Source organism: Liolophura sinensis, chromosome 8, assembly GCF_032854445.1.
Source record: "Liolophura sinensis isolate JHLJ2023 chromosome 8, CUHK_Ljap_v2, whole genome shotgun sequence".
Classification (NCBI taxonomy): Eukaryota; Metazoa; Mollusca; class Polyplacophora; order Chitonida; family Chitonidae; genus Liolophura; species Liolophura sinensis.
In genome coordinates this window covers 23,556,970-23,629,058 of record NC_088302.1, presented here as the reverse complement: position 1 = coordinate 23,629,058, position 72,089 = coordinate 23,556,970, and the positions used below count along the sequence as shown (strand labels likewise).

The following is a 72,089-nucleotide window of genomic DNA, read 5'->3' as shown; positions in this document are numbered from 1 at the left end:
CAGTTGCAATTAAAGCGCAACTGAGATATATGTTTTATTACCGACAACTTATATTCTAGCATCATGATGGTACACGATTTGAATACTGATCTCTCTCTGTCGCCTAGAAAATACCTTGCGTCTTTCCAACACCATTGAAAAGTGTTGACCGCTTCTCTTTGTATGATTCCGTCGTATAATCGTAGTTTATATACTGTCTTAGTTCTTTGGTAGTTAGTGTTATATGTAGTTTTGGGAATGGCCTTGCGATTACTGACCCGAAACGTCCTTATAGGTTGACGGCTACTATACGAATGTCTTTTTCGTCGCACGGATTCGTAAAGTCTCCTATAATTTTCACAGAGAAAACAGCCTGGTACCACAACGATTATCACATTTTAAACACTAGCAAAGTAAACATTAATGTGAAGTACATGTCAGATAAAAGATCATTAAATGTGATGTTTTCAACGTAGTGAAATACATACATTTGAAACTTTGAATTCTACGGTTGCATTTTTTTTACCACAGTGGGACCAGTTACTTAATATGTATTCACCAAATGGACATTGAAACGAACCATTTCAAGCACAAAATATGAATGTATCTTCACTCATACCCTATCGCTCCAACAGACCGTCGTAAAATCTGATGTCTTGAAAATGTTTTATTCGGTTGGGAAAAATTGGTAAAGCGGGATCTTCATTGTCATAAATGAGGAAATCTTTTTATACTTTTCAAATTCACACTATCGTTTCTCAACCACGTCCTAAAATGAGATTTACTGAGCAGAAAAAATAGAACAGTAATTATAAAGAATACCAGGCCCAACAAACATATCGCCGGTCTCCCGTACTGTTCGTGTGGCATTGTTGTCAATAAAAGATTGACGACGCTCGTTTTTGTAGTCTTTCGCTCGTAGAAAACCACCTTTTTTCCACCAATGTTTTTTGCATATTTGTAAATCACGCGTCTGGAAAATCCATCAGTAACTTGTCAAAGGTCGATGGTTAACCCCGGTTACTCCGGTTTCTTCCACCGATAAGACTGGCCACCATTGTATAAGTGAAAAATTATTGAGTAAGACGTTATGCAACAATCAATTAACAATTCAGTCAGTCAGTCAATGAATCAGTTACTTTATTTTCAGACGCATGCGCCTTCCCAAAGCCCAAACAGATCGACGCTGTAAGGGGGATAACTCAGTGCTTTACCGCCAACTCTCACACAAATCTTCAGTCATTGTAAGTATAGTATATCCATGCACGGGCTTGAAGTTTAAGAACAGCTCAGCAGCTTTGCACGTTATCGTGTTTTAGTATATGAGGATATATAACTGCTATCTGAGAGGGTATAAGCATGACTATCCCAATGTCTAACAGGAGTTGTGTCCCTTTATGTATTGAATTCTTGAAATGAAAGACAGACTCAACATGTGTCCGAGAGCCTGCGAAAGAAGGGTCTTTCCACTTGCATGGAGCACACTTTTGTAATAAATGTACAAAATCATTATATATTTACTTAAATTTGCCAAATTCTATTCTGAATATATCATCTGCACCGATATGTATGTTGATATTTGACACTGATATGAACAAAATTATTTATTACAGACGAACACAGTGCAGTTGGCAAATCTCGTCAAATCACAGCGATTACGTGATTCGCGTGACGGTGGAGGAGATTAGTCTGCCGACCGATGTGAAAAGACATCCATCATCTTGCCTGTTTCGTCATGTCATCATTTTAGACGGTGAGACCGAGATTATAGATATGAAACAAATCCATCCTCGAACACGCAAAATGATATAAATTTGAGCAAGTACAAATATTTTAGTTGCGTTTCAGAATATGTTCCAGATTTACAACTGTTTAGTACTTTGTATGTTACAATGTCAGTATGGTCGTAAGTGATTGTTGAGCAGTTTGAATAAAAATACATCATTTCACAAATGCGATCGTGAATGGCTTTTTAGGGAACCATATCGAGGCTGGCTCACTCGGCCATTGGTGCGGGACTGCTAAGCAAACCTACACTACTTCCGGTCAGCATGCTTATGTCTACTTCCAGTCTGACACGAAGGTGGGGGCTACAAGATTTAAAGTATGCTATAAAGCTATCAAAATGGGTAGGTCATTGTCCCCTTCATTTCGAGTTATTTTATCGTGAGCAAGATTTGATGCAAATGTACAGAATTTTATCGTAGATTTATCCTGGATGTCACTAATCAACTCCTTATTCACATCACGAAACTGTTTTTACATATAATAGCTTATATTAAATATCCGGTTTCCTTTAGAGCCTCACCTTACAGAGAAAAATCGCTATCTGGTATTTGCAACTCACATTCGTCTTTGGCTAAAAATGCTTTGTCTCAGGGGTCCTTGTATGTTTGTGTTGAATTTTTGTTTGATTTTTATCGCGATCTATGTATAATTGTTTAGAAATATATATTTTCCAGTTGAAGAAAGCGGTGAAGACGAAAACGGACTTTCTAGGTATGGAATGTTTGGCTACGTTGTTCTTGGATGGGTTGTTTTGTTGGTGGCTTTAAAACTGACCTGGGATAGGGTTAAGAAAATTAAAACTGCTTTTCATCGTGAAGCTGGAATGACGGAATCAAATTATCGAGAAATGACGGAACCAAGAATCGACCTGTCAATCATATCTATCGCACCTCCCCCGTATGACAACAGCCCAGCATATCCCAACGAAGCTCCGCCCCCGTATTTACCAAGGCGACACAGCCATTCAGATGCCGTTGGAGAGTCGTGCCATCGTATCGTATTGGACAATTTTATTCTAACACTTGCTCCTCCACCTGACCACAGTCCTTCAGAACTCCCGGAAGTGGACAGGAACACGGTGCCGGTACCAACAAACTTTTTAGACTGTGATTTGAGGAGTCAAAGCGAAACAATTGCAACTGCTCGAGTGACAAGCGATCATGGGTGAAGTCATCATGATGGTTGCCATCTTGTTTATACTAATCGCGATTTTTAAACAAATATTGCACGATGGTGCTTTTTGGGAAGACTCTTTGAAAAGGTGTCTGTAAGGGTACTATGATGTCAAACAGGTATGGTGTCAGACTGTTAGGCCTATGAGATCAAAATTTGAAAGAATGTTTACAACCGGGGTAGTACTGACTTATGAGAGCGCAACAAACGGCGCATACATTGTACAGTAACCCGCAGAGCTGTTTACATGTATCAACCAAATATAACGTGATGTTTATTAATAGTATTAAAACCTCTGATAATGAGGCCAAACGGTATTAAAATGTAGTTGATATCTGCAGTTGTTTTTATTTTATCTCGCTGTAGGCCACCTTGTGCTGATGATAATATCCTATTTTTTTGTCAGAAAGTATGAATTTAACATTTTTTACGTTTATACACATGCTTTAAGCTTAAAGCGTGGAGAGCATCCCAAAGCTAGCATATGCTTATCTCTAGTTGCTGAACGTCTTTAATTTTTTTATTTAGTATATCTGAACTGTGGCATGAAAGTGGATATTCGATGTTTTAAATGAGCTTTTAGTCACTCTGATATTAATTATATCACACACAAAACTGTTGGAACTGTGAATGCTGTTAATGAAATAATTATATGTCTCGGTGTGTCTGAGGTCTTTTCTATTCTGCAAGTATTTTTGTTGTGGACATTTTCTGTTAGGGGATGTACCTGTTGTGGACGTTTTCGTTTGTGAACTTCCTGCAATAAATGACATTTTCTATCTAGGCTATTCATGCTGTTAGCCTTTCTGTTGACCTATCAAGGCTATTCTTGCTGTTAGCTTTTCTGTTACATGATTTTTTGATGTGGCCTATTCTTTTGCATACTTCTCATACTTCAGCGCTTTTTTACCGTGAGCTTTCTTTCTTGTAGGCTTTTTCTGTGGAGGAGCTTTCCGTTGTAGACCTATTATTTGTCTGAGCGGCTTCAGTTGTGGCCCTTAGTTGAGTAAACTCTTTCTTCTCTGTTTTAAAGGCAAATAATACACAACTATAGAAAGAGAATGCTTCGAAAACAGTGGAGGAACAAGATTTTCGAAAATTGTAGTTGTAGTTCCAGTTGCGAATTTTTTTTGGATGAAAACAGTTGTGCTGATGTAATTTGCAAACACTGACAACAAATCGATGAAAAGGAAAGATGCCCTGCTAGAGATATACATGAAAAGTAGCAGCATGGAGATGTACTGCCACTGAACTCTTTCTTTGGATATAACCTATGAACTGTGCAGAAGTGCATTATAAAAAAGACAAAAAGTAATTTTATTGTCTATTTTAGAGCAACGTGAAATTTTCTTACTGAGATCAAGCTAATGACGAGCATTAGGATTGCATCATTCAGGCGGACAACCAAAAACACCACACAGTCGTGATCATGTGTACGGTCCGTGACTCCAAACTGCTTTGGGTTTCTGGGGTGGCTTGTAAAATCGCTTCGCTCCTGTCATACACAACGGTGACTCCTTGTAGCCGGTCGGTCTCTATACTGAAATATTTGTAGTGATGTCTCAACTGATATAAATCCTTAAAAACAGCACACATGACTCACCAGCCTAGTCACGGTCAACTTGCACGAAGCGCTCACGACGTTATGAACACATAACTGTCATGGCAACCTACAGCGGTGGTTGCTGTGCAAGCAACGCTAAGAGAGCTGTGCAGGCTGCAAGACGTCTGCTGAGAGCCAAGTGGGGAAGTACACTAACTTTGCCAATTTCAAAGTCTTGCGCATGCCCCAAAAATGACTCAAGTCAGGTTTTCTGCTTACGCGCTGCAGTCTAGAGTTCATTTTGAAAGTGGCAAATCTGTATGTTGCTGCGTTTTGCACAAAACATGCAGGACAAGGTCACTTTCTTCTCACAAGATCATCGTGGGGTAAGGTATCTCACACGATTATTCACAATACAATGTGACGATATGGCCATTCAGGACCTTCTGACAATGCGAATGATACAGATTTAGATGAGATGAAGCCATAAATTGCATACCGTATACATTTACAGTGTCATTAAAGTGAACTGCAGCCATTCACAGTTCAGGTAAAAAGGTGTTTAAACTGTGAACCTCTGAGATGACTATGTCCCATTCTGCTCGACAACTTATGATTACCTTCTCGGAAGTGGAAAAATATTAGTTACATAGATACTCGGTGATAGGATACGGAAATATATGGTGTCGGAATTCCTCACATTGGGCGAGGCGTCATTACATGAGTAACAAGGTAATGAATTTATCCTGCAAAAGACACATCAGTACAATGCGGAAGAGTCGAATCTCTGGTAGAGGTGAATCGCTTCAGCGATGTGACTATTATATTCACAACCCAACGAAGGGAGATAATCTTCTTAGCACACACATTTGACGTCGTCTGCAGAACTCCAGAATATATCTGTGCCCCACGTGACCGTCACTGTCTAGTGAAAAACGGAGTATTTTGTCTAATGCGTGATGAAACTGGACATGGTCTGCTCGAAGAATGCATTAGTTTTTCACTGAATCCATTAACAAACCTCATTGTGTTGTCCGTGTTCTCTTTCGCTGCATTCTCTGTGCTGTAATTACGGATTAATAAGTCGAATGTATAGCGAATATTTTTACATCTGTAAAGCACACATATATCTTTGCTCTGTCTTTAATAGGCTACTATAAGGAAATAAGAAAAAATGTGGACAAGCTTGCTCAATTTAGACTTAAAGCTAAGAGAAGACAGAGCATCAAGGGAAGTGAAAAGATAATGGACACAAAATCGTTCCATTTTTACCCTAAACTACATACCAGTGAGAGAAATCGCCTCACGAGCACCCACCGCCGATCCGGACTTCAGGCTTTGGACAGGTCTCCATGCTATGCAACGACCCCTACAAAATAGGTTGCATGAGTGTATTTGCTTCCTTGACGTCCTTGTGAGTCCTACACAATGAACTGCTTTTGCTTTAAGCATAAAAGCAAAGCTTTAGGGCTACTCTAAAATCCGCTCACTCGAATCAGTAATTGATGTCTTAAGCAAGAATATTTCATATATACTACGGCAGTCAAGTTTATAGCTGGTGTAATTTAGTGAACTTGTTTATCCAAGTGCTTGACCATTCCCTTACGTAAAGCCGTGAATTTTTGGACCTGCAAGAGCTGGACTCGATCGCGGGTCCTCAGTCGCCAAGGGCTTCACGTATGATGTGGAGCCGGTAATTGCGGGGGGAGGGGGGAGGGGGCAATTATCAAAATACACAATTATCGTTGTGTATTTCTTAACCTGTTAGGTTCTTACAGATGTACTAAAAACTTTTGCTCTATAATGATGGTTTGTGGTTCCAGGTCATCTGACAATTACAGAAACAAACAAAAGTATACAAAAGTAATGGAAAAAGTCACCTCTTTCTTATGTCATCTGGTGAGATGTGAGCATTTGTTTGGGAAGTATTTGTACTGAGAGGAGGACAAATCGTTTTGCAGTATTTGTTCGTTAAATCAGCTAGTTTATAGGCTTGTCAGTCTAAAATAAGTCTGACTTACATCAGACTGTCATTCCAGTTGTCCATGGAAGGGCCACCAATACATATTATTACGTACGCATATTTATTTGATTGGTGTTTTACGCCGTACTCAAGAATATTTCACTTATACGACGGCGGCTAGCATTATGGTGGATGGAAACCGGACACAGCTTGGGGGAAACCCACGACTATCCGCAGGTTTCTGGCAGACCTTCCCACTTACGGCCGGAGAGGAAGCCAGCATGAGCTGGACTTGAACTCACAGCGACCGCATTGGTGAAAGACTCCTGGGTCATTACGCTGCGCTAGCACGCTAAACAACTGAGCCACGGAGGCCCCTTGTAGGCATATTAAAACATTCCTTAGATCCTTGGCATGAACTGAAGTAAACAGAAGTTATCATTGAATTATTCTGTTGAAATATATAGGTTTATACATTTCTTTTTCAAAGACTATATAGGCCTGTGTTTCTCAGGCAGACTGTCACAGGTGGGTGCTTAAGCTGGGACTTACCTTGCATTACCAACATATTACAGCTTTGAAATGCTCATTTACAGCGTTGGTATAAGGTGATGCTATCAACCTGTTTCTGTAGCTATATGATTTGTTACCAGTTGGTATCTGCTTGTTTACAGCATTTTTTAAAACTGGTTGTTAAAGTATAGTTGTGACCAAACATATCCATCCATATTTCTATGTGTTACAGCCTGGGAAACAGATTCGTACTCTGAATAGGCCCTTCCCTAGCTGTTCAGACAGAGCCAACTCATGCAGGTAACCAGTCTGTTACCAGTTGGTATATGGACTGATCAGAGTTTGTCTGGGTACATATGCACGATGATTAAATGATGATGATTAAAACTGCTACAATCTACAAAAATTGCCAAGCGAATATTAATAAAGATATTTGGTAGATAAGAAGAGTTCATTTCTTAAAAGTGTCAAGTATTTAAATCAGTTGAGGTCCCCACTGCCGCATTTGTTTAAAATGATGATCTCGTTGAAGCCGATTTGTCCCTGACTAATGAGGTCGCAGGTTCGAATCCAGCTCTAGATGATTTGGCTGCAGATCTAAATCATGAAAGTATCTGTCGACAAGCGGTTGTTTACTGCCATGAACAAGTCCATTTACCGCCACACATAAACCCGGTCGGCGTCTTGCAGCAACCTGCAGATGGCCATGGGTTTCCTCCGGGCTCTATCTGGTTTCCTCACACCGTAATGCTGGCCGCCGTCGAATAAATGAAATATTCTTGAGTATGGCGTAAAACACCAAATAAATAAATAAATAAATATTAACTGCATACGGCGTTAAAACATCAATTAAATGGAAAAACAAACATTTAAAATTAGCGGGAAAAAATAGTGAGAAAAGAAAAAAGTGTAGCTAATTTGTGAAATGAATTAGGTACTAGAATCAAACTTCGGTAATAGTCACATAAAGTCCCTCATGGCCTATGATTGAAAAGATTAGCTAAGCCAGACGGTGTCGGGCCAGCTGATTTGTCCTGTGGTGGTCTCACTATAAACTTAAGCGGTAGATACGAATCTCAATTGCTCGACCAATACACTTTCTGGATATAAATATAGAGCCACGAGAGGGCTTCACGATAGTAAGTAATTTTAACCCGCTAATCCTGACTAGCGGTTCCCGTAATAGCTCTGAGGGCACCGCAATGAGGGGATGTTTATCTGTATTACTCTGATGTCATAGCCTTTGTCAGTAGGGCACTGTGGGAGACGGCACAGGTAGCCCAGTCCAGCTTCTTCCCTGCGCACACTTCCTCTCCGTACGCCCCGAGCACCGGGGGAGACCGTGAGATCGAGACTGGCCGGCAGATTACCCCAAAACACGGAAGGTGTGCGCGTGCGACGAGAGAGGGCCGTCAGGTGGATTGCGGACAAGGACCGAGGCGAGCTCTGTACACGTACACATACACAGGTAACATACACACAGGTGTGACGTCACGCAGGTAGCCGTTCTTAACTCGTAGCTGGCGAGACGGCGTGAGACACGATCTCGGTCAGATAGGGAGTGGGATCACTTTTAACCACGCTCATTTACCGGACCTGATAAGTTCACCTTACCACTGACAGTCCTCGTCTTTTCGTGGCATGTCGACATGACAACTTTGACCGGCGCACCTGGATATTGCGAATATACACCTAAATTGTTGCGCAGGTAAACGTGCACCATGTATCCCAACACGTCTGAGCACTATATCAAGTGCACTGCACGTATGCAGATGGAGAAGCTGTGAAACCGTTGCCTAAGGTGATGTGACTGACTGATTGAACAATGGACGCCGGGTTAAATCGCTCAACACCAGACCTCCGTGTACCCAGTCATCTGGACTCCGGCACTTACATCCACAGTAAGATACAAAGTTTCTGACTGTAAAGGAAATTTATTAGCTATTATGGTATTTTGATGTGATTGGTGTTATACGCCGTACACAAGAATATCTCACTTATACGACGGCGGCCAGCATTATGGTGAGATGAAACCGGGCAAGAAACTCACGTCCATCCGTAGGTTGCTGACAGACCTTTCCACGTACTGCCGGAGAGGAAACCAGCATGAGCTGGACTTGAACTCACAAAAATCGCATTGGTGAAAGGCTCCTGCGACCCACTCGGCCAGGGAGGCCCCCTCAGCTATTATGCCGTAGTTTAATGAATAGCAGCTAAGGTAAATTGGTAAATTGTTGATGTCCTTATAGGCAAGGTGTTGATACATGGCTCCATATTGGATTATCAAGCGTTACGTGCATCCAATAATAATCCATTATTGGGATGGAAACTTATCAGTTATTATACTATGTTACTGGCAGCTATATGGTGAATTGACACTTGCTAATACGTTTAAGCAATTTTTTAATTCCGTTGTCAAGTACAGCTGGGACACAATCAGATCATAAATTTAACGTCACATGGGAAATATTGTGCGTTATTCAAACCAATTTGTATTTAGAACTATTCCTGTTATTCAACAGGGCAGACTATTGAAAATATTAATATTAATCCAAATCATATCATACGATATTGAGTACAACTGGATAAAAACAACCTTACGTATTCGGACCAGTATTTTCTCACCAAAGCACTATGAAAGGGAGCAAACCGTTTATGCGTGTAGCTATATATAGGGAAACTCTGTTGGTATGTTAATTTTCATGTAATTGTGGACGGCAACATTATATTGAGTTCACATCGACTGCGGCCTCTGGCCCAATTCACCAAACAATTTTCAAATTCACTTCAGTATAACTATATAAATGTATAGCTAACTGCCACTGCAATCTTCGGCTCATTACATAAATACAGTAAATCATCGGAGTGGGAGTGGGATTATGACTGGCGAATGCCCCCTTAATAAAGTACTTATATCTGATCTAAAATATGCATATAAAGTATATGACCCATAGGTATTGCAAGTTCGTCTGAAATATACCTAATGCGAGATGTAGAGGCGGGGAAAGCCAGTTATTGCGAGACATATTGAGGGAGAAGGGAAATTATAAAGGTAGCCTATATCCTACAGCGTTTTACTACGCTTATCAAGGCCGGGTAAAGACAGGATTGAAGGAGTACAGATCTGTATGTTTTATTGTGATCTGTTGATTGGTCTCTTTAATAGCACAATAACCTGCTTAGAAAGTCAGCTTGCCTGGTCAAACCTATGGCCTATATACGACTTCGGGTACATGTATATGTGTTATGCAAATTAAGGCAATGCACTTAACATGACGGACAGTATAACCTGTTCAACCTTGGCCATTTTATTTAACATTAAGGTATGTACCATATATCTGCAAGTGATCTATACATTCCTCGTGCAATGAAATGGTAGGCACAGTTAATAAAGACCTCTAGGTACAATGCGATGTCTACAAGATATAATTCATGAGAGTCATTTTCGGAGTGTTTTTTTGTTGGAGGAATGTTATTGTGTCACTACTGTATCTATTTTAATGTATTCCCCAATGCATAAATATAACTAGAGGAAGAGGGATGTATTATATATATATATATATATGTATAGTATCTGTTCACACTGTCCACATTTCCGCGCGTAACGGCAAAAATAAACACATATGTAACAACGATTTATGGAGTACAGTGTTGGATATAACGACCGTTTGAACACAGTGACAGTGATTGTTGTCATATATTTATACATTCTATATCAGTGATGATTACGTCTGACGTACCGATACGGTGCGTAACCCAAACCATTCCTGAATGGAGGTTGGGGCTTGATACAACTGGTCACCGCAAACATGGACAATGAGTACTCACCACATGCACAGATAGAATATACTCAGTTTTTCCAGTTTCGTCATGACAACAACATAACATCTCAGTGCAAAATAACCGTATATCCCTACTGTGACGCTTTACGGCACGGTAGGGATATACTTACCTATCTTTTAACATGGCATTATTGGTGCTTAGATAAAACCACCGGCACAATATCATTATTTTTTTGCAATATTACCTACCCATGCTTGCAATTCAGAGTGTTAATCTAATGTTAATTAGTTTTCTTTGTACCTTTCATTGTTAAAATCGGCAGATTCATTTTACAGTACGCTGGGACGCTATTTTCTCTGTGTATATGGTGAGAAATTACATTCCATCCTGACGTTGAGGAGCTACATTCGATCCTTGCGACAAGAAGTTACTTTACACCCAAGCACTGGAAAGTTACCTTACAACCTTACGGTGACTAGATACTTAATTTCCATCCTCACGCTAAAATGGTACTTTCCATCCTCACTGTGGGAATTTTGGTTCCATCCTGACGGTGAGAAGTTACGTTCATCCTCACGTTGAGATGTTCCTTTCCTTGCTCACGGTGAGAACTTACGTCCATTCTCACGTTGAGATGTTCCTTTCCTTGATCACGGTGTGAAGTTACGTCCATCCTCACGTTGAGAAGTCACCTTCCATCCTCACGGTGAAAAGCTACATTCATCTTCACGGTGAGAAATTACGTTTCATCCTCACCGTGAGAAGTTCCTTTCCATCCTCACGGTGAGAAGTTAAGCCAATCTTCACGGTGAGAAGTTACGTTCCATCCTTACGGTGAGAAATTACGTTCATCCTCAAGATGAGAAGTTACGTTCCATCCATATTTAAAGCGTTTTCCTGAGGGAATTACCTTCATAATAAAAACATGATTACGTGAACCAAAATCATTTCCACATATTTGGTGTCTAGTAGTTAGAAGTACGGAGTAGTAAGATATAACGAAGAATCTTGTTGGTTCACGCAAGCGTATTTTCATAAATCGAAAAAAAAGAAATAGTTTGGAAGTTCAAGAACTCTACATTCACTATAACATTTCTTGGCTTCTTGGGTTTTCCACATTCGCTGTACCATGCGTTCGCTCAAATCCTTGCGTCGGAAAGGATAACGAGTTCGATTCCTATAAACTTTTTTTTTTGCTTTTTTATACCGGGGAAGCCCTTGGTTCATTTCTTAGACGATCTGTCACTGTGAGCAGGTTGGCAATCTGCCTGAGCGACAGTGAGACGATTTCCCATCGAGTTGCAAGGGGCCCTTTGCGACATGTGTTTGTGTAAGATGTTATTAGTTTTCTGCCAATATTCCCAATATTTCCATGTTAATGAGTAGATCGATATCTTCAATATTCACGTCAGTACAAAAGTCCTTCATTTCTTCATTAACGCAACATTATATCATGTGCCATGAAAATGAATCCCAGACATTGTTAACGACAACTATTTCAGGTATTTTCTTGCTATCCTGTATATATACAACCCAGGCTCTCACCGAGTTCACTTACATATATCTCATCTATGTCATGTGGATCTAAATATAAAGGACTTCAAACATAGAGAGTAAAACCAGAACAGCGAGGACAGTGTGATAGCTGGCAAACAGTCACTCGTAACCGGTGAAATACGGCCTCTTGTTAATTTACCCCACTGTTAGGATTTCATTCTAAGTGTACATGTAAATAGTAGCAAATAACACGCCTCCTGACACCATGGCTTATGCAGAGCTGGGTAAAAAATATGGCAGTTATGTTAACTGCAATATATTAGACGTCACTGATCTAAAATCACTCAAAATGCTGTTTTGTTGTTAGATTTAATACACACCTAACACATTCAAACTATGCCAAGGAACTAGGCCTCGAGGATGGGTAAGGGGGGGGGGGGGGGTACGTGTCCTGATCTAGATATACTCTGTTAAGGTGGCTCAAAGATTTGCTTGATCTTCGAAAGAGATACATATATTTTACACTCTCACTTCAAGGGGTAAGTCATTTGTTTTACCTTTTACAGAGATAATGCAATTTTCCACACCGCAGTCTTATGTCAATATTTCGTGTGCACTGATATCTCTCACCGACACTGAGTGGGACTTCACAAGATTGCGCATGCGCTCTGTATCTAAGTTGTAATACGTGACCATATAACCTGTGGACTTTGCTGACCGTTGATGACCGCGGGTCGTCCGTTCTAGACCGGTGAGAGCTTTGACTCTGGATTATGTCTACAACTGACCTCTTTACCCCTAACATTATATTCACCAGTCATGACACTCCCCTTAAAACACTGACCTGTAACGCACTGCGCCACCCTGTACACTAAATAAGAATGACGGCATATTATAGTTTTAATTTGGAAATTCACTCATGCATACTGTACTTCTTTAATATAAATCCTTTAAATGAGCGATATCATTAACATATAAATAAAATCGAATAATCGAATAACCGATCAATAATATTAGTGTCATTAAGACAGACCCCATTAACCATCTGGTACATGCAGTTCAATGGTTCTTTTGATAAACAGTGAAATTTGGAAAATAAACGATTTCGTGTTTAACCGATTGTGGATGGACGGTAAAACACAGAATGCAGGACGAATGTGTTATAGTGTTATTATATATGTGGTAATTTAGTGAATCAACCAGTGATAATATCAGTAAGCACTGTTCAGTTCAGAAATATGACGTTTGGAGGAGGTCCATTGTTTTCATGGTGAAAATAATTGATTTTCTATAAGTATAACATATAGATGTCTTTATACTTACGACCAAAGGTCATTAGGCAGATTTGTTGTAAAATCACCATTAATTCTAACTGGTTCGTAACTCCCCGTGTAAGATAACTGAATTCAGGTGAAATGGGAAGCTCACCTGTGTATTTCAACAGTCGCAGTGACGAATATATATATATATATATATATATATATATATATATATATATATATATATATATATATATATATATATATATATATATATATATATATATATATAGGAAATTGATTACATTTCCGGTTGCAAGCCAGTAGGCCAACACAATACACTGCCAACATGCCCTTCACTTGGGGCAAATCAAATCCCATATTTAGGCGTATTCGTTGTGTTCACACAATGCTAAACATTTCTGCGCATACACATGTCCGAAAACCGACTAAAACTGATATGGTGTATACCTAGGCAATTCGGAATACCTAAATCAGAAGGCAGGTACGGAGTACTTTAATGTTTAGTGAATACTTTCTAGAATAAAACCCTAACTGTGGTAATTTGACAAGGCGCCGTATTTCACCGGTTACGTGTGACCATTTGCCAGCTATCACACAGTGATCGCTGCATGCTTTTGTTTTATAGTCTCTTTGCTGCATCTGTTTTATTTTCTATAATTTATATGCATTCATCTCAGAAGTGTTTACAGTTGGGATTCCTGTGAAGAAACGAAAGCACGTTTATCACACGTATGCACCATCAGATGTCCTGCACGACACACGTCTTCATGCGGCTACTACATACACAAGGCAGCCTTAATTAATAAAATAAAGCAAAACCGAGCGACGTTCACGTCTCCCTGCAACTGCATGATCCGGAAGATTAGGGTTGACTGTTAACCATTTATTAAAAAACTTCCTGTGGCTACTTCCGTTTAGCTGCATTTCAGATTTCATGTAATCTCCTGCGAGTTTTACACGCAGCCCTCCATAAGAAGCTTGTGGCTTTCTGCAGGTGAAACTATGCGCAGGTTTCTGGCGATACCTCCGCGTCCACAAGTAGTCCCTCCCGCTGTTTTGGTAGGCGGGTGTCGTCAGCTCACTCAACTTTCTTACATTGTCACAGTTTAAAGTGGTGTAATCTATTATCATTTGTAGTTAACTACTGCTATAGATATTCAGTTGTTAACCCTTCCCATTTGCGGTGAGCAAGAAAACTGTTTTTTGAGAGGTGACCGAGAGTACGTGACCTTGACAGTGCACGAATTTCAGACAAGAGCCACAATAATTCACAAAACACATCAAAGCTAGCCAAACTACACCTTCCTTGCCTAACTCACTGCAGCGTTGGTTAGAAAATAGAACGTATTCATGCCTGTCAAAAATGTCAGGTTAGTTCCGGAACGTGTCCTGCATTAATACGTGTAAAATATAACGTTTGTGTGATTCTTGGTAAAATGGCTGCATCATAGCCTGCTCATGTACTTAAAATAGTTTTTTTTAACCAAGCGAAAGTTTTCCTTTGATATGTAGCTGGAAAGTGTGGGTGTTCACATAACGGTCACAGCCCCCTCCCCAACCCAACAAACAACAAAGAACTTTAAAACAATCTCATAACAAACGAAAAATCAGACCTCTAACCAGAAGTAAGGGCGGGGAATTTTGCGCTCTCTATTTCCGTAGGAGTAGAATGACGTTGTACTATGTTAAAAGACATATGCATTCATTAATATTTAATTTAAGGATTGGGACATCGAAAGAAAAAGAACGCACAACATAATTCTCTTTCAGCCTCGAGTCTATTTGGCTAAAACACCAAACAGAGTACAAAACACATCGTAGTAGTGCCATTTAAATCTGTCACGACTTCCGCAGCATAGGTAAATCTATATATGTAAGTTATCGTACCCTGAATGAGGTAATGCATCTCTCCGGCATCTCATAACAACAAGGTGTGAATTAAATAAATAAATGAAATACAGACCTTTTTGATTTTGACGACTTTGGACAATTAAGAAATTCAGAAAAAAACATTAGGCCTATGTATTCAGTGAAGATGGTTGCAAATATCTTACAGGCCTTAAAGCCGTATTAAAGTTAATCCTATTGCTTCGGGTAATTATCAGACTGTAACAACCGTACGTTGACATCGATTTGATATTTAAGTCGACAAAGATTTTATTTACAATAAACGACTGTTCGTTTTTGAAGACAGCAAATACATATTGTTCTGTATAGGCCTATAGGACTAAGCATACGCGCGATATTGTCCCAGAGTGACAAAACGTACAAACCAACCAGCCAAGTGTTAGTTGATTGGTCGTGTACGTAGTGCAGAAGAACGTAAAAGTATATTTTAACATCTCATTTTCCACAGAGCAACAAGATGAAGAACAGGCGGAGGAAGGGATGGGAAAGATGACGACGGCAAACTTCGTCCTCATGTTTGGGATTTTAGCACTGGCATTGCTCACAATCCGTGCTATCCTTATGAAGACAGGATCCTTCAAATGTCGCAGGAAGAGGTCAAATGAGAGCTTAGCCGACATTCACCAAAGAATCCTCACCACTGTCGGGGGGCAATCCAGTCGAAGGGCATCGACGACAGGTGACAGAGGTCATGTGATCAGACCTGCGCACCGCCTACCGGAAAGCCGTATATTCATGCTATCGCCACCATCTTACGACAGTAATCACCAGTACCCTTCCTCTGCTCCTCCACCCTATTCCCCCGGGGATCCCGCCCCTGTCTTCGTAGAGAGCCCTCATCCATCTTCAAAAATTATTATGGCTGATTCCTTGGTCGGGTTGTCACCGCCATCATACGATACCATACACAATCCATACAAATCGTCTTACAACCATTCGGCTCGTCCAGAGGCGCTTGAAAGGCACAAAAGCAATGAAAACCAAAGGACAGAATCAACACAATTGTGACAAGAATCTGAGTGACCTAGCTGAAGCTAGAGTTTGAACCCAAATCAGAAGAAATCTGAAATGAGACATATTTCTCAGGCGCGTGATATAATTTTGACCAGAAAAAGGAAATGAAAAAAAAAACCCAAAACATTCCCATAAACTTAATTTTGAAACTTTTCGTGACGAGTTTCAGGTTCGTTTTGTACCACCCTTGTGCTCCATTAAGATGGGAACTGCCCCAATATGATGTCAGGCTACACTAATATACTATCAAATGACCTGGCCGGCAAAGAGCAAAGACATTGGTTTCAGTGAATTTGGTCTAACCAAATTTCAGAACTTGTGCTTGAAGCAGTTAACCCCAGCTGGACTGGGAATTTGCCTCAAAGAACATGAATAAGTTCTGTAAATCATAATTTGTTGAAGTGTTTATGCCAAATGACTTAACTGTGTAATCAGTAGGCAAGTGACAAAGTAAATCCGCGATGTGGAATAACAAAGACTTATCAGTGTGTATTGTCAAAATACGGATATGTGAGGGTGCTGTGCATTATTGAAACGAACATGTCATCGAATGCACAATGACACTATATATCGACACAAAAACATGGAGTGCAGGTGCGAGAAATAAGATGAAGAGGAGTAATGGTCTGAAATGACGGAATGGAAAACGACAACAAATATGTGATGAATGTTAAGAACACGTGCGTCAACTGCTAAAATGTACCGGTGGGGCAATGACCGCGAACGTACAAAGCCTTCAGCTCTGAGAGGTATGGGACAAATGTAGACGCAGGCAAGGTACTCTGATGCGCAGTGACTGCAATATCACAAGATGGTAAAGATGGTGTTATTCTATGCAATGTACAACACGACCGTCAAATGCAATATGACATCAATCAGTGTGCCATTTAACAATGCAACGCTTAGCGGCGTGTGGATATTGCGCAGTGAGCAAATAAAACAACAGAAATAGCTTATATATTAGGTAAATTCCGTGACTGTTGAACGCAGTGCCCTGTCTGCCAGAGAGTTGTACTGTGGTACTTTGTCTGACCATAGGTGACATTCAATATTTCTGCACAACACTTAAGAATATTGCAGCTCGTTTGGATAAATAACTAGTGTATTGGTTTGCTGTCCTGATCTTCTGAATTAATACACTTTGTATCACACTTGTTGTGTACAACTATGTCAGGCATTCGTCATAGACAGTGTTATGTGACTGATGTGATATCTAATCAGTTCCATGGATGGAGAAACATTTGTGCTCCTGAAGAATGGATTCAAGACAATAAACATTATTATCCAGTGTACAGTCAGAAAATTACGTCAGAGTTGTGTTTCATAATTTCTTCCCAGCGCAGTTTTCATTAATACTTATCTATACTCTTCCATTCATTAACCTGGTACTCGGTCTTTTCTGGTGTATTAATGCTGTCCGTGTGGATTTGTGGGTTCGATTTGTGCTAGTTCCAGTCTGGTAATTACTGTTTAGGAGCAGTGAGGTGATAAGAATTTAGATTTACTTCAAGGTTACCGGAAACCTATTTTTGTGGCGTTGGCAGCTTGAAGACGGTGCAAGTGGTAGAGTCCCAGCTACAAGTCAGTGTAACGATTCAAAGAGATTTACGTGGGAGCTAAGCTGAGAAAATGGTCAAGCCCTGGTAGAGTTATGTTAGAGCAATCCTCGAGGACATTTTGAATATTTACGGTCCAGTAAATTCATTTTTTCTGGCTCAATTTTCATAAAAAAAAAACTACAGATCACTACCGTTTGAAGTTATTGCATTGTGTAGGCCAGGTCCCCGAACCACAAAGCAATCTTAGACTTAGGTCAAAATTTCAAATCGCCTTAAAATTGTTATTTCGTAAGTAACGAGATTAAAATAATGCTTGACAATGTAAATTCTGGTTCAGTTATTGTAAAACAAATTTCAGCTAAAACAACAGGAAACAAACGAAGTTTAATGACTGAAGTTTTGACTTAAGTCTAAATTCGCTTCGTGACCCTGGGGCCTATCATTGTCACGTTCGTAGAAATATGATTGAACAACAATATGGACAACATGTATACTTTCCGTGTATATTTTATATGCTGGAATCGCATGCATTCCATCATTATTATGTCCCTTATATTTATATAGATGCATGGTTGATGGGGGTAGGGGATTAGAATGCGATTTAACCGTCAACTAGTTTCTGAATTGGTAATGTTTTGTCCATTATTGTGCCTGAATTGTATTTTCGACCAGCTGATGTTAGTACCGAAATTCAATTAACAAAGTCATCACCCTCACCGAACTGTATATAAACCCTGTTATGATATTATTTACTAATTTTGTTTTCTGTTTCTTTTATGCTGAAAAGTTAAATTATGCCATGTTTTGTATTTTTTCTGCCATCTGATGTTAGTACCGTAACACAATTAACAAAGCCAACGTCAGTTTTCATCACTCTCACCGAATACATACCAAACACAACTGTGTATAAACCCTGTTATGATTTTATTTACTAAATTTGTTTTCTGATTCCTTCATTCTGAAAAGTTCAGTTATGCCAGCTATTGGCAGGCAAGGCATCTGCACACCATACCACTGTGTGCACTTAAATCCTTGGGATATTTCAGTGGCAAAACCATGCAAGTAATTAGCAGAGCGACTTTCATTCGTTGCGCCAGCAGAACTGACACGCCCAATCAAATCACGTGATGCTTATGCAGCGGAAGGCATTTTGAGGTTGTTATTCGAAGTAACATTTCGTTTATTTTATACACATGTCAGCTTCCTGTTCACCGCAGCGGTTTTGGGAGGACTCGTTGCTTCCAGAGAATAAGCGATTGATATATTCGAAAACATTTGGTGTCATATAAGTCTTGTCCTGTAAGAAATACCACACGATGGCATGTCGAAGCATGTGTGTAAAGTTTATTCAGAAAAACTGAAATCTGAAAGCTGATTGGCTGACGGTTGAGATGTTAAGGGACAATATTCTATGAGTTCTCGAATTTCTCGGTATTGTTCGGTTCTATCTCGGAAGTAAATCGACGTTTGTGTAGATTACATTGCCCCAAAATTAGAGCGATCCTGAATCACCGGACTTTTACTTCACATCTAAACCTTGAATCTAGTATCGAATAAGTCAAATACCTGTGACTTTCCGAAAATAAGTTTCATTTTTTCCTTTTTTGGGAGAAAATCGGCACTGAGGCTTAATTCATGTTTCACCACACATTTGATCAGTCTGACCATGGTTTCGTTCGCCTACTATTTAATTGCCAATACACCATGAAAGGTTCCTCTTTTGTCTCCCTACACCCAAAATTACAGAAAAAATTGTACACAATCTACCAATGAGTGCTCATACGGATGACAGAATTGTTAAGAATACAATCTGCAGTCTTGCCTAGAGAAAAGAGTGATGGAGCACTGTGTGAACATTAGGGAATCTCCATGCAAAACAGCAGGAAGCTCAACCAGGACATTCTTGCCAAAAAGAATTCATACATTGTGTGAATTCCTTTATATCACACAAGCTTTATTCACTTAAACATCGTAAAAAGAAATGATTGACCTGTATGTTTCCCTTGAATTTTTTCCCTGTACGCCAACGTGCCAGGCACTGCGGAGTATTTCTCAGCTAAACGAGTCAGTTGTAAGAAACATCTTTCTCTAACGTTACCTTGCAGTTCTTGTGCTCTAACACTGTGCTTTACGAGCATTACTATACAAAAACAGTGGCGTAACTACAGAAAGAACAGAAGTGTACACCACTAGTAACGACCATGCCCTACACACGCGGTTTAATATCTGTCGTTCTTGCTTATATATGAGAGAAAAAAAAAAAAGAAAGTTAATCGTAAATCGGCCCAGTCCAGGCGTATGCGTGATGATAACCAGAGTAGTCTCCCCTACAACGCAGACCTGAGCCCGGTTTTTACGAAACCAAAAGTGTTTTGCTTAAGCAACATAATACTGTACTTAGTAAGCGTTTGACTTAAGTTTTGTCGAGAAACATTCCATCCTGGACTTACGCAAAGAAATCCGGCTTAAGCAATTTACTGGACGTAGGAAGTTTCGTGGACCCGTACAGGGTAGTTTACAAGTCTAATGCTCTGTTTACATTAGTGATGTCCGCTTTCAGTACAATGGAGCTTTTCGCCGCAAAGATTTTTGAACGATGGGACCACGGCAAGAAACAAAATAATAAATATACAAACCTATAGATATATTCAGTCATTACAAAACGGTCAGAATTTGGTTGGTATTAGAAACAGCACATCCCATGCAGCTTTACGCAAATATCTTTCACATCAAAATTCACAAAGATGGATGTCTAGGACGTTCAATTTGTTCACAACTGCATTCAGTGAGTACAACCCTCACCCTTCCCTCTGTGCTCAACTTTTTCTGTGTGATTTTTATTCATTCACTCCCCTTTTCAAAGAATGCGGGGGCTGGTGTCGTTCGTACCAGTTCCCCTCAAAACCAACTTACAGTCGTTAAATTGTTTCTCTGGTTAAAATCAACAGTTGTGCGCTTGGAAACCGTGTCATCAAACAGGGAGCACGGAGCATCTCTGACGTACTGTGCGTAAGACGTGAAACCTGACGATGATAAAGTATGGCGTGTGAAAGTTAGAAGTGGGCAACATTAGTACAGCCAGCAAATTCATCATGTATGACATATCTTGAGCATTAAAACACATACACATTTGTCTGGATTTAAAGGTTTTCATGTATATTTGTGGTTAGCAGTTTTACTTGAAGAATTGTTGACTTGTTTGTTTTTGACTTATTTTCGTAGACAAAGCCAGTCAGAAACCAGTGGAAACTAGCGCAACACACCAAGTATCTCCATGACAAATTTCCAGACTTAAAGCCGCAGCTGAGTCAAAGAGCGCAGCGCTTCAACTTTACGGGTACAGGAAAACTCATGCAAAATATAGAATATGCAGCCATGTATGTATCTGTGCGTCGAAACAGACATTCGTATATCAGCAGTCAACCAACAAGGATGTTCCAGGTCAATAATCGCAAGGCCAATTCCCAAAACGGCGTTTAACACCAACCCCCAAAGAACTAATGAAGTATATAAAGTACGAAAATAGGACTGAAATCATGCAAAGAGAAGCAGTCAACAGTTTTCATGATGTTGGAAAGACGCAAGGTATGCTCAAGGCGACAGAGTGAGACCAGTATTCAAATCGTGTACCATGCTAGAATCAGTTGTCGATAACAAAATATGTATCTCAGTTGCGCTTTGATTGCAACTGTTCATATATCCAACATAGCGATCTAATTGAACACGATGAATATACTGCCCCAACCCACGGCCTAAGAGCCCAAGAGATTCTGAACGCTCTGTTCATATTTACTTAGGATTATACTCACTGTAAAACTTAAGAAACATGGAGTGAAGGCGTTTCATGGAATAGGCTTGACACATTAGTTTTTTACAGTAATAACTTGTGACGTCGATTGAAATCGTCACACAACACGCAGGATCAAATGCTACAAGGCGACATATGTACACGCCATATGCAGGACCCTTCGGTATATTGCTGTCAAAAGTAAGGATAATTTACAATTTCAGAATTGAAACTATCCCTCTTGGCGTAAAATCTGCGAGAGAGGAAACCGTTTTGATCTGTGTACAAATATATGTCCATATATATAAGATGTACCGTCTGGAGAATCTGTGGTGTCCTTTAAATCCAGCTAAGCTTGTGCCTAGCAGTGTTTCAATCAGGTGAGGATGAGTAGTCCTTTGGTGAGTGTACATGCACCTGTGTCTTCTTGTAGCAGGGCCGCCAAAGTGCCGCCACCACAGCAGAATCATACATGCCGAAGACAACATAACGAACACCAAACGCAGTCACATTTTACTGACACCGGGTTAACCAGTCCTGTTTCTTTGCTTTAACCTCTCGGTGCTGAGCGCCAAACCAGGCAGCAACAAGTAACATGTTTAAAGTTTTTGGTATGACCCGATCCGGCTTCGATCCCAGGTCTCCTTTAGAATATGAATACGAGATCAATCCCTTAATCCTTAACTACACCCTTATAGGGACTTTCAAATGTTTCCTTTTATTGGCATCCATAATATCATTTGCACTATAACGGCTGGCCAGAGACTAGAGAGGATAGGAAAAAAGGGACAGTAATGACAGCTGATGTGAAAGACAGGCTGCGGCGCTGGGAGTATCACTCGCAGCCTGAGAGTATCACTCAGATTACGTCCCTTGGCGGAATGTGGTATTTGTCAAGTTGATATCGCTAGGCACGCCTTGTCCATCTTAAATAAGCCTTCTTTATAGATTTCAATCAGACATTGATGGCTTTGTGTTTATTATAGCGAATCATTGTAATATGTATTGAAGAGGTATGAAGATGAATTAATGAATTGATGGATGGTGGATAGACAAGTGAATAGATGGATGACTTAACGGCTGAATGGCTTAATGGTAGAACGATTTCAATAGGTGGATAGATTGAGCCAAGAAAAAACTACCAGCCAGCCACAATGAACAAAATGATCAACCAGATCTTAGGTAAGAATTCGGTAAAGCAAATCTTTGGAATTATATGTTATTCGTGCCTCTTCTGTGATTTGTCGAGTTCTGGACAATGTTTGGTAGTTTTCTTCCAGTCATACATTATTCGTTAAGATTAAGCTGACATTAAAACTGGTTCTCTTACATGGCGATATGTGTATACATGCATACCTCCAAATGGTCCATTTGAGTTGACGACTGGTGTAATACAAATGTCTGTTTGGCGCCTAGATTCGATAACATTTCCGACTATTCATGTATATGTTTAAGAAATGGCAATTTATATAACAGAATCAGATAAAAGTAAATGCACCAGTGTGGATTGCAATTTATTCAGTAGACGTCACTCGTCTAGAATGTATTACTTGGAGTGCTGCGAAGATAAATAAATAAATAAACTTTTCGTTAGTTAAGTGTGGAGATTCCATCTGTTTTACAGCTCAGTAAAGGTTTCCTTTTATGAAACAAGTCAGTTTGTATTCAGTCGAACGTTTAGAGGCAAATAAATCGGCTCAGTCGTGAGAGTCTCGAAGGAAATTAACAGATAATTCACGCCGAACTTAATTCTTCCTGGCTGCAAATTCATGTCGTCATCAAATCTGTGACTGTCTTCCTCTGTCTGGGTGTCCCTCCTTAACGACGGCGTGTCAGGGACGAGTGGAGTTGGGCATACGTGGGGTATGTTAGCCCCAGATCTTCTAAACCCCCGACGCGTAGACGGAACATTAATAATTCAATAGGCTATAAGGCCAATTGTTGACAAAAGCCAGGCATGGCTTGACGAGAAAATTTGATTTTACTCGCTGTAGCTCATTATTATTGTAGTGAAAGTGACTAGGGAAACTTGCGAGGGGTTGCAGAACACCGTGGTCCTCTTGTCTGCCCCCAAGCGAAGAAAGGCAACAATACTTGGGTGCCTGGGGGTAAAGCTACTCAACAGCCTTGGACGAAGAACAGTAACCTTTCTACAATATGACAAGCAGATCCCTAATCTTCTTTGATGAGACCGATTTGATTTACGTAACGGCTGTCATAAGGGATGAATTCGTTAGCTAAACCGAATGACCAGCTGAAACTACCTTCCTTGAAATGTTAGGCGTCCTAAGGACCTAGATACAAGCCACTTTTGGCGAGGTGGTTTTGGACGGGAAGTCAAATGAAACGTCTTTCTTAACGGCACAAAACTTATGACAGGTCTCATTTCTAGTTGATATGGTGGGAATCAGAGAAGCTTTCACCCGAGCAACATCCCTGCATCGTGAACCGTTACAGTGGACAAACCTGCATTTTCACTACTCACAAAACCATGGTTAAAAACAAGACATAAAGGATAAAGGAAACGCTTGGCTTTTATTTCTTAATATCGACGTTTGCATGTGGCCCAACATCCGAAAGTACAAGAAGCTTCTCAGCATTCCTTGGGTGTAAAAATGGCTTGAAAGCCCCAGCGGTCTGTCCGAAAATTAAGTAGCCGGCTGTGGTGACGTCAACGGTGATAGCTGTCAAAACTTTGTAGAGACGAGGGCCCTAAGCTAGTCTTGTATTCCTATTATGTTCATCGATGACGTCATTTCCGAATATTTCCGACCACTGACGGAATTTATGCGTGCAATAGAGTGGTTGTTCAGAAATTTGGCCTAATATGATTTCTTTTTCTCATTTTTGGCATGTCTTTCCTCATTTTCCTTAAAAACATACTATTCGTTTTATAGTTCCTTTTCATGCATCCTTTTAACGCAGTAATACCAGTTAACAATTTATTTTCTCCTTCGTACTTTTTTTTGTCATTTTTCAGACAAAGCTTCACTGTAGCATGAAGACCGCCTCTAGGCACCGAAACCAAGCTTGAATGAAAGGACACTCAAAGTCGTAAGCGAAATATCTTGATTGAAGACTACGATTCAGAATTAGTTTAATTAGACACAGGCCTACATTGCTGATGAAACAGATGTTGCTTTGAAATTCGATGTTTCCAATAACAGCAACGTAGAAGACGTGTCTGCATCAATGTTCATTTACAGACGATGTATATAAGAGGAATTTCGAACTCTTTATCCGCAAGGGCCTTATGAATTTGTAATATACCATGCATTTATCTTGGAGACAGTTTGGAAGAAACGGTGACTATTCAGATGAGTGACTATTCTGTGCGTTAAATCCTCTGTGTCCCAATTCTTAATTGTTTTAAATGAACTGGTAGATTAAAACCCTGACGTAAATTAACTAGGGGCCACATTTCACATGTCGCATGTGACCATGTGCCAATTACCACAATGTCGTCAGCCGCTGCTCTGGTGTTAAACTCCATGTTTTCGTCTTTTATACTTTTATACTTTAGTCTTTTAAAACATAAACTTCTCAAGGTCTGGTCAAATATTTGAGCGAGAGTTTGAATGCCATGCAAGCGGAAGTTTCGGATCAAGCCGCATTTAGATTTGTCTAAGACTTCCTTTATATTGTATTACTGTATAAACCAAGATTCTGCTGTTGGATTAATCATCCTAGGGCTCGGGTTAAAGGTGATAAGTCAAGCACTATTCGTGCTGGTGTCAGTGTATACCGTGACTGTATGGTACAGTTGTAGTGTAAGATGTTTTCGGCATAACGTTCCAGTGAGGCAGCACTGTCAATGATCGTGGGTTTCCTCCGGGCTCTGCCCGTTTTCCTCACACCATAATGCTGGTCGCCGTCGTATAAGTGAAATATTCTTGGGTATGGTGTAAACACCAATCATATAAATAAATAAATAACGCCGGCTTATTTCAAGGAAACACAGTTGTGATATCACCGAAATATTGCTGGAAGTAAAGTTTACCTTTGCCAACCGTCATTTTATTTCTGTTCATAAATTATGACGTGGAAGTTCCTCTGATGCTCGCCTTCTCTCGCAAACCTGTACATAACTACAAGCGTTTTTATGTAATATAGGGCCACACATGGAAACATTGACACACTATGGTCGAGTCCATAATAGTGTTGCCTCTCGATGCAGTTAGTCTGTGATGAAAGGGGTTATGTTATTTGCTGGGATGGTGATTTTCGGCAGCGCGAAATGCAGCCTCACAAAAATTAAAATGATGATTTCTATATTGTGTAGGATATTTTTTTATTGGCATTGTGACTTTTTATCTCTACCGACAAATTTTTTGCATCTTTTTTCCCCCATTCATGTTTTATGTGTGGCGTTAGTGGAAAGTGATGTACTGTAAATTATTTACCGCAGCATAGCATTGCTTATTCGTATTATTCTAGTTAATCCAGACTCTTAATTTTCACTGCCCAGGGAGAATACCTGTCTATCAAAGAGCTTCTCTAATCAGGGCATTTACTATATTGCCTCTTGACATATTCAACCAGGAAGATTAGTATTATGTTCGTCATAAAATTTCATTTCGCGTAGGAAGTAAAATGCATGTTAGTTGGTGGTTTGGGTCGGACATCGGACGGTAAGATGCGAAGAGAAGAATGATTATAGACCGCTGCACGAAGTCCATCAGATTCAACTTCCGGTCCAGGATAAGCTGGAATTGAGGCGTGGAATTGCAGTGATGTCGTGTAACCTTATCACGTGATCATACTAAAGGTTGTTTCTTGGTCACGAATGTCAAGCACAATAAACCCATTTCTGTGAAATTATATCGAGTAAGAAACGACGTCGCATATTAATCTGATTGAACGCTTCTCTGGGGAATAAATAAAGCCATGAATTTTATAAGTAATTTGGTGTCACAGCACCTGAGCTTAACTCTACGCTCTTTTTGCGTGACACCTTATATTCCACTGACGTGCTATCATCTTCATGATTCCCCTTGCAACAACAGAGCTCTCTAGGAAGAATTACGAACTAAATTGTGAGAAGGTTGAGATGTGCGTGGGGACCCCCCCCCCCCCCCAACTTAAAAAATACAGCGAGCGATGGCAGCAACATCGTGGGCAGTTTTGGTTAATTAACCGTAACAGGTTCGGCCATATGTACTTTATGAGGGAGCTTAATCTGGAAATAATACACTGTACAAATTGTGTTCCAAGCACTTGAACGGTTTTCGTCAAAAACGCATAAAAAGCATGGATTCTTTTTTCTGCATGAAAACATATTTGCGTTTCCTGTTCAATGCGGCCGTTTTCTTTCAAACACTGTTGTTTAGCGAATTACATGATTCACCTTTAATGTCCGTACGTTTTAGCATAAAATAAATCCAAGCAGTTCTGCTTCAGTAATGCCAGTAAAGATTGTTTAGGGTATAAAATTAAGAATTTTCTGATACAGCCTTTTTTGACAATAGAACGGTTACTGCCTGACTGGATGATTCGTATCTTCTGTCAGATGACCGCTTGACCAATATAAAAACACCACAGATTAGTGAGCAAAGCTAAAGCAGTGACTCCATTGTAACAGCTGGCAAATGGTCGTATGAAATGCGGCCACTTATCAGTTTACCTCTGTGAAGGTCTTATTGTTTACTGAACTGTTTATGTATATGTACGTAATGCAGTAATGCTAGCTGTAATTTATTAGACATCACTGGCCTAGAATTACTGAAAGTATTGTGTTGTCATCACGTTTAGAATGCAATTACATTAAAACAGTGCAAAGGGGCCAGGCCTCAAGGATGCTTAGTTTACCCGCAGAATCCTGATTTATGCAGGAGTGTACGTCTTTAATGGCACTGATACAAAAGACCACAATGGTGAAAGTAATTTCATCCAGAAAGGTAACGGTAGTGTGGTTGTTGGCAAATGATCACATGTAAACGGTGAAATACGACCTCTTGTCATTTTACCTCAATTAGGGTTTTATTTTCACTGACAAGAGTTTCTCTTGTGTCAATTTTTTTCACCCACCAATAAGAAACACCGGTCCATGTTACGTAACAGAATGCTCTATACACTCAAACTCCTGTATTTCCAACCATACGTCATCTTACCATACGTCATCTTATCATACGTCATCTTACCATACGTCATCAAAATACATGTAAACATTATCATACCTACTTGTCTTCATAATCATACGACTGAAACCATCAGATTCCCAAAATTCCCTCTGTTCTGAAATGTTCATTTAACATTTTTAATTTTAATATAAAACTAAAAAAGATTTAACGTTAATGGCGAGCATTGTTTTCACTGATCAATCCAAATGTAATCTGTGCACCACATCTTCTCTTTTCTTTTTTTTTCTTTTCTATCAGAATAAAAACTTTGCTCGTATTTTTACAACCGGTGTAAATCAGCCATGTTGCTCCACAATGAACCGATTACCAGAGCACCCCCTCAGAAATAAAGGCAATAACGTGGTGAAAGAAACCGATTGTGGATTTTTTCCCCTGAAACCTAACATGCTTCGCCTAAAGCACACCCAAGCTGGCGTTTACCCTAGTGTTACACCACCCCCGGGGCGTCTCCTTAAAGCGTCGTGTACTACAGCAGAGGGGAAGATAATAACTGAATCCCAAAGATCTGCACAGATTGCGTGTTGTTCACACATCAGATCTTCTTGCGAGTAAATAAGTGCCCTGAATCGTTTTGACATCGTATCTACATGGCAAAAGTCGGGTGGCCTTCTCCGGGCCCCACGGTTTCTTCAAACCATAAACTTGGAAGTCTTTAAATAAATAAATAAATAAATACTTCACACTTATATCTCCCACGTTCTGCCAGCCAAGTGTACTATCTATATATTCAACCACCCATATACATAGGCCTATAGGCCAGTTTTTTAAAAAAAATACTTAATGTCTAAAGATTTGGTTTTTCAAACGGAGTAATTCCCTATTTTCAGCTTTCGTGTGCTAGGAACGCTATTTGCAGGATTCCTTATTTAAAATATCGGAATCTGTCTCATCACTGCCCTTTCTGCTTTCCTTTATGGGAATTGTGATTCGTGACATAGCTATTGGTTTCCCCTTTGTTCCTTCAGAGATAAGCATCAGAGAACTAATCTCTTCTTCAGCATCGGGTGTGACCAGGCCGTTATGTCAACTAAGAATAGGTGTTACATGGCAGAGGCTTGACACTGAGCATTGCAGGGGCCAGGGAAACATTTCCCGGTCTGTCGTGTCAGAGATGTGTGTCTGTGTATTCGAGTCGTGGTGAGACATGGCACTTGGGCATCCGCATCACTTACGCTCAGCCGAAGCTCTCTATCACGACAATATTAATCTCACTAAAACCACAGCCTATTTGTCATTCCGTCGCTGTCTTTGGTTGTTTATGGATTTTTATGGAGGCATCTTGAAGGGCGAGTGCGCTCTGCTGGAGCCGGCATTGGGCGGCATTAAATTTGCGGGTGATGATACGGACTAAGAAGTTATTGACAGTATCTTGCTGGGTAACGCACGCTTACCCCTCTCTCTCTCCTCTACTTCAGTCTACTACACTTGACATCCAATTCCATTACGCCTATTTAAAACTGACACCGGTGTCGTGAAACGGTCTGACGGAGAATGAAAAGTGTGATAACCTACCACTCGGCGAAGACTGTCTTGAGAAGAAACATTGTCTTAATGTTGACGCATTAGAATGTCTATTAATGATAGAGCATGCTTACTGGCCGTACACACACATACATATATATACACCTACATTTAAGTAGATCGATGACAGAATTTTGGTTTCCAAATCATGAAGTACAAACTGTGATACCCCAACAACATGTTGAAAAGGGTTAACTTAAGTTAAGTGGCAATTCTCGATTAACTGCTATTTTTTCTTCTTTTTGCTGCATGAAGTACAGAATAGTTCGGCAAGTTGTCTTACAAACCACAGTTATTTATAATGGGGAACTCTCCAATCTAACAGTAATTCTGTCCCAAGCCGTGTAGTCTTTAGTTCATCCTTGCCTACGCGATGACGTTTTCTGGACCAACAGGTAACGCACTAAATGTATTATTTGACAACAATGGTTTGACAAGTAAAATGCTTTTAGCATCGTTATTTATAGCCTTTTGCACATCTGATTCCACGTTCGGATTTAAATGCCACGTGTGCTTCTGTTGCAGGCATAAGTCACTCAAAATGTGTATTTCTGAAAACTGTTGAAGAGCCTTATGATATGGTATATACATGTAGTTACTACTTCGTCTTATTTTGCATGACTGTTGTTACGAGCCCCGTCTTTAAACATTGTATTATATTTTTTCATTTCTTCTAGTTTCTTTCTTTTTATTTCTTTTATTCATTGTCTGACCCACATTTTCCCATTTGTTTACATTATAAGATGCAGTGTAATCCAGTTCAATGTTCTCGAGGCTTCGGAGTTTAGGAGTTTAGGGTCAATGTACATAGGCTATACATTCTGGAAATATGTATCGGTGTTATAAACATGTTACGATCAAACCATCCAGAATTTTCTTTTGCGTTAGTCTATAAATATGCGACGGAGTTGTGAAGCTCACAGTCCTTCATTCAAGTCCACTTGTGAGCAGTCATTCATTCAGGCCCATTTGTGAGCAATTATTTACTCAAGTCCATTTGAAAGCAGTCATATTTACTGTCATTCACTGTGAATAATTTTTCTGGGTTTGGAGATACTGGCTTTCACGACATTCGTCATTTATACTCCATTTTCTGTATAGAGGACATTCTGAGATTATACTTGGCCACTTGCTTTTTTTTTTGGAGAACGTTAATTTGAAACTTGTATCGCTCATTCTCTCTTATTACCATTAGGTACATTTCACCCGAAGTTTACCCTGAAAGTGACTTTACGTATATTTCCGAGGAAACATACATCGACAACTCAGCATCACAGACGCTACTGTCAACCCGTCCGCATTGAAAAGTTACACATTCACAGGCAGTTGGGGAATAAACCACTCATCGGACTGTCATTCCTAGATTGAGGAATTCATAACTGTGGATTCTATATTTACGTGGGCTGACTCCCCTTTGGAAGTCGGAATATTCCATCCGGATTTGGACGCTGCAAGATACTACATAGCACATGTAGCACGCTAATTGTCAGCTTGTTCAGAGGTGTTTTGGTTCCTGTTTTGGATCAGAGATTCACATTTTGTGCAACTATTTATAGAGTTTTTTTTGTACACTATATTTTGCCATTATGGCTGAGGAGTTTAATATAGATTCATTTCTTGATAGTAAGAATCTGTCAGTTGTTAAGCTGTCTGAGTTAAGAAAGACAAATTTATGAAAAAGATCTGACATGTTCGAATTAGACTCAAGCCAGAGTCTTAGAAAAAGTGAAATGGTGGATACTATTAGCAAACACTTGTTCTTAGCTAATACTTTTTCTATTACGGGCCAAAGTGGTGATATTGAGTTGGTTAAGCTTCATTTAGAGATGGAAATGTTTAAATTACAAATGGAAAAAGAGTAAGAGAAGAAAGAGAAGAAAAGGGAAAGAGGAAACGAAAGAGAGTTAGAGAAGTTGAAGTTAGAAAAGGAGTGCAAACTAGAGAGGAACGGGAGCGTAAAAGTAATCATAGTGAAGCCATGTCGTAGTCACCTAGGATTTGATTTGGGTTGAAACATTCGGTTAGTGCCCAAAGGGATGTAGATAGGTTTTTCTGTCCTTCGAGAAAGTGGCTGTTAGCTTGGATTGCCCTGAAAGGTATTAGACAATGTTACTGCAGAGTACATTTGAAGGTAAAGGTGCGGAGGTGTAAGCTGCTTTGTCGGTAGATCAGTCTTCAGATTACAAAACAGTTAAGGCAGTGGTGTTTGCTTATGAGCTTGTGCCGGAGGCATATAGACAGAAGTTCAGACAGTTAAAGAAACAGTCTGGTGAAACTTATGTGCAGTTTGCCTGGGGTAAAGAAACATTGTTTGATACCTGGTACAGCACTCTGAAGTTAGATCATTCTTTTGAGGATTTAAGGGAGGTTGTTCTCTTAGAGGAATTTAAGAACAATGTTCCTAATGAGATCAAAATTTATTTAGGTAAACAGAAGGTCAAGGACGTTAAGACCACAGTCAGTTTGGCTTGTAAATATGATTTAATTCATAAGACTAATGGACAAAGATTTCAGGATAATTTTCAGAAAGAAGTGGAATTCTGAGAAGAAGACTTTTAGTACTGATAAGCAGACCGGTAAGAAGCATAAGTAAGATGTGGGTTTTTGTTCTCACAAGAAGACCTTTCAGTCCAAACCTCAAGGTGTAAGTCCACCTTCTTGCCGTTATTGTAAAGCCACAGGGCATCTATTATCCATGTGCTTAGTCCTAAAAAGGGAGGAGGAGCGAAAGTCAATAGCTTTTGTTAACTCTAGTTGTAAACCAGTGAGGCCACAGGTAGAGACAGGTAGTGTTGGTTCTATCGTTAAACCACAAGTTGAGGAGATAGGGGAGACCTTAGAGACATACTGGAGATTCATATCGACTGGTGTGGTTACTGGTAATGGAGTTGCCTCCCCTGTTCGTATACTTAGGGATACTGTGGTTAGTCAATCTTTCATGCCTGCAGGTTTGATTCCTGCACGTTCTGATAAGGCCAACAGTCATGTTTTAATCCAAGTATTAATGGAAGTTGTATGTGTGTTACATTACTGAAGGTTACCCTTGGTTCTGATTTGGTTACTGGTTGAGTAACTGTAGGGTTTGTTAAATACTTGGCCTGTGGAAAGTATTTCCTTTTTGCTGTATAATGACTTAGCAGGAGATAAAATTAAAGCATGTCCTCATGTCTGTAGTGTTCCGGTTTTGGACGGAAATACAGAAGACCTATAGGAGGAGTTTCCAGCTGTATTTCCTCCTTGTGTGGTTACCAGGTCACAGGAAAGTGCTGGGGAGAAGGAAGACCATTGGGGATTCAGCGGGTAATATTAATTTGGCTGAAACGATCTTTCATGATACTGATGGTATAGAGGATGGTTAGGAGTTAGACAGGCCTGTGCTCTTTCGATCTGATGTCGTCATACAACAACAGTCAGATCCCAAATTAAGGGAATTAAGTAAGTCTGCTTTATCTGTGGAGGAAATAGCTGATTATCTTTTGGTTATTGTATGGGGGAGGAGCTGTTGAGAAGAAAGTATAGACCCTGTCATATATCAGCTAACGACAATAGGGCAATTTTAATCAAGTTGTCTTACCTCCAAGTTATGGACAAGAAGTACTTAGGATGGCTCATGAGATTCCAATAGATGGACATATTGGTATTAGAAAGACGGAAAGTAAAATCACTCGCCACTTTCACTGTCATAGGAAAACTGAAAGAGTATGTCACATCAGTATGCTCAAGAAGTACAATGCCGGAGAAGCAAGTCAGGTAGCACACCTGATCATAGGAAAACTGAAAGAGTATGTCACATCAGTATGCTCAAGAAGTACAATGCCCGAGAAGCAAGTCAGGTAACACACCTGATCATAGGAAAACTGAAAGAGTATGTCACATCAATATGCTCAAGAAGTACAATGCCGGAGAAGCAAGTCAGGTAGCACACCTGATCATAGGAAAACTGAAAGAGTATGTCACATCAATATGCTCAAGCAGTACAATGCCCGAGAAGCAAGTCAGTCAGTACCTGTGGCTAGCACAGTAAATCAGGTAGAGGAGAGTGGTGAGTGGTCTACTATATGTACTGAGCCCAATGAGCCAGGTAGCATTCAAGCTGATTTGTTAGAGCGTAAGTTGAATAACTCAGGTATATTGAGCAATTTAGACGAAGTGTTAAGTCATCTTTCTAAAAGTCAGAGGCAGGATATTTGTGATTTGCTCGAGGCTTACGAACCACGTCTTTAAATATTGTATTATATTTTTTCTTCATTTCTTCCTGAGTAATAACCTACATTTTCCCACTTGTTTACGTTATAGCCTGCACTGTAATTCGTCACCCTCTCCCCATAATGCGGGCCGCCGTCGTATAAGTGAAATATTCTTGAGTACGGCGTAAAACACCAATCAAATAAATAAATGATACGATCAAACCATTCAGAATTTTCTTTTTACGTTAGTCTATAAATGTGAGCAACGAAGTTGTGAAGCTCGCAGTTATTCATTCAAGTCCACTTGTGAGCAGTCATTTACTCAAGTCCATTTGAGAGCAGTCATATTTACCGTCATTCACTGTGAGGATTTGGAGATATCGTCTTTCACGCCATTCGACATTCGTCATTTATATTCCATTTTCTGTACAGAGCACTTTGTGACCTTATGCTTCGCCAACTTGTATCGCTCATTGTCTCTTTGTACCATTAGGTACATTTCATCCCAGGTTACCCTGAAACCCGTGCGCCCTGAGAATTTACAAGCAGTTAGAGAATAAACCACTTATTGGACCGTCATCATATATATATATATATATATATATATATATATATATATATATATATATATATATATATATATATATATATATATATATATATATATATTATTTATTTAACTATTTGTATTGTTTTGTATATTATTGTCAGTCGAATCATTTGCCTATTTTGTTCAAATATATGTATTGAACCTATTCAAGCGCCGTGTTTCTTTGATGTTGTGTAAGGCCTATCGCTGATTTAAGAGTTAAACAAGGCAGTTAAACAACTCATCTTGGCTCTTCGACAATGGTACTCCACAACTCATCTTGACTCTCTGATAGTGGTACTCCAAAACTCATCTTGACTCTCCGATAGTGGTACTCTTACACCATACCAGTCACTCACCAGTCTTCCCAGTATGTGTCAGTAACTCACTGAAAAAGGGGACATTAGCCTCAACACTTAGTAGTTTTCAGTTTTTTTCCAGCTTTATGATAAAAGAATGTAGAAGACAAGATTCGAAATCAGTAGCCAACTATAAATTAAAACATCAGTAATAGTGGTGAGTATAGATCATAACCCTGGAAAAGCAGACACAAGCCTCGGGGTGGGGCTCTCGAGAACTAACGCGGCTAAAAGGCGTGATTTTACGGCGGCTGTTAACGGCGCCGTTGGGCCGACAGGCCCGTGTATGCGAGATGTGCACTCAGTCTAGCAAGTACCCTAAAATCTTTCCTTTTAGCTGCGTTAGTTTGCGAAAACCCCCACCCTATCTCGTCCATTTCTGCGTGAACTCGGGTGTCTCCAGAGATTTCGACTGGGCTTATTAAAAAGACCTGAATTGTTAAATCTGTGGCGGACGGCCAGTCTGTGATTAGTCCTATCACTGATAAAGCTATACACAAGAACTCGCGACAGTCACTCTTGTTGTTAATATGAATATTAACATAAAGCAAAGAATAACTGAACATATTTTCGACATATAAGGTCATGTGTCAAAACAATGCATGTGGTATGTAAGTTGGTTGTACTCGATCACCCCACCCCACATTTACTCAAAAGTCATTCTTTGTTTTCAACCCCTCAATTAAGCAAACTGACTAACGTATTCAAACTGCTCCCCCTCGGAAAGGTGTACTATGTCTCCACCAAAATTGGAGTACTATTTATTGATACATCTGCAGCAGACAGAATAATTCGATGGGATTTTTTTCCTCCAACTTTACTCTTAGTGTAACCCATGCATGTTGTTTACATCGGATAAAAAGGGCTGATAGACAAACAAATAAAATAGAATACATATACAATGTCCTCTACTTTTGCCATTTGTGACAACATCGGCTGACTGATTACTTTGCTATTTTTAACAGTTGTGCTTTAAAATGGCTTGACTGATCGATTTGGACTTGAACACTCCGTCACTCATAATTGACCCCAGCTCTGATCGATGTGGTTGAGTTCGAAAGATAAATTCTGATATGACATACTGGGGTTTCTCCTGGTTTGGAATTTCCTCCGTAATGAAGTTAAACACATTCAAGAAAGCCAGACAAACCAATAGAACAGAGCGACTTGGTCTAACACAAATCGCCTCCTTTCAGCAGGCACGGGCTCTGAAAACTTGAATCGTTTGGTGATGTCTTTACGAAAGACCACCACACTCAAAATAGCCCCGTTTTTCTTTCTAACAGAGGTTTTCTGTGAAGTTCGCGCTGGGAATGCCAGAGTCCGTCTGACTAACCCGTGTCGGTAAAGAGGGGTATTTGAGTTACATGCCAACGAGGCCTCCCAAGATGTCCAGACCAACCCTTTTGTCTCTGTTTATGAATGGCGTCTAATAAAATGTTTAAAGAGGACATTGTTCAAAAAGAACAGAACGGTCCGTACCGGAAATTGAATTTTGAAGACTCTGACTTACTGGCTGGACTGGGCAGAGATGCCAAGGTTCGAATGGAGGCGAAACCTAGCACGCCCCCTGGAGATAGGTCGATATGGAGAGTGAGGCTGATCCTGCGATGTGTTAATAAACTGAGTGGGAATAACCAGCTTCCAGGCACGAGTCCATGTTTCACCCTTCCATGTCCACAGGCTTTCTCAGAGCCCACACATACCGTATTTCCCACTATTTTTTTTATATGCACACTGCAGTTGTATTTAGGCCGACTTGGTGTATAAGGAGTTAAAATCAACCGATGGCAAAGAAAGGTTTGGCCGACTTAACACAACTTTGTACGGGAATTTTTCGCGCCAGTAGAAGACTTAAAAAGACCGACTGTAGAGGCCTATAGAGAGAGAGAGGATATCATCGCTGTGCAGAAAGCGATTTAATATCGCTCCTGCCCAAGTATAGTTATTAAGTAGAAATCGATGAGGTAAGAGTGTTCCGAACCTTCTCGTCAAGGACGGGCTACCATAAGGCTTCATTGGAGATTGCAAGACTTCCTCGATTGGTGAATTTCATTTTTAGTCATTTCTCGAGCAGACGATCATCCGGGCCTGAACCCGTCGCGCGCGTCTTGTCCTACAACCTCGGCATCAGTTACAAATATCAATAACCATGTATTCATGGTATGATTCGCTTAAGTCGACCTTGGGGCCATTTCTTAGACTTCAGCTGTATAGATATTATAAGAATGACATACACAGAGAAATAAATCTGTACAGCTATTTCTTTGTTTACATTTTTTATTGTAGAGAACCTGTTTTTTTTCATAAATGAACCTATTTTCAAGGGCAGCTTCATTCGCTTCTCTACTTTCATCGTCCCACAAATAAAAGGCCAGAATGATACTCACACGTCACATGAAAAATCATAGATAAGTGAAATATTCTTCAAAAAAACACTATATTCTTCAAAAATAGCAAATAAATAAACAAATCAAGTTTCATATACAAATAATGCTACAAATTCATTCGTCGCATGATACATGGAACGAACTATTTCAAGCACAAAATACAAATATGATGTCGTCAATGATGCAGATGCACTGGATGCCAACAGACCACCATACAATCCGATGTTTTAAAAGCATTATGTTCAGTTTTATCTGATATATACTTCATTTAGTGTTTTCTTTGTCCTCAATAAGGTCTGCATAGAACAATGCGAAATATTCACGTCGCGATTAAACCCACCAACCTGACAACCATGTCCAAAGCCAACTTACCAGATTTTTTTCATCGAGCTTACATTTATAGAATGACATCGTCTACTCCAGTTATAAGCGTCTTACATTGTGATAATTGGCATATAGTTAATATGGTAACAGTAATCTGAAGTAATGGGCTCAAGATTTCTTTCCGATTAAAACCAGTTTGAACTTGAATAAATGTTCCACAGAATCAATGATATTGCAGTGCAATGGCATGAGGCTTCGGCAGCAGGAACACGTTACTTTTTTTTTTACATGAGGGCTCTAGCTGAGGGCTCTCTGGTAAAAAGGTTTGCGAGTTCGAATCCAGATACCGTTGGTGCGGTCACGCTTTAACGTCAACAGGTTTGAAAAGTACCTGGCGAGATTTAAGAGTTTCGTGAGTATTATGTCGACCTTCCAAACAAATATAAATAAACAATCTAACAAAACGAATGGGTGTCTCGTTCATATATTTTGCTTCATACTTGAGTGGAAAATGTGGGACAATTCCATTGCTAATGATTTTACGTTTAGAAAAATTTGTGTGGTGAATGAATTTTGAATTGTCATCGAGTCTTTACATCTACACTTTCCCTCACAAAATCAACATTCGTAAAATAAAATTAAATTTTTCGCTCAGTTCATAAAACTTAACAAGTAATAGAGAGCGAACAGCCAAACCTTAAATGTCTGAAACTCCATATGTTAATATTCTCCATATTACCGACATCGATAAAAAAATTACTGATGGCAATTAACCGTTTATCACGCTGTATCGAAAGATACCGCCTAAAGCAACAGTTATATATCAGTATCACATCACATTTTATAGGCGCAAGATTTAAACCGGTTCACATTTAATCCGGTTTACACTGCTTTTGGTGTGAATGGGGTATTTGTTTGGCATACAATATAGTAAGCTATTTGATAGCCATTAGAGTAGGACTAAATTAACGGTATACCGCAATGTTTTCATTCATCGCCATATTCCCTGTGTTAAATGTTGCTCAACCCATGCTAGTCTTTATCATATATAGTGACTCTTTCAAACCACCAGGCAATATGTCCGAAAAAAGTGTACATTGCATAAGGTTTATCAAAGATGGCATCTCGCTTTTGACATCTGATGAGTTAACACGAGGTGAAGGGCGAAGGCTGTGTTCCTGCTCTCGGCGGAATGCTGAGCTAATAATACTTTATGATGTGTAATAAATTAATTGGATTATATTATTGATGTAAATGCTGGCCTAAAGACACTAGCAGATTACCCCTACAATATAATGATTTATTCATTACAGTTTTTTTAATGTTAAATGAATCAGTTTGAGCGGATTTTGCTGTAGTGCAGGAAAATGTTTGACAGACTGGCAAATTGCATATGATGAACACCCTTCCGTTTCGTCTTGACACTGCGTTTGAGTACAGTTCAAATAAAACGGTGAATAGTCTGAAAACTGAAAAAGGGCTATGATTACATTTATATATATATAATAAAAAAAACAGCCCTAGGATGACTTTAATCAATCCGATTCTCCGGTAATGCCAAGCTGAAGGCTACACCACATTACGGCATAGTATGATATGAACATAGTTCACGAGAGAACATAAGGTGACCTAAAAAAGTCGATGATATCGAACAACGCGCCCCCGTACCTTTCATTCCCGCACGCCTCAGCCTTCGTAGACACCCACGCAGGATATCAAGTAGAAGATCGTTAAAAAAAGGAAAAGGAACCAATTTTCTGCATATATATATATTTTTCTTTAGTACATTTTTTTGCCCTTTGTCGACAATTGTCTCTTCCTAAACTTCAAATAAAGCACACAATTTTTTTTATGTATAAAATAATTCTCCAATGTAAAATGACTGAGCAAAGTTTTAAGGTATTTTGATTAATGTTTCTTCGTGTATATGGTTAATGTTATACAATTTTTTTGTACAAATATAAAACCTTCCGATAAACAGTTCAGGTTGGATATTTTGAGTTCGTAGGCCGGGTCGTCTTGGATTGGCGATGTCTGTTAGCATGATTCCTCTTGAAATTTATGTGTGTATGTATGATTTGGGTTTTAAATCGTACTTAACACTTAACAAAGTCACATGACAACGAGGAGTCATTAGGTGTGTGTGTACATGTATTGTGTCTTCTTGTGGCTGGGCAAGCTCATACCACTAAAGTTATGCTGCCCCAGACGTATGATGCTGAAGACACCAGACACTACACACCACAAAGTCATATTATACTCTCACTGGGCCAACCAGACCTGGTTCCTTGATCTAACCTCTCAGCCGTCCCTGTTAAAATTTGTTCATATGATCTTACATATCACATCGCATGGATTCATTGTACGAATGCATGAAATTAAAGTACTTGCTTTAACGGTTATATAACAAATGTCTTTAAAAAATTATATGCAAAAAGACAACTACACGTCTTATAAGACGTACCGGCCATATTCCCAAATTCTCAAGATTTAAAAAGAATTATACATCTTCTTCACTCATCACAGTTTACATCGGCACAACCAAGAACAAAATTTCAACTGTTTTCAAGTTTATATTATGGATGCAAACTGTCGGGAAAAAAAGTTCCGAGCTTCAACTGTAAGAAACGGCAATGTTGTGCGTTTACATGCAAAAACAGAAAACACTTCTACATTTGTTTTGTAATTTTTAGCTGTACTTATAAAAACTGAACATTTCAAAGCCGCATCTTCAGTAAACTTTGAAAGACAAGGGTTTTTTTCAGCTGTAAAGTTAAACATTCTACAGCCACGCCTTAAGAAAGCTTTACAACATGACAAGTTTTTTCAGCTGTTTCTGTAAGTTGAACAGATTGCATTCGCACCTTCAGAAGACTTTGTAACTTCTGTAATAAGAAAGGGTATTTTTCTTTCTAAAATGAATAGAAAAGATGAATAAATTTTTGTGCAAATGTGAATAGAAGATTCTTCCCTTGTAGGCTGTTACTAGAATATGTAAAAAAAGTTCCATGCTTTTGTAAACGAAAATGTAGAATATACATTTCATATCCATTTTAGCTTTAGGTTTTAGCCATGATGCATATATATTCGCACTTCACATCGTCATCTGCTATTAATTCAGAGAACACTAGGAATTGAAATCTTTTGGATTAACCGTCCAAAGATGTGTTAACGCCTAAATGAAAATGACTAGCGTTTGCGATGAAAATATGATAGCTATACTACCGTTGATCACATTAACCGGTCACATTGCATATTTACTCCAGTTATAATTCAGCCTGTTGATGACAGTACTTAGGCTGCACAAAGAAAAGGATTCAGTCTGTTGATGACAGTATTTATTTGAATTTGACCAGAATGTGGCTGTAGATGAACGCTAAAATGAGTGATTTTGCAAAACAAATTCATAAAACAGCGCTTGCGAGATTCTGCGTGGATCTCGCTTGACTGCAGAAAAAGGGTCCTGTCACAGTAACTCCCAAGTTGAAGGTTTAAACCATGTAATCTGTGACATCAGACCCCAATGGGATACAATACCAGCCTCGAAAAGACAGGCACATCTCAGAGCCTTTGCCTGTGATAAAATCTTGTGTTTTCTTTTGCTACACTATACAGGGAAAAACTAACGTCTTTCTATCTGTTTTTAACTTTTAAGTGTAGAAGAAAAATAACTTTTCATTTCTATTTAGTTTTTGACTGCTTTTTTAATGGCATGCTCAATAATCATCCTTGCATACATGATGTCTGTAACAATTATGGAAGAGAAAGAGTGTCCAAACCAATATTAGGTCTCCTCAACTGCCAACAGAATTAAGAAGTGATTTGGATATATAGGAAAGAAATTGTTATTGAGTGTTTTAGGGGTATTTATGGTTTACGACTGGTATACGACTGCCGGACTTGACACTTGGATTACACAGGAGTGGTCTTTATAGTTTACTGAATGAGGAAACCGCGAGCTGGGCCGACCACGTGTGCACTCTCTAGCAGCAGAGTTATTTATCCCACCACGGTTGGTTTCACACTCTCTCCCTCTGGCAGAAGCTACTGCTGACATGCCTACATATGTATTAAAGCCGGTGATGATCGGCCAAGTGTGATGGGGTGGGGGCAGGGAAATACCACGACTCGACATCCACGTCTGTTCACGGATTAATATGGTTACCATTATATTGTTGCCTCACTCAGATATTATATCCCAGGGCAAATCGTGTCTCGAGTCGGGTTTTATACCGAGTCGCGGCCATTTACCTTAATTAGTCGTATCTAAAGGAACCAATGCCGCTTCGCGGGTGGTCATAATTATCATTGGGAAGACTGTTACGAGTTAGACTACCCTGTAATAATAAACTGCATATTTTTACAGTAAAATACTGCAGTTTAAGCTACAATGTGTTTGTGTGTAGATAAACAGTTCTCCTCTGAATCTAAATTTAGAGCCGGTTTTGCAGTTACATAAGCAAGGCAAAAATACAACGCCGTCTCGTGTTTTTTCGTTGCGTGCGTAAGCACCGTAAATTAGGTACAAACATCAACCACTTATCCACCAATATGATGTAAAGTTACATCTAAAATGAGTACATATTTCCAAGGCAAGTCCATATTGTAAACCTACGACAGGTATTTGTATTTGTACTTCAATTGTTGTAAGTATTTGTATTTGCACAACAATTATTGTAGATGTTTGTATTTGTAAGCTATTCTTGTAGATATTTGTATTTTTACAGCACTCAATGTAGGTCTATTCCATTTGTCGTCAGATTCAGTAAACTATGTTACATTTCGTATACAGTGTTTAGTGCAGTGCAGAGTCTAGGCATTCATAACCGACGTGTGGACACAACTCGTTTGCCATGCATACTTAGCAGCTGCGACTTGATTATCAGTGATAATATTACAGACACTTCCAAGCCACTATGCCAGTGTGTTTATTTAGCAGGTTGTTGTTGAATGTCAGCAGCTGCAGCTTGGTTATCAATAATAATATTACAGACATTTCCAAGCCACTATGCCAGTGTGTTTATTTAGCAGGTTGTTGTTGAATGTCAGCAGCTGCAGCTTGGTTATCAATAATAATATTACAGACACTTCCAAGCCACTATGCCAGTGTGTTTATTTAGCAGGTTGTTGTTGAATGTCAGCAGCTGCAGCTTGGTTATCAATAATAATATTACAGACATTTCCAAGCCACTATGCCAGTGTGTTTATTTAGCAGGTTGTTGTTGAATGTCAGCAGCTGCAACTAGGTTATCAATAATAATATTACAGACATTTCCAAGCCACTATGCCAGTGTGTTTATTTAGCAGGTTGTTGTTGAATGTCAGCAGCTGCAGCTTGGTTATCAATAATAATATTACAGACATTTCCAAGCCACTATGCCAGTGTGTTTATTTAGCAGGTTGTTGTTGAACGCCATACTCAAGAACTTTTCACTTATAGAACGTAAGTGGTCATTTTATGGGCGGAGGAAACCCTGAGTGTATAGTATAAAACCACCCACCTTTGGTAAGTTACTTCTCCTGCATGATGTACAGGAATATACACCATATCAAATTGGAGGAAGACTAGTGGTTTTCAACAAACGATAGAAGAACATCTTCGACGCTCATTGCATGTCACCATTTACGTCCGACGGGGTGATGTAAATACACATACATGTATATGTAGCTTTGCCATATACAGTTAAACCCAATTATGATATAAACTTCAGATGTAGATGTCTATTTACATTTACCTGTCATTTCCGGCATGGGAGGGGTCGGGGGGTCGCGTGGGGGGGGGGCTACGTGGCTCAGTTGGTTAGCGCGTTAGCGCAGCGAAATGATCCAGGAGCTTCTTACCAATGCGATCGCTGTGAGCTCAAGTCCAGCTCATGAAGTGATTCGCAGACCTCTCTCCGAAGGTTCCCTGCAAGCATTAAATGTGCACGCCTTAACGTTGTAGCAGGAACGCCTTTATGCAGACTGTTTTTAAAGCCAACACCATGTTTAAATTCATGACTGAGTGTGAAACGCCATTGTTAACTCTTCCTGTTTCTGGATAAGAAGGATGGCGAGAAAACATTCGCGTGCAGATGCATGGGCAGATAATAACGCCAAGTGAAATTAAACAGGAATAGAAGAATAACCATGCTTGTTTCTGAGAACACGTTCTCCAGACGATTCTGTCACGACTTCAGAGGTTGCCTAGTACGTACAAGAAGCCACCGAGCTTCACTGAAAGAACTGCAATTCTTGATGTCAAAGATTAAAACCAAATGCGAAAGTCATGCCGTCTCTGGGTGCCTCACGAAAAGGATTAATTGAGCTGCAAGATAAAGTTTGGCTTGAAGATATTTTCGTGTTCCAACATGGAAGATTTTGGAGATAAGGTAAAGGCACAACATGTTCGCCTCATCCCTCCATAAAAAATTAGTTATTTTTAAAAACTGTGAAGCTGAGGTAAAATACTGTTTGAGTTAAATTCATTGGGTTGTTTTGTCTTCTTGTGTATCAAAGGATACATAGATCAATAATACTGATAGTTGACTGTTTCGTTTGGTTAATTTGTGTTGTTTGATATCTGTTTTTTTACTTATGCATTATGATTTTACGCCTTACACAGCAAAAACTGATAAGCATATACATGCTGAAATAAAAACGGCCATTTGGCCACTCCAGTAAACATGTCACATGTTGTCTATAAAACACCAATGTTTTGGAAACGTTGGAAATGGTTTACTTAAAACGTCTATGTTATAAAATGATGCCAGCCTATGCTTTAACAAAAATGTATGAGTTTATAGTTCCATCATATACATATAACGTGTTTATGGATAAAACGTCTTCGTTCAATTAAACAGCAAGGCGCTTGCACATTAATGCGCGTGTTTTAATAAATACATGTCATGCGTATTTATTGTGTAGGGCATAATGTTTTACACATACGAAGGTATTTAGGTTTGTGGGTAGGGTAATGGGCAGATTCGGTCTGGTGTAGCTAAAACTGCTGATAGCCATCAAGTGGCCTATCTTATCCTCTGACGTAAAGCAATAGCCAAAAGGAATTACTTTCCAAACAGCGACCTATCATCAAAGCCGACCAACCGTCTACAGCCAAAGGGGCGACTTATACATTCATGCCTGTCAACATGATGTCTTCATTGGTCAGGTATATATTCTGGGGCACACTTTCTTGGCCTACAAATGGGGAACATTTATCACAGAAACAAACTGGTACCAAGCTGTGTAAAAGTACATCATGCTCTGCTGTTATACGCAACAGAGTTTGTCAAATACCTATGTGCTTCATGAACAGAGTTACTCAAATTCTACAGTTACACGGCTTGAACTGACTTGAGAAATGTTCTTGACTGTTCATGTTGACTTCTTTGTTCCGTTTTTATTTTTTGTTTAACGTCATGCTTAGCTTATATCAATTGGATTAAGCACACGACCATATAAATGAACTTTTCACTTGCGTACAACGAGACCAGAATTCGTACGTTAAGACGAACGTACAGGATAAAGGTGAAAGGTCGCAAAAAAGGATACTGTTTTAGGTGGTTGTTACACATCAAGAGTTTCTGAAGTAATTCTCTGAAGAACAAAACGCTCCATTTATCACTTAAGGCGCTAAAAGCCAAGCTTAAATTATTAAACAGAGTAAATCTGCCACATGGTAACACTTACAACTCAACCTGTGCGGAAGAAATTAAAAGAAGGCTCAAATCGAGAATTGTACGTATGGCAGAGGAGTAGTGCTGTATGGAATCCACGGATCAGGGCAAAAACGGAGAGAGAGTAGAGTGTGATAGACTAGCAGTGGCAGAATCGAAATCTCACAGGGATCAGCCGTGCAGTTTTTATCATACCTTCTGGGAATTTAACTCATTTGTCAAAAACGAAACAGAACAGAAATTCCTGCCATTTTCAGCCAGCTATGCAACACTGCGGGGAACGAGAAGGGGAAAAGGTTTTGGGTAGAGTGAGGGCGTATTACAAACATGGCATGTCGAATTTGGCATTGCATAAATTTTGGTGTAATTCTCTACCCAGCGAATAAGGTTAGCTAGCCGGTTGACTGGCTGTGGTGGCTTATATAGCGCTAGAAAGTGTTGTCGCAAACGTACATGTATGTATGAAAGACACAAATCTTCTTCGTGGGTTTGCCGTTTCTCCGTCCGTGATTCTGAGAAACGGCTTTTGTCATTGGTCAGTCCTCCTGGTTAGGGGATGCTAGAATCGCGCCCCAGAGTACTTAATGGATGGCGGATCACGTAAGGGGGTCGATCCACGGTGCTTCGCAGTCACTCTGCTAGAGCTACACTATCGACCGGACGGACAGAATCTCTTCAGCGTACCAGTCAGGACGTTCAGGTTTGACGGGGCTGAAAGTTTTAATCTTAAAGACTTTGAAGTGTTATCGCTGACCAAGTTGACACGTCGTGGATAGTGACATGTGAGATATAGTTTGAACACGGACCTGCGTATTGCTGGGAGCCAGAATTTTGCCTTGTTCAGGCTTCACGTGGTGAAATATTTGAATTTGGTCGAGCAACGCAACAGAAAGAAATCTTCAGGCCATTGAGGGCGCGGAGACGAAACCTGAATGAAGCCACTGTCAAGGCTCAGCAGGCTCGCTGATTCAATTGTCATTAATTTCCTTGGCACAGACACTCTTCTATCTACACCTCAATTCTCCTGCTCTTCCCATCCGTGGATTTAAAGACTCTTGTCGAGTTTTGACCGTTTCCAATACCGATGGCCGTTTCCAATAGAATATGCCTGGACACAGGAATGGAAGGCTTCAATTCAGTCGTTTTCTGAATGGAATCAGATCACGTTGACTGATACTAAACCCCTGTGGGCTGATCTCTTACATTGTCCCCTTTCGTCATAGACTTACAACTTTGGCTCTGAACATAGTCAGTGGATGAAGGCATATTCCTCACCGACAGACCTGGACGGTACATCATGACGATCTTCTTGTACCGGGACATCGCTCGTTCCCTACAGGACACTTTGGTATTTGGAATGTTCTTATGTCACACCAACGTTCTCGTAACGGCTAACGGTAAGTGTCCTGAGACATATCATAAATGTAATAAACAATAGGCATATAGATTTGGTTTACACAGCCATCAGTCGAGGACGAGTTTTTCTGCTACATAAAACAATAGGCGTAGATTGTACTTATGGGATAATAACGAATATGGCCTGCAGTTTTATCATTCCTGTTAATGATATTAAGGTTCTGCTGGACGATTGCCTTAATTTCTTTCTAGTATAGATAGCATTCGACAGCGTAACATTCACGGCTCCTCTACCACGCTCAATATTATATGAACCTTAATAAATACTCAGCATATATTGGAGGCAATTTCCTCTACTCTTATCGACGCTGGATACAGTACTCTGATGTTGGTCTTGCGGCTTTGATACCCGATACAATGATTGCAGCATACAGTCCGTAAATCACAGTGCTTTATAAGCTTTAAGCTGTCGCTATCAACCTAGCAGGAACGCCAATATTATACCATGACATAATGCTGTGCTAAGCTGTGGCACTTTTCTTAATGGTCTTCATTGATGGACTCTTATCGATGCTGGGGATTGCAAGATACACCCTATTGTAACTGTATCTCTCTACGGTCGGCATACTATTCTATATGTTTTTTCTTGCCGTACACTGAAGGTCCACAAGTGCACAAGGCGGCTACGTTACATTTACATTTCTACCCTAGTTTTCGTGATTTTTCCCCCAATTACTTTCGACGACATCATGTTACCAGGTATTCTGGCCTTATGGTAAACATGAATTTAAAATTTTTAATCTCTTGTTGAACTAATTTGTTAGCATTCTGCCAGCATTATGACGACCACTATGTCAGTTTATCCATGGCGGTAGGATATCCAGCCTTTATGGTTTATAAAGCTGCACGGGGGCAGAAACAACATTTGAAAGTATTATCTTATGTAATTCTTACGGGACGTTTAAAAATACATGAGTCGACTGAAGTGAGCTGCAGGGCTTGTGGCGTTTGGCGCATCATGCGCTTATGTGAACCTTTGAGCGGCTATTGAGATTTGTTGGCATTAAGCTTAGTCCCTTGGGCATCTGAAGTTTGATGTGGATATGTGAAGACTGACGCGAGTGTGCGGCGTTCTGTGCGGATGTGTGATTGAGTGTGCGAACGTTTGAACATTGGTGCGAGCATGTGGAGTTCGGTCCCAGCGAGTGGCCCTTGGTGCAAGAGTGTTGCATTTGGTGTCGAGGAATGGCGTTTGGTACCAACATGTAGCATTCGGTGCAAGAGAATGGCATTTGGTGCAAGAGAATGTCATTTGGTGCAAGAGTGTAGCATTTGGTGTCGAGAAATGGCGATTTGTACAAACATGTGACGTTTGGTTGCAAGCGTGTGCCATTAGGTTTCAGTGTGTGACGTTTGGTGCAAGCTTGTGGGGTTTGGTGTCATGCAATGTGTACCATTTGGTGCCAATATGTGGAGTTTGGTGCAGGTGTGTGGCGTTTGATGTCCACTTGTGCCGTTCGATGCCAGCGTGTGGTGCTTGGTGCAAATGCATTACACTTGGTACAAGTGCGTTACCCTTGGTGTAAGTGTGTTACGCCTGGTGTAAATGCGTTACACTTGATTAAAGTATGTGGCGCTTGATAAGGGCTCCCGTTGAGGGAAGTCAACAGCATGTTGACATGTCATTTGATGTTTGGGCTTGAAATTATCTTAAGGCGCTTCGAGCGAAAACGAGCGGACTGATACGGGGTTTTACCGGAATGTGTAAAATGCAGAAAGCTTGCATCACCTTTAAGCCTTTGGTGCTGCATAACGAGTGTACATTTGCATGGGCTTGACAAGCGTTTGCCTTACGAGTACATGTGCTACCCATGAGGAAAACGTTCAACAATAATTTTCCACGAAGAACGGACGCAACTAATAATTGTAGTACCAGCGGTTTGGAAAACACATAAAGTTCTCTGTTGTGATACAAAGGTGCTTTTGCACTAGAGTCTTAGTGGCTTCGGGACTCTCGCGTTATATCCAATCATACTTGTATGTTTTGACAGTGGGTCGTACTTAGACCCAAGGCTGGATGATGTTTAAGGGCCGCCTACTCTGTATAGCTCCCAGCAACAAAGAGTTCAATTCTCGTGGCTAAATCTCAAGATAAGCGGCTTCCCGACACTGATCATTTATGTTGTGTGTACGAAAAAAGGCGAGCTAATGGCGTTATGCTGGCAACACTCACCACTGAAGACAGGCAGACTGGAAACTCGACGCTTCGTTTTCAACACGGCAGGGAAGTGTATTAATATGTTCTTCGTGGTACAGTATATAATACGCCCTCAAGTTGTGTTCCTGCGTTAGCCTCATATCAATCATCTAGAAAGTCGGCGTCAAATTTATTATTGCTCCGTATGGGTATACCTAAAGCCTGGGTGTATTATCCATGACGATTGCTAAGCGGGCGCCATGAAGCTTTGCCAAAACAAAAAGTATACATATTACAGGCCGGAATTTCGTATAACACTGCTGTGCAGAGACACTGCCAGACTGGACGAAATACTATATGCACGATCAGAGCAGTAACATGTATTCAAAGCATACAACCGCAATCTGTTCAAGGTGCATGGCGCAATCCTGTTTCAGTCAAAAAGGCTTCCATTCGTTTATTATTGACAAAGATGTCATGAGGAAATGCAAAATGACACTGAGTGTCCCTTCACGCATAGATCTTCCAGCGAGTTTAAAAGCTCTTAGCAAGTGGTACTGTGTCCTTCATAAGTCAATCATGGTAGAAATATATATATCCTCAACCACCCTCTGTACACACTGGGTACCGTCACTCAGTGTCGCTATAATATAGGACCATTTGCACCCTTGTCTCAAGACCCCTTGTTATCCAACGAAGGCTTGGTAATAAGCCGTTAAAATCGAACAAAATGTAATTCTTCATCGCCTTTGTAAACGACCAGCGCACGGTCGTTATACCTCCGCTATCCATTTGGGGCAGTGTGACGTCTCCATGGATAGAAGAGAGAGATCTGGACGGTCTCAATAAAGAGCCAAAAAGGATTATTACTTTAAGCCCCTATTGATCACTTAACCATGAAACTTTCAATTTAGCAATTATTATATGTTTGGAAAGTTAATACAATTCAAGCACCTGCATTGTTATAAGATTAAGGATGTTGGAAATCAGAGTTCCCGGATTCATCAACCGACCTTCGGCAAGTATTTTATTTATTTATTTATTTGATTGGTGTTTTACGCCGTACTCAAGAATATTTCACTTATACGACGGCGACCAGCATTATGGTGGGTGGAAACCGGGCAGAGCCCGGGGGAAATCCACGACCATCCGCAGGTTGCTGCCAGACCTTCCCGCGTACGGCCCTAGAGGAAGCCAGCATGAGCTGGACTTGAACTCACAGCGACCCCATGGGTGAGAGACTCCTGGGTCATTGCGCTGCGCTAGCGCGCTAACCAACTGAGCCACGGAGGCCCCGCACCTTTGGCAAGTGAGTGACCGACTTGTGGCGTACACAGTTGTATGTCATATCGGCGGAAGGTATTTGATATCCAAGGAACTTCATGTAATGCGACCTAAATTGTCTTACGAGAGGTTTTAATGTCACCAATGCTCAAAGCCTGTGAAAGAGAGGGAATTTCGTGGTCTCCAAGATTAACTTGAGCCAATGCCTCTCGAACAGCTATCATATGTTACTTTGTCACTAGTCAGCCTCAGATACAGTGCGTTCTGAATTACAGCTTACTTTGAACGGTAGCCTATATTGCATCATTGGTTAACAGGCCGATCAGTTTCTGCGAATGATCCAGCAAGTGCCCACTCTGCAAGGAAGCATCTTTGTAAGAAAAGGAATTTTCACATGCCGCTTGAGGTATGTAATCTTTGGACACACCAGAGGCTGACTGATTTGTCTTACAAATTGCCAAAGTTGATCAATGATTCAGGTTCTCAGTTCATATTCAAGTGATTAAACACCCCGTAGTTAGTAAACTTGAGTTAGGAAAAAAGCCTTTATCATCGATAAACCACACCCCCCCCCCCCGCCCCACTAAAAAGCATACATAAAAATTTTGGGCAACTTTAAATTTTATAGTATTTCATTCTGTAATTTTCTAAGAGTGTATTGAGCCTATTTATCAAGAGAAGTTCACCGAGAAATAATGAGAAATCGTACCGAATGTACAATGGACAATACGTGTGAAATACAACAGCGGACATGAATATTTATTAGCTACTAAATATGCATATGACAAGGCGAGGAGGTCAGGTGATCAGTGAGGGTCCCGAGGATGCGTTCCCCCCAAGGCCATGCTCTACGTTGACCCTGTGCCCGGACTGACCTGAATCAGATTAGCCCCAGTCGTATTATCCCCTCACATAAATTAACACCTAGAGCTATACAGCGCAGACAGATTAGCTGGCGATCAAAATCCAGTGACCTGCAGAACACTATATGGAAATGCTCTACTATGAGCAACGATATTAGCATCTGACCTCCACATTTTCTCTTATCCATGATATTTGTTTTCACGCTGTATTCAAGACGATTTCACTTTTGCGATAAAACTGGAATTAGTCATTGATTTTATTAGGGTTTAACTTAATTAATAATATTTCATTTAAACGATGGCAGTCAGGCTGATGATTGAGAATCACATTAACAGGCTGTGAAAACATGCTGTTATTTGGGCTACTTAGCTCATTATGTCTGCATTCAACATGTGAACATTAAGCCGCAGTTTTTACACCGAGATGTGGATTAGAACTCACAATATGCTGGGTGAAAGGCTACTGGAAATCGAACCCCAGCGCCTTGTTTCACTGAATGTTTCCAAGTGAGATGCATGGATGCGGTTTCCCGCGCCATAAAGTCTTAATTTGTTGTGAACAAGTTAAAATTGTTGAATAACACATGAAAAAGTCTCCAAACCTCGAGGGTCGAGTGTTCCCCCCGGGTTCTGTCCGGTTTTGATCTTTTAATATGGGGCTAGGTGTAGATCACAAGGGTGGCAAGCGGTTCCCGCGTTTCAGTATACATAATCCACCCTTAGAGTGATGTCTCGGGCTAACTATAATGCTGGTCGCGGTATATATATATATATATATATATATATATATATATGAAGTGAAATATTCTTGAGTATTGCGTAAAACACCAATGGGATAAATAAATAAATAAATAAATAAATACACGAAAAATCTTGTTATTTGATTCACCAAGAACGTCAATATGGATTGCATTGTTAACCAATCAATTACACTATCAACAGAATACAATGCAATACAACTTTAGGTTATGTGCACAGGGTTATACTAAACTTACTATAGTAATGGGGTACATTTCTCCGTTCATTGGTGAGTCTGCCATAAGCCAAACTGGCCATTATCTTTTAGAATGCATAAGTACCACGTTACCAGTCTAAAAAGTCAGCACAAAGGCAGGAATGCTCCAAAGACTTCACAACTTTGGCCCATATGGAGGCGGGAAAGATTCCCAACTGGGGGAGTTCTCTGTCATGTGACTTGAGAAAAATGTTAGACAATCTTTGTTGACATTAATTTACCGATCACCTGTCTCACCCTGTCCCAGAAGCACAAATGACACATCTCTCCTGTAATAACTTCTCAAGTTCACAAACGTTCAGCTTCTCAATTTTCTTCATCGTTCATCTAGTGTAAAACACTTACTATGAATCTTTTCAGTCGCCCATGTTATGCTAAATGTAATCCTGCAATAGGTGCCTAACTTTTTTGACAGGTCACATGATACAGTTGGACATTTTTCTACCTTTATCGATAAAAGAGTTCAAGGTAGCGTAGTATGTAGTCAGCTGTGAGGTCGTGGGTTAAATCCTAGCTTTCTTTCGATGCATTATCGGATAAAAAATTGCCTGGTGCCTAACGGCTGGTTTTGTGCCATTTCCTCTAACTTACATACCCAGGTAAAGATATATGAGTTAGACACCGTTGATTATGCGTACAGCCTGAAACTTGCAGTTAGCTCTTGTCTAACTGAGTACAAAATTCATGAATCAAGCTTACCCTTTCTTTACATTTCTTTTCATGTTATTTCAGGGGAAGCCTCTTTGTGGATGGACTGGTGGACTTACCACGGAATCTCAGGTATGTGCAGCAGACTTTTCATGCTTGCTAGACTGCATTTATTTAACATGGTGGACATTTTGTCAAATATTCAGAAAAAATCTACCCACCGTATTACTTTGTGAAAACTGACGTGATTTTATTGAAAAAATTGCGCCTAATAACGTTACAGACATGTCTCACTGGACTACCCTTCAGCTTGATGTCTGTTGGGGGATGGACAATTGATATCCATTTTCAAACTGACCCTAAATAACGGCGTGTGACCTTCATACACTGCAACAAAATACGATGGAGGTTCTGTGAAGATGTTCAGAAACTCTAAAATTTTGTATGCACATCAAAACATGATGTCACCTTTTACAGTGTACATGTTTTGTCCATGTGTAATGTCCTAACCTCGTGTGTTCGGTATAATTGTCAGCTATGCATTCTCACGATATGGATGATATACGGCCAATATGGTGTTATCCCCCAATCATTAACCCATTTCGAACATCCATATCCCAGAGAAGAACAGACTGCCAGGAGGTATTTATCTTCCGGGAGACCAGCCTTGTTCCTCTTCGATTAAATATATACAAGTTGATAGATTTTCTACTTATGTAGGTCGTATTATGCTGATGTCTTTTGCATCTAACCCCTGTAACAATTTTAATGATGCAATTCCGGAAAAAGCCTACAATGAAAAATATATGTGAATCTATTAAATTTCTAAATAAGTCAGGAACCGTCCATGAAAATTTATTGATATTGTGTTTATACGATTAACACTTCTTAGTGATTGGGTGTGAGAGAGTGGGGAGTCGTATAACTATACATTATGTAAATCAATGACTCACAAATTATTATAATGAGCTTCTGTTCATAAGTTGCGAGAGAGGGATTTGAACCCATTACCTCACAAGTGAGATGCTATATGGTTGAATGAAATGCCAACGCTTTTTTCTGTAAGACAACAGCACACGTTTGGGCAGTAACGTCAATTAGATATGAGATATGACCTGAGACAGTCGTCAATCTAAAAAACTTAATTATATTTCAGTTATTCTCATTTTTGTCACATCGCTTGTCAGAAATACAACCCGTTCTACGAAGTTAGAGCAAACATGAATATTACCACATTTTGACCTCGACCTCAAATGTGCTTTTTTCTACACTGATTGCCATTATTTTGTGTAAAGGATGTCACTGAGCGCTATCTTTCCACTCGCTTTGCTGGCGGTTTAGCGATGGTACATTTCATATACAGCGCGAATACATCGTCAGGTTATAAATGTTTTGCACAAGCCCTAAATAACCTTCGAATGGCATTGTCTGAGTGCAGCAGACCTTTTAAACCAGATGACTGTGGTCTTCGTTGTGGAAAGTAAATTTGGACAATCCATCATGTAAATTGTGCCACCAAGCGAGTCCTTCGTTGTGACAGTAAATTTTCTGCGTCGAGAAATGACGGTCAATCTTTGAAGTGTCATGAAACAGGAAGAACAAATTGCTTTGGACCCAGACGTGACGCCTTAAGTGTATTGTCATTTTTCCCAAAGCCTATTTGAAAGTGACAGACTTAAAGAGTCAATCTACAAGACTTACGAATAACAGAATAATTCATTTTTTCCCCAACATCCAGTATTTATTCCTTTCTAATCGCCTGTCTGAGACAGCACATGTCAATGTGCTTGATAAACTTGACGTTACGTGAAATTGAATATCAAATTACGCTTTTTTTTTTCTCTGATCAGATTTAATTTTTGCTGTTGCGTGTATCGAAACAACAACCATTCATGATTCATTACGTTACAACTGCCTGGAGAATTGACGATTTTCAGGGGTTGCTCCAGAGTTTCCGGTCTATAAAGAAACTGTCCGTTGTTACCCATTTATTCCGATACAGTGCTGATTGCCTTGTCATGTACAAGTTCCGAAGATATGGATTAGGGCGAGTTTAAATGCAAACAAAACATTTTCTCAAAAATAGACATACAGACGGCAAAGTTTATTTTACTATAATCAGTCTGAATAGTTTTTGTTAGAGTATGTATAGTATATGAAAATAGCATAAGTCACTGACGAAATATCAATGATGCTAATTAAGCTAATGCCTCGGTTGTGCAGCACCCGATCCACCCTTGATCAATGAGGTCGCGGGCTCGAATACACCTATGGTCTACCTGTGGAGATTTGTTTGTCGGGATATTTGTCACACTGTAGCTCCACTCAAGTCACTCTGATGTCTTTCTGGTAAACCTTACCGTCGTCGTTTAAGTGAAACATTCTTGAGTATCGCGTTAAATACATGTGAAATCAATCAATCACTCAATCAATCAATCAATCAATCACTCACTTTCCGTCTTCACAGGACCAGCTTACTGGGGCCGGCTTAACACCGAGTGGCGATTGTGCAACGACGGCAAGCTTCAGTCCCCGATTGACATTGACCCCAAACATCTGTTGTTTGACCCCACTCTGAAGAAATTGTCCATTGAGGGCTACCAGGTACGATGATGATGAAGAAGATGATGATGATGATGGTGATGATGGTGGTGGTGGAGATGATGATGATGATAATGATGATGATGATTAAATACAATCTGTTATATCTAGGCTTGTAATAATAATAATAATAATTGTCCTAGCTTTCGCTGACTGTCAACTGAATTATATAGCTGAAGGCAGAGCAGTGAAACTTCAGTTTCAAAATTCTGTATATGTTATGTCGCTGGGCCTGCGTGGCTCAATTGCTTAGCGCGCTAGCGCAGCCTAATGACCTAGCAGTCTCTCACCAATGCGGTCGCTGTGAATTCAAGTCCAGCTCATACTGGCTTCCTCTCCGGCCGTACGTGGGAAGGTCTGCTAGCAACCTGCGGGCTCTGCCCGGTTTCCACCCACCATAATGCTGGCCGCCGTCGAATAAGTGAAATATTCTTGAGTACGGTGTAAATAAAATCAAATAAATAAATATGTGTTGACGCAGATTTGCTTTCCTTACAAAGAGTTTCTCGACACCCTATCAAAATGCACTGTCATTTACGATTGTAAGTACATGTAGGTAGGATCATACCGGTGGATCCGCTATCGTAATTCTCATTGCGGCCATTTGGCCTCTAACCACTGAGGTCGCATGGTGGAATCTAGCTCTTCTTTGCTCAACAGCAGCCCTAAAAGGAGGGTTGTCACTTACCTAACGGAAGACAAGTGCATCCGGTTGTCCGTTTATAAACCTAGAATAACATGATTAGAAGCTCCTTTTCTCATTCTCTTATAGCTCCCCAGTTGTACTACATTCTGAGGAAAGGAAATTCTAAGAATAAGTCAGATTAAATATTTACTATATATCAATTATAGATTTATTGTTGGGAAGCGTGTCGTAACCCAGTTACTAAGACGCATGTGTTCCAGTCCATAGGACACGCAAGGTGTGGGTTCAACCCCAGCCTCGGACAGAGAATTTGTAGATTCCCCCGCTCTCATATAGAGACTTTGAAGACAATATGATGCTGACCACAGCCATTTGGGCACTCCCATTTTCGTTGAAGATTAATTGCAATCCATTAATATTGCCTGCAGTTCTATACGTCACATGTATGTATGAAAATTCGTCAGTAACTTGCCAAAGGTGGGTGGCTTTCCCAGGGCAGTTTCATGTTACAAGTGAAACATTCTTGAACAACAATCAGCCTGTTGCTTTGGGCCTAAAATAAAGAATAAGTCATATTAAAATACCATTTACTATATACACGAACACATCTATCATTGCTCTTCCAGATAAACGGTCTGTTGGTGAACAGTGGTAACGACTTGTCCATAGACGTGGACGATGACGGCCCACTAGGCATGGCCTTCTACTCAGGTCCAGTCTGCTACCGTTACAAGGTTAAATACATCAAGATCCACTTTGGCATAAATGATTACACCGGCTCTGAACACCGAATTGCCGGTAACGAATTCCCGGCAGAGGTAAGAAATTTTCACATTTCCATTAGGTTTGTACATGGTATATTGCTTTGCCATAGAACTCATGGTCGCTGTTTTCCTAAATTGCCTAGAGAACTTTTGGGGAATATATAGGTGAAATGGAGAAATCAGTAGAGGAGCGATGTAAATCAACTTGTTTGTATTTTGGGGTTCTTTTTACACATCATTAAAAAATATTTTACTTGTACGATGACGATGAGGTTTATAAGTGGAGAAAAACTTAAGGCCTTGGCTGAATTAACGTGGGCTGGACTCGAACTCGCGACCGCATTGATCACATGTCTGAAGTGAGGGTAACGACTTACTGAACCAGTTAAGGAGATCGACCTTTTTACTCGCCCATACGTCAAGTCCTCTCTTTCCAAACTTCATATGAATTAAAGAAAAGAAAACATTCTCCAGTCCAAGTTGCGACCCATGTGCAGTTCACAAATGCACTCAACATATGCTCTTCAAGAAAAACGTCATTGCGAACAACAACGCCGCCGTGCTGTATGTAGCATTTACAAGTATAGTTTCATCAAGTATAGTTTCACTGTGAGGCGAGAACAAAATGACCTTGAAATACGAGTTACCACTTTTTGACATATATCCGGCTCAGAAATAAAAAGTGAAGTTATCAACGCTCAGTCTCCCAAGTCTGTCCGCATTAGAACCAAAACCGACACATGTCAAGATACCTTGACAATCTCGCCTTTATATCAAAGTTCACCTGCAAACGAACTAAGAAGGAACAAGTCCTGAACATTTATAAACCTTTCACTTTGGCGTCATCTTTGTCGGTTCAGAAAGTTACAACACATTGAGGGCATGTTAAATCAGACCACACCCGACCCTTTACTGGAGGAAAACAGATGGAAGAATATTCCGAAATTTCTGGGTATATATATGAAGTGTTTACATGTTCAGATGTACAGCATTCCAGACCTCAAGGGTATTTTGGGAGATACATAATTGGCGGTCTGTAAAAACCAGTGCGTCAAAAGTTACGGTGGAAACTCAACGCCTGTAGAGTTGATGTGATGTATACAGGCAAGGGATCTTTGTATTATACTATAAAATAAATTGAACTACTTAAGCGGATAAAAATAGTGAAAATAAGGATTTGTTGTGAAACTTTTTAATTAGTCTATTGCCAGAGAAATGTGACTAATCAGTTCAATGTCATGACAATGTGACTAATGAGTCAGGTGTGAGGATAATGTGACTAATGAGTCTGGTGGGAGGATAATGTGACTAATGAGTCTGGTGTGAGGATAATGTGACTAATGAGTCTGGTGTGAGAATAATATGACTAATGAGTCTAATGTCAGGGCAGTGTGACGAACGAGTCTGGTGTCAGGGCAGTGTGACTGCTGAGAAACAAGTCCCGAACGTTTATAAACCTTTCAAGGCAGGGTGACGAACGAGTCTGGCTTCAAGGCATTAGTGACAATGTGACTGATGAGTCTGGTGTGAGGACAATGTGACTAATGAGTCTGATCTGAGGATAATGTGACTAATGAGTCTGATGTGAGGATAATGTGACTGATGAGTCTGGTGTGAGGATAATGTGACTGATGAGTCTGGTGTGAGGACAATGTGACTGATGAGTCTGGTGTGAGGACAATGTGACTAATGAGTCTGGTGTGAGGATAATGTGACTAATGAGTCTGGTGTGAGAATAATATGACTAATGAGTCTGATCTGAGGATAATGTGACTGGTGAGTCTGGTGTGAGGACAGTGTGACTGATGAGTCTGTTGTGAGGACAATGTGACTAATGAGTCTGGTGTGATTACAACGTGACTAATGAGTCTGGTGTGAGGACAACGTGACTGATGAGTCTGGTGTGAGGACAATGTGACTGATGAGTCTGGTGTGAGGATAATATGACTAATGAGTCTGATCTGAGGATAATGTGACTAATGAGTCTGGTGTGAGGATAATATGACTAATGAGTCTGGTGTGAGGATAATGTGACTAATGAGTGTGGTGTGAGGATAATGTGACTAATGAGTCTGATCTGAGGATAATGTGACTAATGAGTCTGGTGTGAGAATAATGTGACTAATGAGTCTGGTGTGAGAATAATATGACTAATGAGTCTAATGTCAGGGCAGTGTGACGAACGAGTCTGGTGTCAGGGCAGTGTGACTGCTGAGAAACAAGTCCCGAACGTTTATAAACCTTTCAAGGCAGGGTGACGAACGAGTCTGGCTTCAAGGCATTAGTGACAATGTGACTGATGAGTCTGGCGTGAGGACAATGTGACTGATGAGTCTGGTGTGAGGACAATGTGACTAATGAGTCTGGTGTGAGGACAACGTGACTAATGAGTCTGGTGTGAGGATAATATGACTAATGAGTCTGATCTGAGGATAATGTGACTAATGAGTCTGGTGTGAGGATAATATGACTAATGTGTCTGGTGTGACTAATGCGTTTAATGTCAAGGCAGGGTGACGAACGAGTCTGGTGTCATAGCAGGGTGACGAACGAGTCTGGTTTCAAGGCAGTGTGACGAACGAGTCTGGTGTAAGGGCAGTGTGACGAGTCTGGTGTAAGGGCAGTGTGACGAACGAGTCTTGTGTCAAGGCAGTGTGACTACTGAGTCTGGTTTTAAGGCAGTATGACGAGTTCAATGCCAGGGCAATGTAAGTGGTGAGCCTGGTGTCAGGGTGATGTAACTTGTGAGTTGTCATTATCTCGGTGACAGGATATAACAACTAGTGAGCCTGGTGTCATGATAATGTAACTTGTGAGTTGTCATTATCACGGTGACAGGATATAACAACTAGTGAGCCTGGTGTCATGATAATGTAACTTGTGAGTTGTCATTATCTCGGGGTCAGGATATAACAACTAGTGAGCCTGGTGTCATGATAATGTAACTTGTGAGTTGTCATTATCTCGGTGACAGGATATAACAACTAGTGAGCCTGGTGTCATGATAATGTAACTTGTGAGTTGTCAATATCTCGGGGTCAGGATATAACAACTAGTGAGCCTGGTGTCATGATAATGTAACTTATGAGTTTTCATTATCCGGGGGTCAGGATATGACAACTAGTGAGCCTGGTGTCAGGATAATTTTACTAGACTTTCTTCAAGTTAATATTATTAGCACCTTACCTTAATTAATGCATGTCTAAATAGACAGATAATCCATTTTCTCTCCCAAAATGTTCTCTTAAGGCAATCAAGAGAAAGGGAAAAACCAAAATCAACAGGGTTTGAGTTATGGCTAATATATATTGGAGAACGTATAATGGAGTCTGCTGAAAAGAAAGTGGTTACATGATTGTCTGTACTAACTCATCACCTGTAATAATCAACGCCGGCTGTATAGATGTTACGGTGAGGAGTAGCGTGGGTCATTTTCTGAACCAACGATAATAAAGAAAAAATATGAACGCCAGGGAAATAGGCTTTTAATAGCTTCCATTTCTGGAGAGTCAGAATACTAATTTATGTTGGAGATATTTCAAAACTTTAAATTGGAAAATGGAGTGTTGCGAGCAGAGCTTGGTGTAAATTAATGTTTGTGCACGGTCTATTGTGCACCTCGTCTGGATAAAAGTCATATAATCCGAGGGTTTAGACATTGGGATCAATCATAACCCGAGATCATTTTAGTACGCAAATACCACTGACGTAAGGCAAAAAACCATCGAAAAACCACAGGATAGAAGGACACACATTAATTGCGATCGTCTTCAGATTTTTTTATTCGATTTTATTCGATTGAGGGGTTGAACTTTATTAATTTAATTCTCGCTCTCTTGCCCGGGATCCAATATTTCTTGAAGTGCGCTTTTGATGGAAGCCGGCTTGTGAATGAGCCCGTATAATCTGGGTTCATCACAGAACTATCAGGAAAATGGAAACAGTGAGGGAGGGAGGGGGTGGGGTGGAGGTAGTGGTGGCTTGCTTCCCATCTGGTTGCACACGTAAGCAAGGGAGAGCACAAATCGGGATGAGAATCAATTTACTGTTGTAAATGGACAAATCGCCTTGTAGTCCAGACTTAACAAACATGGCCATGCGCGCATGCGTCTCTAGGGTGCCAAGGTCGACACGTATTGCCCTGGCGTTAATGAATATTGTGTCGGCTGGCTTTTGTCTTCCTGAATGAGACAGATGATCCCAGATGGGACCACGGCAACAAGAGCATTTCGATATATATCACGATGCTGGCCAGATTCAAGGCCGCGAAAGGACGGTGTTTAGTAATCTGCTGTAAATGTAATTTTAAGAATAGTGATATATTTACTTACTCAGATATTTCGGAATTAATTATCTGTAAATTATCTCCAAGTACAGTAATATTCTCAAGTGACCTTGCCTATTAACTGATTATGATGTAGCTATAATTGTGTTCTAAAGCAATTTTAATCGCTAATTTGTTTTACAAATTAATCTACAGTTTTCGGATATTAGAACAAATGAAAAGAAACTCACGTTTTCATTGCCTTAAGAGGAAAAATTATTTTAATCAAAGCATAAAGCATTATACGCAATTGTAATGTACACATGCATGTTGCTGACACCAGGATCATCCGCACCTATAGGACAGATAAATGACAATGACAACACCAAGGTCATCAAGCCTGGTCAATTTTGTCATCGATGTAACATTAACACGTTGTCCTCTTGATGACCTGCCCCGGTGTTGAACTCGTGACCGTAAAGGGAATCGTCTTACGATTGTGATATCAGATCTGCGTTTTGAATCCAAAGCCCTTCCAAGGAGGACTATTGTCAAATTCTAACTAGACATGTGAATCGAGGACTTTGACGGATTTTGCGAAAAGTAATTAACTGGGTTAATTAAGTTAAACTCCATTTACCCCTTTCTTCTAAATTCTTTTCATGTCTTAGTTTGACCTCGCTTGCATGGCCGCGTTTCGAGTCACGTGGCACGTCAATATATAGCGACCATTCCTCACTGTTGAGGCATCGCTTGATTCCGGGCTCCCGCGCTCCCGGGCTTGCCCACGCCTTCAATAATTGTACTGGTAAAATTATTCACAAGTAACGCTGCAACCATCCTCCGGCCTACCCCTTAATCTCCACGGAGAAAGCAAGACGCAAAGCTAGTTAACAAAGAAGTCCGTGACCTTAAACTCGTTAGTCAATCCCAATGTGAATCCGCCAAGCAAACTAGTGCAATTGCTTCGATGGTTATTGTAACGGTACGAAATTAGCAAGCTTTTTAATCGTAAACTTATTACTTTTCTGCAAGTTTCTTAGTTTAAAACTAGCTAAATGTAGCATGACACTGGATTACAATTTCAACAAGATATGTTCATTATCAATTGTCACTACACCAATGCGGTCGCTTCGAGTTCAAGTCCAGCTCATTCTGGCTTCCTCTCCGTTCGTACATGAGAAGGTCTTCAGCAATCTGCGGATGGTCGTGGGTTCCCCTGGGCTCTGCTCGGTTTACTCCCACCTCAATGCTGACGTATAAGTAAAATATTCTTGAGTACGGCGTAAAACACCAGTGAAATAAATAAATGAATCAGTTGTCACTGATAGAGCCAAAAGATCCTACAAAGTCAAATTTTGTTTGTTTTTGTTGCTTGTAGCTACTATAAAAGTTAACATGGAGTTAAATTCATTTAAGATAACTTTATCGTCAGAATTATACGACGATTTTACATTGTGAAATTTTAATTGTATGTACTTCCAAGTTCTCGGATAATAGTTACTTTAGTCATTTTTCTTTTTGTTATTATTAGTTTTGCCAAACCACACCACCTGTTGAATGTATAATAATGCTCACTCCCAATAATTGCTTCCTCATTCAAAGTTATACACTGGACTGACCATCTTGGAAAGAAATATGGCGGCGACAATAAAAACATAAACATTTGCTGATGAAGTATTTTAGTTCACAGCGAGAAGGGCTCATTCAATACCAACAAAGTTATATTTCTTGCTATTCGTTGAATTTTTTGGGTGCAATAATTCCTAATCACCGATGTGTTTGGAAAAAAAGAAAGTTTATATTCTTTTTTTTTTTTTTTTTTTTACAGATACAGCTGTTGGCGTATAATGCGGAATTGTACGGAAATTACACCCAAGCAGAAATGAATGCCCACGGGCTCATGAACGTGGCTGTTTTCGCCGAGGTAAGGATATGGTTTACGATGATCTTATGTTTGTTGATACTGTCTGTGTCAAAAGAAAAATATTGTGCTTAAATAGCAGTTGCTTCCTTCACTTCTAATGCTCATCAAGTTTTCTCTTCTTTTATCATTGATTTATTTAACAGTTTCTGCCTTCAGTCCACATCTTATCTGTAGCATTTATAATGCTGCACTGCAAGCCCAATAACAGAATTGTTCTCCAGAGACACAAGCCGAGGTAGCAACTTCTAAAACTAATGAAAACCGACATATTACTCTTTCCTGTTTTCTGTTTTACCGACCAATATCTGGCCATTATTAACGTTAGTCAGAAGACTTTTAAACTTTTGGAGTAGATAGATTTTTCTGGACTGTGGTTCATCATCAAAACAAGCTGTTAAAAAAGCACCCATAGATGACGGGAATTCATGGCAAGAGGGGGGGGGGGGTGTGTTTGTGGTTGGGTGACTCGGTTTTCATTCATTCAAATGCTGTTTATCGCCATACTGAGCGTAGTGCACTTTCATGAAAAGCGCGCTTTCGTTCTAGTGAAAAGTCTTGATTGACTTAAGTAATACACCATGTGACATTATTATGGTATGATAGACTGCAAGGGTTGAAGACTTGTTTTCCACCAATACAGGAAAATTCGTCAATAACTTGCCAAAGGTCGGTGGTTTAAAACCGCACAATCCAGTTTCCTCCACCCATGATATGCATTGACCGCCATCTTACAAGTGAAACATTCTTGTGCATGGTGTTCAACAACAGTCAAACAAAAAATACATATGGACTGCTCGGTTCTTGAATAGGTTTGGCGGTTTATTATAATAGACCGTCAGTCCGCCTGTGAGTCGTTCCGTCTTATCAGTCAGTTTCTGTTTGAGTCAGCCCATCTATAATTCAGTCCCTCAATGAGTCCGTTCGTCTGCGAGTCTGGTCGTCTGTAAGTCGGTCAGTCCGCTCACAATTGGTGAACCAGTCTGTATGTTAGTGAATCTATCTCACTGATCTCTTGTCCTTTATTATTCATCCCTGTATTTGGTATGGAACACTTCAAATATCTGTAAAAATCGACAAAATCCATGGAGGGTAATTTCGTCCAAAGACGATTTTGTTTAGTAGGCCCTTTTCTGACAAGCATTATGGACATGCTAAACACATAGCCTAGATTTTATCGTTATTTTATAAAGTCTGCGAGGGGCCTCCGTGGCTCAGTTGGTTAGCTCTCTAACGCAGCCTCTCACCAATGCGGTCGCTGTGGGTTCAAGTCCAGCTCGTGCTGGCTTCCTCTCCGGCTGTAAGCGGGAAGGTCTGGTTGTGGGTTCCCCCCGGGCTCTACCCGTTTTCCTCTCACCATAATGCTGGTCGTTGTCGTATAAGTGAAATATTCTTGAGTACGGCGTAAAACACCAATCAAATAAATAAATAAACAAGGTCTGTAAATGTACAAGGAATATAAGCAGTAAAGACCTGTATATTGCGATTATCGACCTGGAATGCCCTTTCACGGTTTACGAGTGGTATACGAATGTTGGATGGACGCTTAGACCCTGCCCATTACTGATAGACTGAAAGTGAATTATGTTCTGATATTAATTGTATTGACACGTTTCTTTTTTTCAGCTTGGAAATATTTCAAACAGATTTTTGGAATCTTTTAAAGTCCCATTAGAAAAAGTTCGTTTTAAAGGTGAGACTACAATGAGTTTCTTGTGATCCCAGTGCTGTGGATAGAGTAAGCAGTCAAAGGCAAAGTCATTAATGATTTTTTTTTACACTGGAGACACACACAAGCATATGTCGTCATCCTCTTGATAAACAATGGTGACGACATTCAAAAGACAGGCGAAATCGCCATCAGTCAGATGCAAAAAGGGTATGAGACAGTTACGCGACGGCAGCATCAATTTTTAGGTAAGACCACCTTCAGACTTAGATGAAAGCGCCATTAGACCTCAAAATCGCCATCAGGATGTCCTGGCGAAAATGGCATCAGATTTTTAGCCGAAAGCTCCATCGGACAGTTAAACGACGACTTCATCAGACTGTTAGGCGATAACACCATGAGACAATAGAAGTGTTTCGTTAAATGCGTTTAAAAGGAAGTCATGCTGTATCACCTGATTTATTAAAAATGTTTGAAAACTTTTGCTGATCACAAACACTCATCTACTCGCCATCGTTTGTCTACTCTAAATAACTTTTTGTGAAACGCTTTTTTTCATATGCCCATGTTATATCAAAGGTAAACAAAAATAATTACCTAACATTTCTGCCAGGTTAAATCGTTTAATTGGACTGTTTTTTAACCTTTAGCGTTAAAAGAATTCGAACCCGAAATAGTTGAAATAGTAAACCATTAGCAGAAACGGCGTTAGTCTGCTAGGTGAAATCACCATCAGACAATTAGGCGAAATTTTCATTAGACTGTTCGGTGAAAGTACCATCAGACTGTTAGATGATGACGTCAGTTGACTGTAGGAGTTACATTTTCGAGGTGAGGCAGACAAAACCAGCGACGTCAATGTGATGACTGGTAGCTGATCACATGTAATCCGTTTTTATGATCTGTTTTCAAACACTCGTAACCACACTGGGTTTGATCTCCTATGTCTGCCTTACAGCTAAATGATTGCAGGCAGCTTTTTTTAACAAACTCCGTACCAATGTAAACAACATGTAGATTCAATACATTTGAGCTTAAGATCTCCTCGACTAACATAGGTGACGAAAGAAAAAAAAGGATTCGACAAACAACACTGTGCCTATTTTACGTTAACGATCTATAAAACCTGACTGAAGAGTGTCTTCCTCACAACTGTTTGTCTCTTATTTCTAGCTTATAGCGCCGCTTCACGATGTCGATTATCAGACAGTTAAATGTTTGCTCTACTGAATCGTAGAGCACCTCGAACTTTGGAAACCCGCTATTCCATGACCATCGCGGGAGAAATTGGGGATACATCTGTACGCGTATAATACTGCTGGCTGGAACAAAAACCAGTCGCAGATCGACAATAAAATCCCAATTTCAAGTGGAAAGAGGGTCATTCTTAGTACGTTGAATTTTTAATAATGACCGTGGAGAGAAAAGGCAATTTAAGGGTCTCTAGGGGACTGAGTTAACCCGATAAAAGGAGGGTCACCACAGCGGCGATCCCATTCACGAGCACTTGTATATTATTGGTATTAAAAAACATGAAACAGTACCTCCAAAACACAAACGTTCAAATGCAGTAGAATGCAATGCCAGAAGAAGTAACTCGCTGCGCCTGTTATATAACCTAGCATATTACCTTAAAAAATAAAGACTGATTATTTTTCGTAGTTTTTCGAATGCAATATAGAATTTACTGTCAGCAGAGGTAACTCGCCGCTGGCTTGTCTTTTCGATAATTGTTTTAGCAATGACTTAACGGTTTCTTTGTTCAGTGTAGTCCTGCAAACTCACGAAACGCTATATATTGAGAACTGAAGAATGCATAGAATACATTTGTCGACAGCAATTAAAAATTATCCAAAAGAAGTTGAAAAATGAGTTCACAACGTCATATACGGGTCCGATTCTATCCTGCTTCCCTACCTAACATAATAGCTGCCGATATGACGGCCTGCATGGAACGTCCGAATATACCAGGACGTTCTCAGTCTAATCATTCATGCAACTAACATCGAACTATTACCATTCTTAATCGAATTTGTTTCGGGTGTACAGGCTAGGTTAGAGTATTCTTATCAAGATAATCGGGGTAGCCATTGGTATAGCATTATTGAGAGATACGTAGGCCCACAAACGCTTCCTTGCTTAATAAATATGGAAAGCCTGCATTCATTTATGGTAACTGCATGCAGTATTAACGCAAAGGAACCATTCCTGGATGTGATAATGCTTCTGGAAAGCTAGACTTTATCGGTTTAGCCATCGTGGGAGTATTTTAAATAAATGAAAGTTTTCCTTTCTTCGCTTTAACCAGGCTACTTAGACACATGTGAAGGACTGGACCATCCGTTGTTAGCATACTGCGAGGGGTGTGATGCCTTCTGCTAGCGTTATTATTACCATGTCTCCATGGTGCTGTATATACACATAGGACGTGAAGTTATGCAGGATTTTGGAATAGTCAGTAATGGCAAGAAGCATTTATATTGTGATCAATTCCACGTCACCTTCCATAAGCAATGATCGGATATTTTGCGTCGAATCTCATTCAATGCTCCCATTCAATAGACAAGCTAACGAATGGTTGATTTGTTTGACGTTTATTTTGACATAGAGTTGCAGTGGTTACTGATCCAGATCCTTAAACACCTTATTTAAAGCCGCAGCCGAATCAGTAAGAGTTGGATTCGAACCTGCGGCATCATCCATTAGATGACCTATCGACTGCACTGAGAGCAATGTTCTGGACGAGCTTGGCTGACGTAGCCTGAAAGCAGACCTTGTCCGTAATTTTACGATCCTTAATACTTGTGCAGGCGTATACTTCAAGAGTAAATTACATATATACAACGTCAAGAAACAACATGTTGCATGTTTATACCAACTTGGAGCCAAGTTGCTGTGTGCATGCTCTGTACATGCCTCAATTGCGTTGAACCTTTCTTTGAAATTGAAATATTCTCCGTTCAAATGGCGGTTCTATAACATCCCCGCCCCCCCCCCCCCCCTGGTTTCTCGGCTTATTTCTCCATACACGAAAAACGAATCCCGTTTAAGTCATCCCATATTCTCAATGCTCTGACCTTTGAATAGCACGATCCTGTATTTGATTGGTCAAAGCTTAAAAAAATTATTACGATCTTTATTTCAAACAATGTACCACATACTAAAGAAATCCACTGGCAAAGTTTTAAGGGATTGAAAGTTCCTCCCAACACAAACGTGTGGAAAACCTCACCAAATTGGCTAAACTAAAACACCACAATCCATTTCACAGCAATCCCTCGATCTTAACCTCTGCAATACACAGGGGTTGTAGATAGAAACCATGTATGATATTAGAGCCAGTTTTGAAAAAAAAAAGATGATCGTTTTTCAAATACTTACCTCATTTGAATTAAAAATTAAAAATTAACCAGTTCTGAAATCATCCTGTGAACTAGTTTTGAAATTTAAAAACTCTTTTTTTTTTTTACAAAAGTGGAATTTCATTAAAAAATCAGAACATTTTATTTCAAAGGTATAGCCAGCAGGATTATTTCCAAACTGGTCAGATGATATTTAAAAGTGGAACTTATTACCATACTGATCATTTATTACTTCAAAAGTGTTTTTATATCAAAAATGGGGGCCTCTGTGCCTCAGTTGGTTAGCGCGATAGCGCAGCGTAATGACCCAGGAGTCTCTCACCAATGCGGTCGTTGTGAGTTCAAGTCCAGCTCATGCTGGCTTCCTCTCCGGCCGAACGTGGGAAGGTCTGCTAGCAACCTGCGGATGGTCGTAGGTTTTACCCCGGGCTGTGCCCGGTTTCCACCCATCATAATGCTGGCCGCCGTCGTATAAGTGAAATATTCTTGAGTACGGCGTAAAAGACCAATCAAATAAATAAATAAATAAATAAATATGTCAAAAATGGTTCTTACATGTCTATTATATTTCATCCCAGGTGAGGAGGTGAGGGTTAACCACCTGCCGCTGGGGAAGCTCATGCCACAAACTAAACACTACGTCACTTACGAGGGTTCACAAACCCAACCGGGATGTCACGAGACAGTCACGTGGGTCATCATGAATAGGCCCGTCTACATTACAAAAGATTTGGTAAGAATATGTACAATGGCATAATACCGGACACTCCGGTTGCCTCCATCCAGGAAACTGACTTGAATTCTTTGAATTTGACATTAACTACAATCAAATAAATAAAATATGTATATATGTGTGCTTGGAGATTTGAGTCGTACTTAACAATTTTTCAGTCATATGATGACGAGGAATAATATGTGAGTGTACATATACTGTGTTTTCATGTAGCAGGGCGGGTCCATGCCGACAAAATGCTTCCGTCACTAACGTATCATGCCGAAGACACCAGACGTGACAACTCACCCAGTCACATTGTCATGACACCAGGGCAACCAGTCCTGTTTCCTTGTTCAAACCTCTCAGTGCTGAGCGCCAAGTGAGGCAGCAACAATAACAATTTTTGAAGTTTTTAGTATGGCCCAACCCAGGTTTGATCCCGTGGTCTCCCGACTTCGAGGCGGACGCTGTAACAATATAAATAACATAAATAGTATAAATAAACAACATAAAGGCATGTGATGCTTGTCCACGCTAGCTTTTTTACATAGATTTGTAACGTGGATGTCTAGGAATCTGTGTCTTTTGCGATTACCAAGCCTTCCGTTATGCTTGATATGTAACACACATTTCCTTTGTTTTACACGCAGCTACACGATCTACGCCAGCTAAACCAAGGTGGAAGAGAAAACCCAATAATGCTGATGAAGAACAACAAACGGCCACTCATGCCGGTAAACAGAAGAATAATACGGACGAATATAAACTTTGTAAGTTTATTTTTAAAGGAATTGTGTGCCCTACTAGCGTAACTCTATTAGCTGGTAACCGAACGGCCAGAGTGCCGGTGCAGCACAATGGGTGTGTAGCCTCGTACCAATGAAGTCGCCGTGAGTCCAGCTTATGCTGGCTTCTTCTCTTCCGTGGTCATACGTGAGAAAGGTCTGCTAGAAACCTGCTGATAGTCGTGGGTTTTTTCCGCCGTCCTTGTGCTACAACGTACCATTATATATCCATAATGTATCTGATTTACATTACATATATAATGTATATACCCTATTTGTAAACTTAAAATAGACCCAGTATAATCAGTTTCATACTATCTTTCTTGCGGTTTCTCTTGCAGCAAAAAGGATGTTCTATGAAGAAATCCAAGTCTTATTTAGGTAGCTATGACTTTCTTTATTGGTATCTTTAGAACATTAAATTAGGACCCATACAGCTAACGGCAAGTTTCCGCTGTATATAGGCTGAAATGCATGATTAAATTCTACACTATAGAATCAGCCCTAAATAGTTTTTGGACCTTTGTCAGACTATAGCTTTGAGATGGATTTATTTTTTCTTGAAGATGAGTCCTTGCATTATTTATCTGCATATCCATACGGACTTTTATACGTTTTATTTAAAATCACAGATGTAAAAATATGACATGTACACGATAGTATTCTTTCTTTTTCTTAACGTAATTTAAAACCCAACTGTCACGTTTCTTTCTTTGTTACCATGACTACAGTGAATAAGGACATTTTCTGAAAACAGGGTCATGTAAAAATGACAGGAGTTGCAAGAAAAGCCCCGTGACGTCACGCCTGAAAAGGGAGGCCCATTGACAAATTCTGTAAGTACACAGCTTTGTGTGTGACGTCATTTTGATAGAATACTGTCATTTACGCTGAAATAACGTATAAATATATTTATCTGAGTGGGGGGCCTTCATGGCTCAGTTGGTTAGCGCACTAGCGAAAAGCAATGATCGTCGTGAGTTCAAGTCCAGCTCATGCTGGCTTCCTCTCCAGGGTCTGCCTGGTTTCCAACAACCATAATGCTGGCCGCCCTCATATAAATGAAATATTCTTGAGTACAGCGTAAAACAACAATCAAATAAATAAATAAATAAATAAGTAAATAAATTATCTGAGTGACACCGGACGCCGCATTCAAGAGTTTTCCAACCTATACGGGTGAGCTAGGTTTTTGGGCTGAGGAAACCTCAGTGCCGGGAGTAAACTTTCAATCTTCGCTATTCATGTACAATTCACAAAACTCGTGATCATATCCAACCGATAAATATTTTTTAAGGAAAGCCATTGTCATGACGGCGGATGTTGTGTCTGATACAACTACCAAAAACATCAGTCACTAAATGGCTATTCAGGAAGGCACTTTTGAACCCTAAAAGTCGACCGAATCGAGCTTAGAAATTAGATAGAAATTAGGCATAAACCATATATACATGTAATCAGGAAGTCTCTGCCAGTTTCCATCCATGTAGCAACAGCGAACACAGCGGGCTCTAGGCGAACAATTCATGTCCATCTTTCAAAATCTTTGGCATCAAGGTCCAATTGAAACATTGTATTGTGAGTATGATAAATGAGAAATTACAGACACTCCTTGGACATTGGAAAATCCGGAGAATGAATATGCACAAAAGAATTTTCTGGTTCTCCTATACTTGACATTTATAGAGTTGCGACAATGCATTCTACTAAACATTCATTAGTCATGAATACAGCAGACCATTTTATTCTCATCGAGGAATTGTAGTATATAAGTAGCAGAAGAATAGTTCTAAGGGGTGTTTTCAATTAAACAGTACAACATACAGTTTGTACAGGGGTTTGCACATTTGAAGACTTCATTAAAGTGGAAATTTATCAGTATATTGGTAGGTTACGATTAAAATGTCTGTCATATCTGGAGTACAAGGGTTAGCTTCATCGAAGTTTTTTCTCAGTGGTTAAATAGATGTTGTAGCTAATTTCTGAAAAATTCTTCTTTACAATTTTCAAAGAGATTGTCTTTCTTTGCAGGTCATCTTGAAGAAAGAATGAGCTTTCTTGCCAAACTTACGGTGCCATCCTTGATTGTGTTGTGCAGAACAAGTGTCTTTATCCCACGAAATTCTCCACGTGTATATGCTACTATATATCGATTTGTGAAGACAATTACACTATGCAGGGACAACCATTATGCATACCATTTTGTTTTTCGCAGAATGGTGAAAACATTTTTATCACGTGTTTTATGAACGTGCTTTTATGTGGCTTATGATGGAGCTATAGCTGTGCTGATTGTTACACATAGAGTTTCATTCGAAACCGAAGGTCTGTCAGCAGCCTGCGGATGGTCGTGGAATTTTCCCGGGCCCTACGCGGTTTCCTCCCAACATAATGCTGGCTGCCTTCATATAAATGAAATATTCTTGAGTATGGCGTAAAACACCAGTCAAATAAATAAATAAATAAATCATTCAAAACCTATCTGTAGAAAATCTCAACCTTTGATATTTATGCCAATGGCAAGTGCAGACTCTACGGTCGTTATGGGTACAGTTAATGTAACCATATGCTACTTTATCTTGAATGCCCATGCTTTTTACCAGAAGTAACAAATGATAACACCTGTAATATAGACTCTGTGATGTGTGTGTGAACAGGTGCGCCGGCTATTGGATGGGGCGTTTTGCATCACACCGATGACATAGCCACAGCATAGGATGTGTATGTACAAACTTATATAATACAGGTTTATCTATCACATTACAATCTCCCAGAGACTAGCGGACAAAATCTGCGATTTCATGGAAAATGTATGACTGCCGTAGGTCAGAGCTTGTTCTTCCTATAATATACTGTTTTCCGTGAAATGCCCGGGGCTAGCCTAGATCGAATGGAAAACACAGACGTTGTGGCGGTCGCGGACATTCGCACTCCTTGTCGGGCAGAATGCTACTCTAACTGGTGACTACGGTAAATTGCCCATAAAGATGGCGCCAATAAGATTGGATAATCCTGTGAATAAAACATGACCCCTGCTT

At 40.0% G+C, this 72,089-nt stretch overlaps 1 protein-coding gene across 1 annotated transcript; it reads left to right on the top strand.

Annotated features, from left to right (window-relative positions):
* The first annotated feature begins 46,255 nt into the window (after window positions 1-46,255).
* On the top strand, window positions 46,256-71,756 carry LOC135473345 (carbonic anhydrase-related protein 10-like). Its single transcript, XM_064753195.1, has 8 exons — window positions 46,256-46,355; window positions 54,789-54,925; window positions 56,195-56,386; window positions 62,428-62,523; window positions 64,147-64,213; window positions 68,130-68,284; window positions 68,917-69,000; window positions 71,709-71,756. The coding sequence occupies exons 1-8, from the start codon at window positions 46,256-46,258 to the stop codon at window positions 71,754-71,756; spliced, it is 879 nt and encodes a 292-aa protein (XP_064609265.1).
* Window positions 71,757-72,089: the final 333 nt, after the last annotated feature.

Coding starts and splice junctions, on each gene's coding strand:
- LOC135473345 (XM_064753195.1), top strand. CDS start 46,256: ATGACGATCTTCTTGTACCGGGACATCGCTCGTTCCCTACAGGACACT. Junction 64,214..68,129: donor AGAAAAAGTTCGTTTTAAAG/GTGAGACTACAA, acceptor ATTTCATCCCAG/GTGAGGAGGTGAGGGTTAAC. Junction 69,001..71,708: donor ACAAACGGCCACTCATGCCG/GTAAACAGAAGA, acceptor GTGTGTGAACAG/GTGCGCCGGCTATTGGATGG.